General features: G+C 34.6%; 3 protein-coding genes across 3 annotated transcripts; all 3 read left to right on the forward strand.

The window, feature by feature from the left end:
- The first annotated feature begins 28,960 nt into the window (after positions 1–28,960).
- LOC127810585 (transcription factor MYB1-like) lies at positions 28,961–30,380 on the forward strand. The gene is made up of 3 exons (XM_052350130.1): positions 28,961–29,091; positions 29,885–30,013; positions 30,192–30,380. The coding sequence occupies exons 1-3, from the start codon at positions 28,961–28,963 to the stop codon at positions 30,331–30,333; spliced, it is 402 nt and encodes a 133-aa protein (XP_052206090.1). The 3' UTR covers positions 30,334–30,380.
- Positions 30,381–34,186: 3,806 nt separating this feature from the next.
- On the forward strand, positions 34,187–35,352 carry LOC127810582 (transcription factor MYB1-like). Its single transcript, XM_052350127.1, has 3 exons — positions 34,187–34,382; positions 34,473–34,602; positions 34,763–35,352. The coding sequence occupies exons 1-3, from the start codon at positions 34,259–34,261 to the stop codon at positions 35,277–35,279; spliced, it is 771 nt and encodes a 256-aa protein (XP_052206087.1). The 5' UTR covers positions 34,187–34,258; the 3' UTR covers positions 35,280–35,352.
- An 11,719-nt stretch (positions 35,353–47,071) lies between these two features.
- LOC127810584 (transcription factor MYB114-like) lies at positions 47,072–57,617 on the forward strand. Its single transcript, XM_052350129.1, has 3 exons — positions 47,072–47,201; positions 56,879–57,008; positions 57,170–57,617. Exons 1-3 carry the CDS (start codon positions 47,072–47,074, stop codon positions 57,540–57,542), a joined length of 633 nt encoding a protein of 210 aa, XP_052206089.1. The 3' UTR covers positions 57,543–57,617.
- Positions 57,618–72,089: the final 14,472 nt, after the last annotated feature.

Raw genomic sequence — 72,089 nt, forward strand, 5'->3', positions numbered from 1 at the left:
AATCATTTGACCTAACATTTGTATTTTTACTTCTTAATTATACTTGTGCTTCATTTTTCTCTCAAAATGCTTTGATTATCATTTGTATCATTTGTTCAAGCCTTTGTATTTATATTTGAGAGATTATTGTAACTGAGTGCGTCTACTATCAGATATTCTCTTGTACATCATTCTTGTATTTCTTAACTTGTGAACTAAAGGGTTTATTGGGTGTTGGTATAAGGCTATAATTCCTAGTAGTTTATACTAGAGGGCCTACTTGTGAAGTAGAAGATTTTAGTGGATTATTTAAAATCCTTAATGGGAAGTTAAGGTGGATTAGGTTGGGTTTAGTCGAACTACTCTAAAATCCTTATGTGTTTAGCATTCATAGTTTGATTGTGTTTTTGTTTAGAATTCACTATTTTGTTATTTATCTTTCAAAACCTCCTAAAAAGTTTTAAATTCTATAACACCCAATTCACCCCCTCTCTTGGGTGTGTGGTGCCATTTATTGTGCCAAACCCAACAATTGGTATCAAAGCTTGGTCTCCCTTGTCTTTGTTTTTTAGGTTTAACCACCTAATTAAAAAGGATCCAAGAGATGGCACAAATCATTGGAGGACAAAGCACCGTAAGGCCACCTTACTTTGATGGGTCAAATTACCCTTATTGGAAAAAGATGATCACTTACTATGTGACTCAAGACCTCAACGTTTATGAGACCATCATAAAGGGAGTCATTCTACTCCAAATGGAGAAAATAAATGAATGGACAAGAGAAGAAATAAAGATTGTGGATATAAATGCCAAAGCCATAAACATTCTCTTTTATGCTCTTGGACTAGAGGAGTTTAATAGCGTATCCACATGCATAATGGCCAAGGAGATTTAGAACAAAGGTCACTTATGAAGGTAAGAGTCAAGTAAAAGAAACAAAGGTAAATTTACTAATTCGTGGATATGAACTTTTCTCTATGAAATCTTGGGAGCCCATTAAGGACATGTTTTCTAGGTTTAATGATATTGTCACATGTTTAGAGATTCTAGGAAAAACTTTTCAAATGGGGAGAAAGTTGAAAAAATTCTTAAGAGTCTACCCAAGGAATGAGATTCAAAAGTGACAGTCATTCAAGAGGCTAAAGATTTAAATTAGCTTATCTTTTGATGATTTGATTGAATCTCTCATGACTTAATTATGAGATCATGATGAAGAGAGATGATAATGAGGAGAAATGGGATAAGTCTCTTCTTTTCAAAGTTTCACATTTTTCTAGTTATGAAGAAGAAGAAGAAGAAGAAGAAAATGATAATGATGATGATGATGATGATGATCTAGTAATACTTACTAGAAAGTTCAAAGATTAGAGGTAGAAAGTTAAAGAAATAGGTAGAAGAAAGAAGAAGCCTAAGGAAGAAGAATAATAAATTTGAGAGGGAGAAATATAGAAGAGAATCAAAATGCTTTGGGTGCCAAAAGTTTGGACATATCAAATCCGAATGTCCATTATTTAAGAATAGTGAGAAGAAATTCAAGAAGAAGGCCCTTATAACTTGGAGTGATGATGATCAACCCACATCAAGCAATAAATCAAATGATGGCAACCTATGCTTGATAGAACAAAATGAAGACCATGGGGGTATCATCTCAATCTTCTACTAGTTTAAATGATAATTCTTCTATTGAAGAATTACAAAATGCTTTTGAAGAATTAGCACAAGATTTTAAGAAATTGAGTTTAAAAAATAATTTGGTAAAAAAAGAAAATTTTATCTTTAGAAAATGAAGTAAATTCTTTGAAAAATGAGAAGAATTTTTTGAAAGCTCAAAATGATGAATTTTAAGAGAAAAAATCAATGTTTAAAACTCTCTCTTGAAAAATCCAAAAAAAAAAAAAAAGAATTGAAAATGTCCTTGAAATTCAAATAAAAGATTTTCATAAAAGAAGAAAAGAGCAAAATAGCTTTGCAAGAAGAAAACAATTTTTGCCTCACATTCTAAAATCATTTGTCATTATTCTAGACAATGTGGGCATTCCATTAACAAATGTTTTTAAGAAACCATCCCACAAGATATAAATAAATTTGGGTTCCAAAGGGAACTTTCAATGCTAACTATGGTGACTCCAAAGAGATTTGGGCACCAAAATCTTGTAAATGAATTATTTTTGCAGGTTTGCTCGACATTCAAATGAAACTCAAAGTCAAATCATTTATAGATAAATCAAGCATGAAGGGAAGGAGGGTAAAGATAAAAATTAACCCCAAATGAAGTATTTTGCTTGCCAACCAAGAGTAAGAGATTTTTGTCAATTCAACCTTGGAAGGTATATCTCTATCCCTCAACTCTCCATATTTACGATAATCTTTTGATGATTTTGAATCATGAGTTTACCCTTATGTTTTTGCTTGAAAATTTTCTTCTAAAGGTTTCAATCATATATTGATTTGTCAAATTAAAGGGAAGTTATAGTGTCAAAATGATTTTCAAATTTGTTATGTATGTATTGATTAAGGGAGAGAATAAAATTTTTGATACATGTTATTAAGGGGGAGTATTAATATTTTATCTTACCCCAAAATACTCTTGAATTGTTGTTTTACCCAATTTTCACCTTGTCTAGAGATAAAATCTTTCCAAATTTATGCAATTACATCTTTTTTTGGATTATGATGACAAAAAAAGAGAGAATTTTGGATATTTCATAATAGTTTTGTCGTCATCAAAATGGGGAAAATTGTTGTTTTGTTTTTGATGTTTTGATTTTGATGATGAAAAATAATATTATTCTTATGTTAAAAATTTTTGTTCTTGGTGCACCTAAATTAATTTATAAGTTTTATATGCACCATCATGAAAATCAATTTCAACCAATGCCAAAAATTTCAATCTCAAATCTCTTGATGGCATTTAATTTGGAAAAACAAGCTTTTATTGTCAAAAGAATCTTTTATATATCAAAATTGGCCATATTGCATTTGAATCTCAAATCTATATTTTAATTTTAAAGGTCAGTATGTCAAATGTTTTTGAAAAATGGTGGACTGTTTTCTCCTAAAGTGTTGGTCATTTTTATACAAGCTCTCGGGTAAATGTTGTCGACAGCTACTGTATCATTTCTAATCGATCGTTTTCTATCATGTCGATTGTTTTTGCTTCTCTTGTTGACTATTTCTTTTGATTTTACTTTAACCAGTTGACCAATCCATTGTTCCAATCAACCGTTTTTGTTGCAGATCACTTTAACGACTAATTTTGCAGGCTCCAATGACTAGTTCCTTCAAACTTTTAAGAAATCTATAAATACAACCCAATGAAGCTCTGGAGAAGACTAATGAGCTAGAATAATATCATTTGAGCTAACATTTGTATTTTTACTTCTCAATTATACTTGTGTTTTCATTTTTCTCTCAAAAGACTTTGATTACCATTTGTTCAAGCCTTTGTTTTTATATTTGAAAGATTATTGTAACTTAGATTATTGTAACATAAAAACTTATGCCCCTTTGTTTTTTTGTTGTTCAAGCCTTGCGGTAGTGTGCCTTAAGACGAATCATCTCGACACCAATAGGACTTGTGGCAGTGTGCCTAAAGACAAATCATCACGATAGTGTGCTCCTACGTGATAAGGCTAGACTCACGATAAGGCGGATGCTCACGATAAGGCGAGAGCTTGTGACAAGGTAGAAGCTTGCAACAAGATCGGGCTTACGACAATGCTGAGGCTCGCAGTAATGCGAAAGCTAGCTCGCAGCAAGACCGAGGCTCCCGACAAAGCGGATGCTCGCCAAAAGACCGGGGCTCCTGGCAAGGTGGAGGCTCAAGGCAAGGCTGAGCCTCGGAACAAGGCCTCTTTCTTGTCGATGGATGACTGACACATGTTGACACTTGATCCCCTCGTGAACCACGCCCTATAAATAGCCAGTTATAGGACATTGAAAGGGACCTTCGAATTCGATAAAATTTTGACACATTGACTACGTTTTTACTATTTTCGTGAATAATTATCTTTATCCAATACTGACTTAGGCATCAGAGGGTCATCGCAGGCAAAGATTCCAAAAAGCCTTCTAACCCATTTTCGAGTCTCAATAGGGCAACATCCTTCAGGAGAGATCCTTTCAGCGAGGTCATTAAAGCGAGTATCCTTGCAATAGAGATCCATGTGGCCAGATCCTTGCAGCAAACATCCTTAAGGAAAATATCCTTGAGGCAAACATCCTTACGACGAGATCCTTGAGGCGAACACCCTTAAAGAGAAATCCTTGAAGCAAGATCCTTAAGGCTAATATCCTTAAGCGGAACCCTTGCGACGAGATCCTTGAGGCGAACTTCCTTGCGGAAACTTTTCTTACGAAAACCTTATTTCACAAGACACCAAGCTCAAGTGACTATAACAGTAGGTCACACATCATAAAATTTAATTGTTATATTTTTTGCAACAACAATTTTTGCGATGTCTATGGAAAAAATAACAAAAAGCCAAATTGTGAATTGTTACTATTGGCAAACACAAGAAGTAATCGTCGGCTCACTCTCAAGGTGGGGAGTCTCACCTACCCTTGTGAGATAGCTAGTGTCCAACAGGAGCACGTTTGCCTCCATAAGGCTCTCATCAACAAGGGAGTATGTAGCCAGCTCCTGGATCCTCAACAACATATGGAGGACTAACTATCGCCCCTAGGCTTCCATCATCCATTTGAAATTAATCAGCACAAGCATCCCGAACAACCAAACACTTCACAACATGCTCATCCCATAGTTCCTTGAGAAGCTTATGAAGCTCTACGACAACAACATACGAAGGAAATGCAGGCATTATGAGACATCGTGGGGATTCTCCAAAGTATGAATCCCTGTATAAGGTTACCTACAACACTGGTAAGATTTGTGCCAAAAATTGCTCCATCAAGGACGACCTAGCCAAGAAGTGACAAACTTAGTTCCTATAGAGAAGCTATACCCGACACTCAGTCTCGATCCTTTCCACACCAAGGAAATCAATCAAACCTTCTGCCACCAAGACGAGCATTAGAATAAAGTTATCTAAGAGTCAAGCAAAATCCCACTAGGGGTTCAACCCTAAGGAATACAGAAGCTGACAATCACACCACAGCAAATATATGAGACACTATGAAAATGGTGGTAGAAGAAATGCTAGAGCATAAAAAAGTTAGTCCCAGTTGCAAAGAAGCAATCAAGAAGGAAGTCCCTCTTTACCGAAAATATATTGGAAAAATCACTACCGGGGAAATTTAAAATTCCCCAGGTTCCCCTCTACGATGGCAAGGATGATCCTAATGATCACATCCAAAACTACGAATCTCTAATGATGCCCCATGGGGGAGATAACGAGATTATGTGTCAGTCATTTTCATTGACCTTGTCAAGACACGCCCAGACTTGGTTCAACAGTCAATTAGAAGTATCCATCTCCTCATTTGAGCAGTTGCGAACATAATTCATCAAAACCTTCATAATTAAAATAGAAAAGGCCAGAATGCAACGCATCTTCTCAGTATTCGATAGGGGGCAAAGAGACATTCGCCAATTTGTGGACAGATTCCGTAACGCCATACTGAAAATTCGTGACTTGCTAGTGGAAATGGCGATATCAGCAATGTTACAAGGAACACATCTAACTTCCCTGCAGGAGTCACTATCTCTAGACCCGCCAAACTCCTTGGCAAATCTGTTCATCAAGGTAAATAAATATATACTCCATGCGGAGGTCATGCAAACTGTGAGGATAGATGAGGATAGAGAGCGAAAGAAAAAAGAGCAAGACATTGAAGAGGACCGTAAACAACGGTAAGAGAATGTCAGAAGGCCAAATGTAGTTGCGCCCCAATTCAATCATTACGCCCGACTCCTCCAGCCAAGATCATCCAGTTGATCAGCCAATGGGAAGAAACCAAAATGAATACTGTCAATATCATCGAGCTCACGACCATGCCATCAATCTATACCACAAGTTAAAAGATAAAATTGATATGCTCATTCAAGAAGGACACTTGTAGAGGTATGTGCGAGAAGATAAGAAAAATGATAGGGAACCCAAAGAAAGGGAGAGAGGCTCGAAGGATAAGAAAGATGCAACCATGGGCAGCAAGAGAGAATGAGAGACCATGTGCATAATCCCTTGGATAATGAACTACTAACACAACAGGCCATATACATCATCTTAGGTGGTGAAACTTTAGCTGGAGACAACCCTTCTTCTTAGAAGGCCTATGCCCGCCTAGCCTACTAAGTCAACTATGAGGGGGAGATTAAGGAAAATAAAGACCCCATTACCATCACACCTGATGACCAGGGGGATGTAATTCTCCCACAAGATTATCCAATGGCAATTTTAGTTGCCATCGCCAAGTATCCCATCAGGAAAGTCCTAGTAGACAGTGGCAGTTTGGTCAGTCCAATCTATTGGAATTGCTTCGAGCATATGAGTACTGCCCATAACCAACTCAAACGAGTTTCCTCACCCTTATACAGTTTCACTAAAAAGACAGTCCCAGTGGTGAGATCGATTTTACTACCAATCACAATGGGCTCTAGACCTCAAAACATAACGTGGCAAGCCAACTTCATGGTAGTTAAGACCACCTCGTCTGCATACAATGCGATCCTAGGTCACCCCCTGCTCAATGACATTAGGGTCATAGCCTCCTCCTATGAAGCATGGAAACGGCTCAGAGATGTCGTTTCGGTGTTTCTGAATCGTTTCTTGTTTCAGAAACGACGAAGACGTCCCAGAACCGTCTTTGGGCCGTTTTTGTAAATTACGAAACGTTTCTGGGCCATTTCTCAATTTACATAAAATTATGGGAAACGTGTTTCCTGCTGGAAATGCGTTTCCGTTGACTTCGATGAAGCAATCGCCTGCAATGAGGAAGATGAGGGTCGTCACTCACCAGATCTGCAACTCATCACTTGATGCTAGGTGGCGGCGAGAGAGATGAGGTGGAGGTCGACAGCAAGAGATGAGACGTGAAGGACGAGGGCGAGAGGCTAGACAGGTCAGAGGTCGACAGTGATAAGCGAGACAGTCGGTGAAACAGGAAGATGTGATGAAGCAATCGATGTGTCAACGTTAGGCGGTTGGCGAAGAGCGGCGAGATGGGTCGGTGGTTGGCAGCGAGGTGGTGAAATGGGTCGGCGACGAGGCAGGCCGACGACGAGAGCAGCGTACTCGGGTCGGCAGCGGCGACAGCTGCTCCAAACCTTCAGCTTCAACAAATGGTTGCAACTTGCAAAATTGATTAGGGTTTGTAAATTGTAACTTATAATAATATTTATATTATATAAATTATAAACTATTTTCACATACACCCTTATTTATTTTATTCTAACACTTATATTTTTAATTATTTTTCACATATACCCCTATATTTTTTAAATTTACAATTTACCCCGCGTTTTCGTTTCCTACTTTTTTGAAGAAATATCGTTTTCCCGTTTCTGTTTCCTATCAGAAATGCTTCCCATTTCCGTTTCCATGCAACCTAGGCCTCCTCCTGCTATCTACTAATGAAGTTTCCTACTCCTTTTGGTATAGGCCAACTTTGAGGAGACCAGTGACAGGCATGCACTTGTCACATGTCATCCACAAAGGGAAAGAAGAATGAAAAGACTCCCACCATTGCCAAGCCAACCGCACAAGATTGATCGACAGACTTTAAAAATTGTAATGTTTCTTTCATTTTGAGTAACATGCTTTAAATTTACATAGCAAGGCAATCACTACAAAAAAATTCATGATTTAGTGATTGAAGTTTTCCGTCACTAATTAGAGACGGTTTAGTGACAAAATTTCCATCACTAAACTTTAGCGACGGATTTGCAACGGGAAATCCGCCGCCAAACTTTTTTATTTTTTTTTAAATTTAGTGACGAAATTAGCAACAGAAACTTCTGTCACTAAATATTTTTAATATTTTTTTAATTAATATATTCAATTTAGTGACGGAATACCAGTCGCTAAATAATTAATAAAAATGAAAATAAAATGAATTTTCTTTAGCGACGAAAATTTTTGTCACTAAATTATTAGTAAAAATAAAAACAAAATGACTTTTATTTAGCGATGGAACGGGCCGTCGCTAAATTATTAAAAAATAAAATTATAATTAAATTTATTTAGCGACAGGATACCCGTAGTTAAATATTTAAAAAAATAAAAATAAAACGAAATTAATTTTAACAAGAATTTAAAAAAATAAAAATAAAATGAAATTCATTTAGAGACGGACACTCGTCACTAAAGTAATAAAAAAAATTGAAATTAAATTTATTTAGCGTCGAGAATATCCGTCGCTAAATAATTTAAAATGAAATTAATTTAACGAAGAATTTGAAAAAATAAAAAAAATGAAATTAATTTAGCGACGGATTTTCCGACACTAAATTAAATAAAAAAAATTGAAATTAAATTTATTTAGCGACGGGAATCCAGTCGCTAAATAAATTTAAAAAATAAATTTAAAATAAAATTAATTTAGCAAAGAATTTAAAAAAATAAAAATAAAATGAAATTAGTTTAGTGACGGACTCCCCGTCGCAAAATTATTAAAACAAATAAAATTGAAATTAAATAATTTAGTGACGGCAATTTTCATTGCTAAATTATTAAAAAATTAAAATTAAAATTAAATTAATTTAGCCAAGAATTTCAAAATATAAAAATAAAATGAAATTAAATTAGAGACAAAAACTCGTCTCTAAATTAATTAAAAAAATTGAAATTAAATTTATTTAGCGACGGAGTATCTCGTCGCTAAATATTTTAAAAAATAAAAATTAAAAAAAAATTAATTTTAAAAAAAATTAAAAAAACTAAAAATAAAATGAAATTCATTTAGCAATGGACCGCTTGTCGCTAAAGAAATAAAAAAATTTTGAAATTAAATTTAGTGGTTCGGCTTAACCCAAGCCTAATCCACTATCTTAGCTCCTCACTAAGGATTTTTCAAACTATCCACTAAAACCCCCTACTTAAACCAAGTAAATCCTCTAGTCCAAGACTTGAAAAATACAAAACCTCCCACTCAAATGGGCCATCTACCTACACAAGCTAGGAAGAATAAGAAATATAGAATATGAGAGAATCTAAGAGATGAATCTCTTAGTTACAATGTCTCTCAAGATTAAACAAGGCTTAAATGAATGTATCAATAATAATATAACAAAGCCTTGGAAAGAAAAGCATAACAATGAAAGCACAAAACACTGTAAGCTCGACTAAAATGATTTGTAATTTCTAGATCAACTCATTTTCATCCATTAGTCTTCTCTTGATCATCCTTGAGTTGTATTTATAGGCTTCCCAAAAGATTGAAGAGAAATGTAGCCGTTTTGTGACCGTTAGAAATTGAAAAACTAGCCGTTAAAAGCTTTCTGCAAAAGATATAGTCGACAGAGAAAATAGGTTAGTCAACTATTTCATCAAATAAAGTTGAGCATAGTCAACAGACAGAAAATGATAGTCGACTATTGCTAACACAAAAATCTCATAGTCGATAGATACATATGCATAGTCGACAGATGTAAAAATATGAAGAGGATTTTAAATTTTAAGAACAAAAATAGTCGACGGATGAAAAGCCATAGTCGACTATCCTTACATGATCGTCGACAGAAGCCTTAAATAGTCGACAGATCAAATCAGCATAGTCGACTATTTACAGACATAGTTGACAGCACTAAACCACATAGTCGACTATCCACAGACATAGTCAACAGAACATAAACACATAGTCGACTATTCTTTTTATAAAAACTGAAACGATAAAAGATAACATGAAAAAGAATATTTTGAATCATAAAATTCTTTAACATTGAAATCTCATAACTTTATTTCATCATCAAAATATAATTGTTTTTCATCATCAAAATTATATCAAATGCAAAACATCAATCTCCCCCTTTTTGATGATGACAAAACATTTTATGAAATACCCAAAAGTCTCCCCTTTTTTGTCATAAATCAAAAAGGATATATTTGAAAGAAATTTAACACAAGATTAGGAGGGGATTGGGCAAAACATCAATGGGGTAAGAGTACATTTGAGAAAAGATAAATTTTTACAAACTCCCCCTTAATAACACATATCAAAAAGATTTATTCACCTCTTTAATCAAAGCATAAAATTTGAGAATCATTTTAACACTATAATTCCCCCCTTAATTTTAGAAACCAATATGATTGAAATTTTGGATACAATTTCTTAAGTAAAATCATAAAGGCAATACATGATTCAAAATCATCATAAACATCATAATCATGGAGAGTTTAGGGATAGAAAATATACCACCAAGATTGAGTTTAACAATCTCTCTTACTCTTGGTTGGCAAAAAATAAGCATCTCTTAGGGTTGAATCTCTTCTTCATCCCCTTTCCTTTCTTGCTTGACTCATCCATAAAGATTTCTCCTTGAATTTCAATTGAATGACAAGCAACCAGCAAAAATAAATCATCCACAAGCTTTTGGTGCCCAAACCACTTTGGGATCACCATTGTTAGCATAGAGCTCCTCCTTAGGAACCCAAATTTGTTTAAACCTATGTGGATTATTTCTTTCAAAGCCTTTGTTTCTAAAATGATACCAATAGCTATGATGTGAAGCAAAATATTTTTGTTTCCTTTTTATGACGATTGTTTGCTTCTTATCCTTATGCATATTCCTCTTAAAATGAGAGTTTTTAGGTATCAAAACATGGTTGGATTCTTTAGGATTTGCATGAGAAACATTTGAAGGCTTAGTTTCCTTAGGAATCCATTTCATTTTAGGTCCACTAGTTGATTTCCTTTTAAAAGGACAACAAAATGCAATGTGGCCTAATTTACAACAGTAAAAACATTTAACATTATGAGAGGTGTGTGAAGATGAGCTTTTGACATTAGCTCTTTGACTATTAAAATTTTGAACACTTAGTTCATGATCACATGAATTTGTAATATCCTATTTGAAAATGGATTTCTCATTTAATGCACTGTTTGAGGATTTCATTTCAAATTCTTCCAAAACTTTTTCTTTTAAAAATTCTTTATTGGAAGCAATCAAATATTCATCTTTTGATCTTAAAACTTCCAATTCATTCGATAATAAGTCTAATTGCTTTTGAAGAGTTTTATTTTTCAAACATAACTTTTCAAAATTTACATATAAATCATTAAAAGCATTCAATAACTCTTCCTTTGAAACAATATCATGATTATCATTTTTAGAATTCAAAGAACTAGACTCATGGACATTTTCAATATCAACACTGTCATCAAAATCATAAGTAGAAGTAGAGGTTACCTCCTCTTCTTCTTGAGCTATGAAGCATGAGATGGGATTTGAGCTTTCCTCTTCCTCTCTTTGTTGATGTTCAAGTGATTTTCATTTTGTAAATTTTCATCAACATGCTCACAAGATTTGTCAGAGAGATACAATGAATCAAGAGTACTTAATATCTCTTTAGCACTAGAGCACTTAGAAATTTTAACATAAATATCATCACTTAGGGCATGCTGTAAAATATGCATACCTCTAATATTTAAAGAAAAATTCATTTTATCACGATCATCCCATTCCATCTTTGGTTTTAAAACAAAACCATTTTCCACAATATACCACAAATAACAATCAATGGATGTCATGAATACACAAATTCTTTTTCTCCAAAAATCATAGAATGAGCCATCAAAATACGGTGCCACATTTATAGGATAACCTCTTTAAGAGCCATAGATCTCTCCTCAGATTGTTAGACCTTGAAATAAGGAGTTAGGCTCTAATACCAATTGTTAGACCGGGAAGGTGCTATGGCACACACCAAGAGGGGGGTGAATTGGTTATTTTAAAAACTTGATTTAAAACTTTGAAATCCTTTTGATTGAAAATAAAAACTCAATGCAAGTGAGGATAATGAAATGCTAGCAGTGATAAACAAATCAAAAAACATAAGCAAGAGAGAATACAAAGATATATAGTGGTTTGGCTTAACCCAAGCCTAATCCACTACCTTAGCTCCTCACTAAGGATTTTTCAAACCATTCACTAAAACCCCATACTTAAACCAAGTAGGTCCTCTAGTCCAAGACTAAGAAAATACAAAACCTCCCACTCAAATAGGCCCTCTAGCTACACAAACTAGGAAGAATAAGAAATATAGAATATGAGAGAATCTAAGAGATGAATCTCTTAGTTACAATGTCTCTCAAGATTAAACAAGGTTTAAATGAATGTATCAACAATAATAGAACAAAGCTTTGGAAAGAAAAGTATAACAATGAAAGTACAGAACACTGTAAGCTCGACTAAAATGATTTTTAATTTCTAGATCAACTCATTTCCATCCATTAGTCTTCTCTTGATCATCATTGAGTTGTATTTATAGGCTTCCCAAAAGATTGAAGAGAAATGTAGCCGTTTTGTGACCGTTAGAAATTGAAAAACTAGCCGTTAAAAGTTTTTTGCAAAAGATATAGTCGACAGAGAAAATAGGTTAGTCGACTATTTCATCAAATAAAGTTGAGCATGGTCGACAGACAGAAAATAATAGTCGACTATTGCTAACACAAAAATCCCATAGTCGACAGATACATATGCATAGTCGACAGATGTAAAAATATGAAGAGGATTTTAAATTTTAAAAACAAAAATAGTTGACAGATGAAAAGCCATAGTCGACTATCCTTACATGATAGTCGACAGAAGCCTTAAATAGTCGACAGATCAAATCAGCATAGTCGACTATTTCCAGACATAGTTGACAGCACTAAACCACATAGTCGACTATCCACAGACATAGTCAACAGAACATAAACACATAGTCGACTATTCTTTTTATAAAAACTGAAACGATAAAAGATAACATGAAAAAGAATATTTTGAATCATAAAATTCTTTAACATTGAAATCTCATAACTTTATTTCATCATCAAAATATAATTGTTTTTCATCATCAAAATTATATCAAATGCAAAACATCAATCTCCCCCTTTTTGATGATGACAAAACATTTTATGAAATACCCAAAAGTCTCTCCCTTTTTGCCATAAATCAAAAAGGATATATTTGAAAGAAATTTAACACAAGATTAGGAGGGGATTGGGAAAAACATCAATGGGGTAAGAGTAAATTTGAGAAAACATAAATTTTTCAAACTCCCCCTTAATAACACATATCATAAAGCGTAGGAAAGTTTTCTGAATGCATTACATTGTCATGGTGATCTTCTGAAAATTCTGGCACCGCAGAGTGCACCTAATCGCCTCTTGTGTCTTTTGTCTTAGTATGAACGCTCCTTCGGGTGGAGTTATGCGTGTTCGTCGAAGTAGTTGATCTGGTTCCATTCGGCATTTTGCGTTAAGATTGGCTTTTTGTTGCATTTCCCATAGACGACGCCAAATTGTTGTTGTCAAAATATAACAATTAGAATTTTTAGGAGTGGGGTGCTCGTGAATGCCGTCAGCCTCAAGACTCGATCGAAGATTTGGATGCAAAACTAAAGAGAGGCTTCCGAATGGTCAATGTGGGCTTCCGAAGGTCGCTTCCGAAGGGTTTAGGTGGGCTTCCGAAGGTGTTCCCATTAGCTTCCGAAGGTCTTCTCCAGCCCCGTCCGAAGGTCTTCCATGCGGCTTCCGAAGGTCTTCCCTACGGCTTCCAAATGGTTTTTGTCCTTCCAAAGGGTATTTGGTCACGTTGCAAAACCAATGTGGACTTCGGAACAATGCTTCAGAAACGGGCTTTCGAAGAGTGGCTGCCGAATTGAGCTTAGGACGAGATCATGGAGCTTCCGAAGGAAAATAGGGCTTCCGAAGCCTGCTGCCGAGTTGCGCTTTCGAAGTAATGATAAGGCTTCCAAAGCACTAGGGGGTTTCCGAAGAGTGAGGCTTTCGAAGGAACATCTTGCTTCCGAAGGTCTGTACAGCACAAACAACGGTTAGAAGGCTCGCGGGATTTTCCTCCCGCAAAGGCCCTCCGATGCTCAAGTCAGTAACAGAAGGAAAATAGTCGCAAGGAATGGAAAAGAAGAAGACTAAATTTTGGAAGGAAAGTGGGAGAGAAATACCGATGTCCGGATCCCGTTTTTGAGGGTTGAACTTGGCCTTTTATAGAGATCAAGAAAGGAGCACACGTGGCCCTTTCGAAGGATTCCTTCCGAAGGGCTCCTTCCGAAAGAACCTTTCCCAGCCGCTTCCTAATGGGGCTTCCGAAGCTCTTTCACCAGCAGCTTCCGAAGCTCTCCTCAGCAGCTTCCAAAGTTGGCTTTCCCGCCATGCTTAGACTTTTTTCGTTTTTGATTTTTTGGGGCACCACAATTATAAAATAAGAAATAATTTGTTAATTCGATGAGTTATATGATTCAAAATCTTATCTACTGTAAATAAAACAAGTGTAGAAGGAGATATAGGCAACTCGCAACGTGAAAAAACTTTTCACTATATTATTTATGTGGGCTGGACTCGCCATCTAATCAAAATATTATTACGTAATAAAAAGATTATATATATATAATTGAATATAAGTTTTCATATAACAATTTTTTATTAAATGATTTTATGGTACAAATGAAACCATGCATCTTATAGAAAATTTTCACTCATCTGTTGATGTATCATTAATTTTTTCGATAATAAATTAATATTTGATAAAATCAATTTTCTCACTCATCTAGTGATTAATAGTATATAACACTTTTTTAATTTTATATGAGCATGTATGCTACACACTATTTATCTTATGTAAGTTCTTCTTCTTATTGATTTTATTGTCATATTTTTTGTTAGTTCAGGTAAATTCAATCATAGATCCAATAAGCACTACAAGTAAACATTTTTTTTTAAATAAGAATAAATTCTCTTTCACTTAAACAACAAACGTTACAATAATTTTATAGATAGAGATTTAATACAAAAAATTTATCATAAAACATTTGGATCATATCATTATTTGAAAATAATTTTTTTATTATTTTGAAATTTAAATGAGATTGGAGAGATTAGTGGGATCATTCACGAAGAAAAAATATATACACAAACATGACAAAATATTAAATTAATATATTGATCAATGATCATATACGGACAAATGCATCCAAAATGACATAATATTACCTAAATAATTTTGATATATGCTCTATAAAAATCAAGAAGCACTTCTCAAAAAATATATATAAATTCTTAGAATAAATTTATTTTATCATTGGAATTGATGTACCTATTTTTTGAGTAATATCTATATTAAGATTATTTTTATTTGTAATATTCTATAATTCTATATGTATGAATTAATCAATCAAGATTTGTGAAAAACCCTAATATCAGGACAACTAGAGATTGTACATTTGATAATACTTGACATGTTGTACCAAGTAAAAATGAAATTAAAAATCTAGCAATTAATATTAAATGCATTCAACATTTATAGTACAAATTCAAAAACATAAATAAATGAGCATAAATAAATGGGCACTATATATCTTGATCAATGAGAAGTATAATTTTTAATTCTTTATTTGATTTATTTGTGTATTTATATTTTATTATTTTTTAAAATTAATTTATATTTTATGATTTTTATATTTATATTTTATAAATAAAATATTTATTTTTATTAGTGTTTATTTATTTATATTGTTTTATGTTTGAATTTTTAAAAATAAAATAGTATATTTTAATCTTTTAAAATTAAATATTAAAATAAATAATATTTATTATTTATTATTTGATTTTATTAGATAATATTTTATATTATTATTTATATTTTTTAATTTATTTTAATTCCCCATACATCCCCCGTACCCCCACCTCTCTCTGCCACGCCCCAGCCCCCTCTCCCCTTTCCCTGCAACTTGTCCCTCTCCCCCTCACTGCCTCGCCCCCATCCCCCACCTCCCTCGCCAAGTGTTCCCCCCTTCCCCATGTGTCCCCCCTCCCTGGCCCACCCCCACCCGCCCACGTGTCCCCCCCTCGTCCTGCCTCTCCTGGGCACATCCTTCTCACGTGTCCCCCCTCCTCTCCCCCTTGCACCCACCCCATCTCCCTTTTCCCTGCCACGCCACGCGTCCCCCCTCCACCCCTTTTAAATCCCCACCTCCCTTTTCCCTCCCCCTCCTTTGCATTTTTTCTACATCTCTCTCCCTCCCTCCTTTACTCTCACAGTAAACTTATATTTTGCAGTATAGTTGAGCTCTGCTTTTTTTTTTTTGCAGTAAGGTATTTTTCTTTTCTTTTATCTTTATATTTTATTTATATCATTTTAATTGTTAGATATACTTTAAATGTTTCTAGGATAAAAAATATTTACGTTAGTTATAGATTATTTCCTTTTAACTAATATGTCAATTTCATTATCTCAGTTATTGATTGTTTTCTTAACTGATATGTCAATTTCATTTTAATATCTTTATTATTTATATTTATTGTATGTATGTTATTGTTTATTTTATGTTTATATAATTATATATTTTGTATATATTATTGTGTATTGTGTATATATTATTGATAATTTATATAAAAAAATATTAAAAAACGTGTAAAAAAATTATTATGTCAATCAACATTTGTAAATGAAATATTAAGTAATTATAAAAAAATAAAATGAATATACAATTTTTTTAAAATAGTGTTGTACGTAGTTATTTATTAAATGTATTATAATAATTTTAAATAAAAAGATTAATATTTATATTTTAACTAGTTTTTATTTATATTTTAAAATTAAAAATACAAATTTGATGTTATAAATATTGTTACTTAGTTAGGTATTTATTAAACACAAACTTTAAAATTGGAAATAAAAATATAATGTTATAAAATTTAATAAAAAATTAAAATAATATTTTTTTGTCAAATAAATGTTAATTATATATAAAAATTTTAATAAATATATAATTTTTTTTGTAAAAACAGTGTTTTACGTAGTTATTTATTGAATATATAATTATAATGATTTAAATAAAAACCTTAATATTTGTATTTTAATTAGTTCTTATTTGTATTTTAAAATTAAAGATACAAATATAATGTTATAAATATTGTTGGTTAGTTAGGTATTTATTAAATATAAATTTGAAATTTGAAAATACAAATATAATGTTATAAAATTTAATAAAAATTTAAAATATATATTTAAAAAAATTATTAATTATATATAAAAAATTTAATAAATATACAATTTATTTGTAAAAACAGTGTTTTAAATAGTTATTTATTAATATATTATAATAATTTTAAAGAAAAAGTTAAATTTTTTAATTGAAATTTAGTTCTTATTTGTATTTTAAATTTAAAAATACGAACATAATGTTATAAATATCATTGGTTAGTTAGGTATTTATTAAATTCAAGTTTTAAAATTAGAAATCTAAATATAATGTTATAAAATTTAATAAAAAATTTAAAATATACATTTTTTAAAAGAAATATTAATTATATATATAAAATTTAATAAATATACAATTTTTTTTGGTAAAAGCAGTGTTTTATTTAGTAGTTATTTATTAAATATATTATAATAATTTTAAATAAAAAGCTTAACATTGGTATTTTAATTAGTTCTTATTTGTATTTTAAAATTAAATTTACAAAATAATGTTATAAATATTGTTGGTTAGTTAGGTATTTATTAAATACAAGCTTTAAAATTAGAAATACAAATATAATGTTATAAAATATAATAAAAAATTTAAAATTACTTTGTAAATGAAATATGAAATATAAAATATTGATTATATAAAAAAAATTAATAGATATACGAATTTAAAAATGCTAAAATAATAATTAAATTAATGTTATTAAAATAATCATATTTAATGTTATAAAAATGTAATGTTTTAGAAATATTTAGATTTAATGTAATAAAAATCAAAATTTATTAAAATATTGCTATAACATTAAATAGAATTGAAGTTATAAAAACATTTAGATTTAATGTTATAATTAAGAACATTAATTTTTTTTTAAAGTAATGTTACAATAATTACATTTAATGTTATGAAAATAATTAGATTGATCTAATATTGTTAAAAAATTTATATTAATGTTATAAAAATTACATTTAATGTTTTAATTATTTAGTGTTATAGATTTAATATTAGTGGCTAATGATCTAGATAGTAAAGATGTAATTAATGATTATGGTCTACAATACTCAAAAGATCCACACCCTTTAACGATCAAATATTATTGAATTTGTAGGTTTTGAGCATACGTTTTATATTGGTCATATTATTATTAAATTTAAAATGAAAATTTCACCACATCGTAAGTGGATTGATAATAGATGTAATCCAAGAAGAGGTGGGATTACTCGAGAATTTTATAATGGATTAATAGATGAATATGTAAAAGAATTTTATAATGGATTACTCAAGAGTTATTATCTAATGACATAGATAGTGATAATGAATTAATAGATGAATATGTAGAAGAAGATGATCGATTTATTTTTTCATATGTGAATTGACATAAGAATTTTATGATATAATATTTGTTATATTTTTCAAAGTATGTGATATTGTACTTTTATCATTTTTTATTTTCAATATAATTCTTGAAATAGATGTCAAGACATTCACCTCCCAAAACAAACAGAGGTAGGGGGGGTAGTAAGGGTAGGGGTAGCCGTCGATGCTATAGGGATACACCTTCTCCAGATCCTTCTACTGCTGCCTCGCACTCTTCTCCTTTTATTTCAACACATGTTGTCTCTTCTACTCCCTTCTTTCCCCAATCAACGCACCCACAAACTTTTATTCGCATGACTCAATTTTCAAAGTCTTTTGGTGGGATATCATATCCAGTGGGATATACTCCTATTATACCCACAACCCATCCACTTGAGTCTACACCATAATTTACGCCCTATCCGTACACATTTATGCCGACATCACATCCACACTCTTCGTCCTCTCCTGTACCTCAAAATGTTAGCCCAACTCAACCTGAACCAACAGATGCAGGCCAAGCTGATGGTCAAACAGAATTATCTTGTAATCAGAACTGTAATAAGTGAGTATATTAATATAATGTCTAAATTCATTGATCTATTTTGTTAAACACATAAATTCATGTTTTGACTAATTTCATATCGATTTTATAGTTTTATCCTTGAAGTTGGCCCACCAGCTATTCTCTCAAAAATTTGGAAGAGACGCTATAATGAACCTTGGCTTCAGTGGAATGAAATTCCAGAAATAACACGACGAATGTGGCTCGAAGAGTTTAGCGTTAGTGTAATTTTAATTTTTAATTATCAATTTAACATTTTATATATATTTATTCTTTTTTATTTAACTTGTTGTAGAAAATGTTCAAATAGCAAGCTGAAGAAAGTAATCGTATATGGATTACTTGGAATAAGTCAGGTTGACGAAGTTTTAGGAGTAATTTGAATAAAGTTAAAAGTAGTGCTGATAAGGGTGATTGGATGGATCCGTCCGTGCGAAGATCATTACAAGCAAAGTGGAATGAGGATGAGTACAAGAAAAAATTTGAACAAAATAAAAAGAATCGCACATCTGAGATCAGCTGGTCAGTGCACACAAGCAGATCCATTCCTTTCACCGAGACTCGAAAAAGGCTGGTAATTACTTTTTCTATATCAATGTTTTAGAATTTTAATAACTTATATAGTGATTTGTATTTTATCTTATTTACTTCATATATATTTGTCATATAGGCAAAGGAATTAAATCGCAAGCCTAACGAATTTGAAATTTTCAAGAAAACCCACATTCAAAAAAATGATTAAGGACAGGAAGTATGGATGGATCATAGATCACAAACCGTCGCGGTAATTATATTTACCTACATGTACCTTATTTGATGAATTTAATTTTAATTTAATTATACACGCCAATATTAATTTTAATTTATATAAGAGGCGTTCGAGAGACTAAACGCTGAGGCATCTTCACAATCAGTTGAAAGTGATTGACCTCTTCACCTGCAATTAATGAGCACCATATCTTTTATCAAGCTGTCTTTGGTAGAAATAGGAAGGGTCGTATCTACGGTCTCGGCTCTCAAGGGAATCAGTCTTATCCATCTCCATCCGGTAGCACCTCCAATAGTTCATGTGGATCCATGACACAAGATTTTGAACAAATGAAACTATAATTCACCCAGATAAACGAGGAGAATATTAGCAACTGAGGGATACGATGTCCCAAATGAATACTGAGAATGAACAACAGATGCAGGATATGCTAACATGGAGGGATCAGATGAATCAAATAATGTCCAGAGTATTCAGTAACTCAACACCTCCTAGACCATCGAGAAACTCACCAGGTGGAAATCCGTATTGTAATGATAAGGGTAATGAGGGTGAAGATGAAGAAAATGAGAATGATGAAAATGATGATGATGATTGTTAATTCTATTGAGGACTATTTATGATTGTAGTAATGGAATTTATGGATTTGAATTTTGTGTCCATATTTGTTATCTCACAATTTTTTTCTATTCAATTAAATAATTAAATTTTTAATTAATAAATTTTGTATAAAAATTAAAATTTGTATTTGTATTTTTAATTAAAAGATTTCTTAATATAATTATATAAATTAAAAAATTTAATTGTGAACATTCGTAAATAGTAATATTTATGAAAATATTTATTTTTATATAAAAATTAATTTATATAATTTTATTTATATTTCAGTTGTATTTAATTTAATTAATTTAATTAAGCAAATTATTTTTTTAAATTTTAAATTCTTAAATGATTTAAAATAATTTAATTTTATTTAAATTTAATATATATTTTTATTTATTTAATTTAAAAAATAATTTAGTGACGGGAACCATGTCTCGCTCGTCACATATATTGGAAAAAATAATTTAATTTTAATTTAATTTTTTTCAAATTTTAATATATATTTTTATTTTTTAAAAAATAATTTAGTGATGGCATTACCCGTCGCTAATCAGCAACGGGAATTCTCGTCACAAATTTTTGAAACATAATTTAATTTTTATTTAAATTTTAATATATATTATTTTTTTAATTTAAATATTAATTTAGTGACGGGCATTACCCATCGCTAATTAGTGATGAGTAATGCCCGTCACAAATTTTTGAAAATTAATTTAATTTTTATTTTTTTAACTTAAATATTAATTTAGTGACGGGAGTACCCGTCGCTGATCAGCGATGGAACTGCCCATCGCAAATTTTGAAAAACTAATTTAATTTTAATTTTTTTATTAAAATTTTAATATATATTTTTTATTTTTTTATTCTAAAAAATAATTTAGCAACGGGAAGTCCCGTCGCTGACTTGTGACGGGTATTCCGTCATTGATCTATGACGGGAATGCCCATCACAGATTAGCGACAAATAGCCTGTCACAGATCAGCGACGGGGCGTTCCGTCACTAAATCTTCCGTCCCTAAATTCCATGACTAAATTTCAGCAACGCCAGTTTTAGTGATGGATTTTTTCCGTCACTAAACAATTTAGTGACTGATTTTTTAGTGACTAAATTTGATTTTTCTTGTAGTGAAGCCCCCGCTGGGATTATGGACCTAGGCATGTGTAACCGGGTCATGTCACTAACCAAGGATGGTAATACAAAAGTGATATTGACACACACTTTATGATAATCTGATGATCTAATTTCATGTGACCTATGCACCTATTTATAGACCTAAAATAATCTGTGGATGAATACAGAAAATCATATCCTGATTAAAATATGATGCATGAGGATATTCTTCCATATAAGATAAATTTCAGATAAAATCGAATTTGACAACATAATAATTACAGTCAAATTCGAAGTCATGGTCTCAGTCAAATTAGAAAACTCAATCACAAATAAATAAGGATTTTGAGTCATAATTATCACAAATCTCTACCTTGACTCTAAATCAGCAAACAAAATTATCCAGAATTTTTTCTTCCAACAAAATTATGGACAATCAATCTCCCTGACAAATACCAACCAAATCCATGCAATGCTCGAACTTTGAAATAGGCAGGCACTTGGTCAACATATCTGCAAGATTATCACGAATGCTGATTTTTCTTACAGTAACTTTACCATGAGCAATAATATCCCAAATAAAATGATATCGCATATCAATGTACTTCATTCTCTAGTGAAACATCTGATCTTTTTAGTGAGGAAAATATCACTTTGACTGTCACAATAAACTGTATCGTCATGAAGATCTTCACTAATTTCACTTATCAACCCTTTTAGCCAAATAGCTTCTTTAATTGCTTTAGTAATTGTCATGTATTCTGCTTCTGTAGTAGACAGGGCAACGATGGACTGTAAGGTAGCCTTCCAGCTAATAGCACAACCACTAATGGTGAATACATATCCAGTAAGCGATATTCTCTTGTTAGGATCACCTGCAAAATTAGAATCAACAAAACCAATAACTCTATCTCTAGTATTTTTGAATTGTAAACAGGCATCAGCGGTACCACAGAAATATCAGAGAATCCATTGGACTGCCTTCCAATGTTCTTTATTAGGGTTAGTCATGCATCTACTAACCACGCTCACTGCATGAGCCAAATCAAGGCGTGTACAAACCATAGCATATATAAGACAACCCATTGCACTAGAGTATGGAATTTATGATATCTTGTCAATTTCATCATCTGACTGAGGAGATAAGCTAGATGAAAGCTTAAAATGTGTAGCCAACGGAGTACTCACAAGTTTAGCCTTCTGCATATTGAATTTAGTCAAGACTTTCTCAACTTATTCCTTTTGACTTAGATAAAATTTACTTGCTTTTCTGTCTCTTGAAATTTGCATTCCCAGTATTTTCTTCACTGCGCCCAAATCTTTCATCTCAAATTCTTTGTTGAGCTAAGCTTTTAATCTCCTTATCTCGTCTTTATCTTTCGATGCTACTAGCATATCATCAACATATAAAAGCAAATACATAAAGGACCCATTCTTGTTCCTTTTAAAATAGATACAACTATCATAATTGCATCTATTAAAATTGTGCTTGATCATAAAGGAATCAAACCTTTTATACCACTGTCGAGGAAACTATTTCAGGCCATATAGAGATTTCTTCAATAAGCACACATAGTCTTCATTGCTTGAAACTTCAAAACTTTCTGCTTGTTGCATATAGATATCCTCATCAAGTTCCCCATGTAAGAACATTGTCTTAACATCCAATTGTTCCAATTCAAGATCTTGAATAGCCACAATACCAAGTAGTGCCCGAATGGAACTGTGCTTCACAACTATGGAAAATACGTCTGTTAAGTCCGCACCTGGAACCTGATTGTATCCCTTTGCTACGAGTCTAGCTATGTATCTTGTTTTTTTCAACTCCCGATGTACCTTATTTCCTCTTGAATATCCATTTGCACTTAACTGTTTTCTTATTCTCGAGTAGTTTCATTAACTTTCAAGTACCGTTTTTATGTAAGGATTCCATCTCTCCATGCATTGCGGTAATCCATCTCCCAGATTCAAGACAACTAACTGTTTTAAAATAAGTGGAAGGCTCCTCACTATAGTTAATATCTTCAACCACATTCAAAGCATATGCAACGAGATCAACTTCAACATATCTTTGAGAAGGTTTGATAATTATTCTGGGTCTATCCTTAGTAATACAATAATTTGATGGACCAGCACTTACTTCTGGACTTGACTTGGGGCTTGATGACTTAATCTGAGATGATGACGACGACTTAAATGTCTAACTCTTATCGATTTCAAGCTCCACCTAAATATCAGAACTCTGGTGACCTGTAGGATTAGTTTCTTTAGTAGATATATGAACCATGAAGCATAACAATTTCATCAAAAATAACATCTCTGCTAATCATAACTTTAGACGCTTCTGGATCCCATAAGTTATAACCCTTAACACCAGGCTTATAACCAAGGAAGAGACACCGTTTAAACCTTAGTTATAATTTTTCATTATCAACATGAACAAATGCAGGGCATCCAAAAATTTTCAAATCAGAATAATTTGCAGGAGTACCTGACCATAATTTTTCAAGAGTTTTCTTATCAATAACAAATGACGAAGACCGATTAACCAGAAAATATGCCAAATAAGCAGTCTCATCCTAAAAAGACTTTGATAAATCATAATTATACAGTATACACCGTACCTTTTCCATCAAGGTTCTGTTCATCCACTAGGCTACACTATTTTGTTGTGGCGTGCCCGGAATAGCTAAATGCCTTAGAATTCCTTTTTTTTTTCTTATAGAAATCATTAAATTCACCTGAACAAAATTCTAAACCATTATCTGTGTGGAGATGTTTGATTTGTCTGTCAGTTTGTTTCACAATCATAGTCTTTCATTGCTTGAAACTAGCAAAAACTTCAGTCTTCTGCTTCAAGAAGAATACCCAGACTTTTCAAGAAAAATCATCGATAAAAGTCAACATATATCTGGCACCACCTGTAAAGGGTACTCTGGCCAAACCCCAGCGATCAGAATGAACATAATCCAATATATCTTTCGTATTGTGAATGCCTTTAGTGAATTTGACTTGTTTTTACTTACTAAAGATGCAATGCTCACAAAACTCCAATTTTTCAATACTTTACCCTTCAAGAAGTCCTTTTTTGCTCAATTCAGCCATACCTATTTCACTCATATGCCCAAGACGCATATGCCATAACTAAGTCAGATCAATATCAGATAAAGAAGAAGTAGAAACAGACGCATCACCTGTAATAGTAGAACCCTGTAGAACATATAATCGACCGTACTGTTTCGTGCATTTCATCACAACAAAAGCACCTCTACTAATCCTGATAACTCCTTATTCACCAATGAATTTGTACCCATTCAAACCAAGAGTACTTAATGAAATCAGATTTCTCTTAAGATCGGAAACATGTCTGATATCAGTTAAAGTTCGAACAATGCCATCGAGCATCTTAATTTTAACAGATCCAATGCCAACAATGTTACAAGAAGAATTATTGCCCATCAACACATCACCAGAATTTAGAGTTTTATATTTCGAAAACCAATCCCTATTAGGAGACATATGAAACGTGCATGATGTGTCGAGAATTCAATCTTCAATAGGTTTAGTAACCTCATTAGTAACTACCATAAGTTCCCCATCAGTACTGTTATTTTCAACAACGTTGGTTTCACCTGAAGTTTCTGGTTATTTTTCTTTTTGGTCATCTTCTTTTTTCTTAAGTTTGTTCTATAACTTGTACCACTCCTTCTTTATGTGTCTTTTTTCTTACAATAATTACAAGATTTTTCTTTATTTTTGGACTTGGATCTACTTTTCCCTCTACCACTAGAATTTCTATCATGTGTTATGCCTCTAATCATCAGACCCTTCCCCTGAGGTCTTCCCCTGATTCTCAAAAGTCCCCAATAACTACTTATCAATTTTTTCTTTTGAGAATAAATCATCATAAACTTCATCTAGGGTGAGAGTATTCTGACTATAGAGTATGGTATCTCTAAAGTTGAATAAGAGGTCGGTAGAGAACATAACAAAATTAAAGCCAAATCCTCATCATTATACTTAACCTCCATGGCATCCAAATCAGAAATAATTTCTTTAAAAACTATTAAATAACTCTCAATAGACGTACCTTCAGTCATTCAATGAAAATACAATATTTGCTTCAGATGCAACCTACTGATTAAGCTTTTCGTTATACACAGTTGTTCTAATTTCAACCATAGAGAGCGCAACAATGGTTTTTTCTTTCAAAACATCCAACTAAATTTGATTCGATAAATGCAAATGTATTTGAGATAAGACCTTATGATCCTTACGTTATTTTTTTTCAGTGTTCTATGATTGTGGCATTTTTTTGAAACCCAAGAGCGCATCGTCTAAATCCATCTGTGCCAAAATTGCATGCATCTTAATCTGCCATAGTGAAAATCTGATATTCCAATAAAAGAATATCGTACTTCAACGAAATCATTAAATATTCTCAAATAATATCAGATAATTAATAATAAGAAATCCAACTAAAAACGGATCAAGAATACCAGAATTTGGGAAAAATCTGATCTGAAATAGGCTTGACAAATCTAACAGATTTGAACTAGATTTGGCCAAATGGGTTGTGGGTAGGTGGGTCAAATCTAACCCAAATAGAGATCTGGGTCTTACTAAAAGCTTTTTTAATGGCAGCAGCAAAACTTGCAGGCAACGATAACAAAAGTGTTGTCAGTAAAGGCAAGGCTTGAGGAGGTGATGGTCGTTGATCAACGGCCAAAGGCAAAGGAGGTCAGCGACGGTTGAAGGCCGAGCAAGAAACAAAAATGGCCTGTGACGTAAGAAAGAGATGGCCAACGAGATCAGCCAACAATGGCAGTGCAAAAGCGATCGACGATGGCAAGGTAAAGTGGTAGAAGTAGGGGAAGAACGGCGACGGGAGCGACGGTCACTGGATCCGTCGGTCAATCGGTGGGGATGATGTCAAACAGAGTAGAGGCTGTCGACGACGAGAAGGAAAACGGTTGGATGATGTTGATAAACGACTACAAGATCGAAGAAGAAGACCAGCATTGATGCCGGCAATCGCGGAGGTTGATGGCGACGGCACGCGCGGTGGATGATGGTGGCAACTAACATGGTGGACGACCGTTGCGACTGGCGCAGTGGACGACTGCGCCGGTGGCTGCTAGTGCTAGTGGAGACGGCAACGAAAGCTGTTGTTGGGTAACAAGAAACCCATTTTGATTCAACGGTCAACGGCTGAGATTCAATGGCCAATGGTGATGGTTTGATCCTTGTTTGTTATGAAATAGGATCAAATACAAATCAATAATCAAACTAATCAACCACACACACGAATATAGAATTTAACATGGAAAACTTAAATCGAAAAAAATCATGGACAGAAATAATAAAATATTACTAACCAAGGATGGTAATACAAAAGTGACACTGACACACATTCTGTGATAATTTGATGATCTAATTTCATGTGACCAGAGTATCTATTTATAGATCTAAAATTATCTATGGATGAATACAGAAAATCATATCCTAATTAGAATATGACGCATGAGAATTTTCCTCCATATGAGATAAATTTTAAATAAAATTAAATTTGATAATATTATAATCACAATCAAATTTGAAGTCATAGTTTTAGTTAAATTAGGAAACTCAATCACAGATAAATAAGGATTTTGAGTGAGAATTATCATACAAGGCCATGGCAAAGAAGTAGAGGGCAGCAGGGTGAGGAGGGACTACTTGTTCCAATAGGCGCTGGCAAAGCCGACCAAGACACCAGGAGGATGGTGAGGCCAATGAAGACGACGGGCCACCAAAGCCAGTGGAGACACTTGTCATTTGACTTGGTGGCTAGCCAAATCCCAGAGGCAATGATGCGAATGAAGCATAAGAAGGCTATGAAATTCAGCATCAATCGGTGGCGACGTGAGAGAGAGAGAGAGGGGGGGAGAGGTGGATGAGATGGTGACGATGACAGTGACGGTGACGGAGATGGTAACAGTGTGGGTGAGGCAAGGCCTATGTCTTGGGCCCGTCGTTATAGTAACCAAAGTTTTAGTCTTTCTTCACGCTATCTGGGTTAATTTCCAAAGAGATAATAGAAAAATTATGAGAAGCGAGACTCTGTGGAGTGCCGTTTCAAGTATATCACGCAGAAAATACGTTCCGACGGAAGCCAAGCGGCATGAAGTCACGTCATCATCGGGTCTGAATTAAAGCAGCGGGACCATTGGTTGAGATGGAGATAACGCGTGTTTGTTTCTGTGCTCTGTGTTTGGCCCACAGGAATTCTTTTGGTTGTGAAAGATGCACGTCGCAGAAATAAATCCGTGCAGTGCAACGCTGAAGTGGAAGAAAGACATTTAATTAATTACGTAAGAGTAAGGGGATTGATTCAGCAGCATCCATCTCTATTATAATTCAACATTACTTGATGCCCCTTACTGGAGTCGGGCGGAGACACCTGAGGCCCAGTGGGGGGCAATTATGGGGCAGTTGCCCTCGCTGGGCCAGATTATTTTTTTTTTAATTTTATTTTTTATAATAATTTATTATTAAAAATAAAAAAATTATATTATATTTTACTATTAAAAATAAAAAATAATAAGTATTAAAGAAAGTGCGTATATAATGATCCAGTAGAGACCATCACATCATTTTTTATAATTTGTTCATAATTTTATTTTTTTTATAATGATGTTGCAAATAAAACTAAGTATTAAAGAAAATTATGAAGCAAAGAAAACAAATATAAAGAAAATTTATATTAAAGAAAATGAGCAAATTAACAAAGCAAATATTGAGTAAATTGACGTTACACAACTTCCTACGGATCCCGACTAAGAATAACAATAATAGATTACAACATTAATTTTTAAGATCAAATTAGAAGAGTTTATTTGCAAAGAAATCTGTCTCAATCTCGAAATCAAGACGATTCATTTTAATTTGATTTAATGAATTTGGTAATTAGTTAGAATATAATATAAGCAAAAATGTCACATTTTCCTAATAGTGTTATCTTTTTAAAACAAATAATGAGGAACAAGGAAATGTGATTCTTTTATGAAGTAAGAGTTCAATAATTTTTTAACAAAAAATAGACTTTAAGTTTATGTTAGAAATACTAATAGTGTACACAATTAAGCTTGAAACAACTGTAAAACTTTAATAAATCAAAAGCAAAATATTAAGATAGCTTTCTTTAGATAGTTAAAACTAACAGGGTGTGATTATTAAATTCATCAAAATACATTAATTGATTGTGTTCGACTTTTTCTATGACAAAATCTAGTCTTTCGTGGTCATGACGAGTCTAAAGATTCAAATAATTAATGTAACTTTCTTAAACAATTATAATTTTTAGTATGAAAAGTTATAAAAAGATAATTATAAAAAAATATTTTAATATTATCATTATTATTTTATTTTTAAAATTATATTTTTTATATTTAAACTCGCCCCACTAAACAAAAATTCTAGATCTGCTATGACTGGAGTAGCTACCCAGGCCATGGAAGGATCACTAGTTCCTAATTTGGGGGTGAGAAAAGGTTCTTGGACTCGGGAAGAAGACAACCTCCTCAAGCAGTGCATTCAAGAGCTTGGAGAAGGAAAATGGCATCAAGTCCCTCCCAAAGCAGGTAACCCATCTATCTATCTGTCTATCTATCTATTAGAGCTGGCCATCAGAGTTGGGGGCTTAGGTAAAAAGATTTGTCGAGATCTTTCAGTATTAATTTATTTTATAAAAAAATAAATAATATATATTTTTACATAAATATTTCATCATTTTATTAAATAAAAAAATAAAATTCAATCAACTACAAAATATAATAATTTCTTAACAATAATAAATTTTCAACTAAAATATAATATCTCAAAAAAAAAAGCCAAACAACTTACAATAATAAACAAAAAAAAAACAAAATTAATTTTTTTTGAAAGTCTACGAAGATTAGTGCGAGTAAAAAATTATATATTCATGATTTTCTTATAGAGAGAAACAAAACATAACATTAAACTGATAGTATTAAAGAATAAAATTCACCAACAATAACTTTTTATTTTACAAATATGTGTTGGACTGTGTTCATCTTTATATAAAATCAATTTTTCTTGTCTTTTGAAATGTAAAATTGTTGATTAAATCTCCATAATCAAGTTTATTTAATAAATCATGAGTTTTATGGAAACACCACAATAACAGTTAAAAAATAAAAAATGGTAAAAGAAGTTAAAAAAATTAAAATATTTTATATTTAATTTTTAATAAAATATTAATTATTAAAAAATAAATATATATATAAAATATATTAAAAAAATTTAAAATATGGGACCTTCTAATTTGGGTGCCTAATGCCATGGCATAAATGGCTTCAAATAGGGCCGGCCTTGCCATCTGTGTGTGTGTGGGGGGGGGGGGGGGGGGGGGGGTGTTGAACAGATGCAGGAAAAGCTGCAGACTGAGATGGGTCAATTACTTGAGGCCGAATATAAGGAGAGGGAGCTTTACAGAGGATGAAGTCGATCTCATTCTCAGGCTTCACAAGCTGCTAGGCAACAGGCATGCTGCAAACTATATATATTTATATATATGATACGAGGCATAATATATACCTGTCTGAATTACCCTTTTCCCATAATATATATATATATATTATTGTATAATTAAGATGATTCCACTGCTTAATGCATAATTATAAGTTTATAACCATTTTTTGGCTGTCTATCTCTTGAAACAGATGGTCACTAATTGCGGGTAGGAGACCATCAAATGACGTGAAGAACTACTGGAACACCCACTTGCAGCAGAAGAACAAATTAAGCCGAAGCCAAACGGATGAGAGAGACGGCCAAAACCATAATAAAGCCTCGACCTCGTAGGTTTTCGAAATGTCTCCACCAGACAAGAGAATCTAAGCAATCGGACGCAGGAGGAACCAGTTACTAGCGCGCTTGTCGACTCACCCAAAACATCTAAGGATGATGTTGGGTTCATGTTCGCTGAAACATTAATGAGCCCCGATTTACAGCAGGCCGCTGAAAGCTCCGCTCTGGGACTGGAAGAACTAACCGATTGGAGCCACTTCACTGACGCCCAGTTCCACCTTTGGGATCTTTGGGATGTCGAGCAACCAGTTACCACCTAATGTTACGTTAATTGAACAGTACCTTAGTAATTTCTTGGTGTCGATATTTAATGGAGTAAGTTGGTGTAATAATAACAGCTGCACTATTTTTACTTTGTCGTGGTGTGGCGAGCATGTGGACACGTTTAATGATCTTGTTTTGTCTTTAAGTTCTCCATCCCCAGCTGGAGGTGGGCACGTCCAAGATTACGGGAAGAGGGAGAGGACTGAATTGAATGAAATCATATGAAAACTGAAACGACAGCCGCAGCTTTTATATTTGAAGTGACATACGAAAATACCAAAAAAGATTAAAAAGGTCAAAAATAATTTTCGGGAATTAAAAATAAAACTAAGATCATCGGATTCTAGAAAAATACGGTCTCTCGGAGACCGTCCCAGAAAGCGATGGCTGAAAGCTGGATGTACCAGGGAACTGTAAGCTACTGTGTGAATTTTCTCTTGATCGAGAAGGTTATAATAATTTTGATATCTAAATTTTTTTAAAAAAAATTATGAAAAAATAAATATTATTTATAAAAATTATAATTTTAATAAATTTTAAAATATTATAATAGATATTATTTAGAATAACCTTAATTCTAATAAATTTAAAATACCATCATCAAATAGATATCTATATCTATTTGATGATGGTATTTTTAATTAATAAATTTAGTATTATATTTAAGTGACAACCTTATGTTCTTTATAAAAAAAAAATCAAATTTTTGAAAATGAAAGCAGTAATCCAATTTAATTCTGGTTTAAAAAAATTTAAAAATTAAACTATCAAACAGACGCTTAAAGCGCCCGTGAATCAACGTTGAAAGGGATGGCCTTCAAAAAAAGGAATCAAGGAATGGGATCACAATACTTTCTAAAAGAAGACAAATGGTGGGACCCATGACTGTCATTTGTCAGACCTTGATTGTCGAAAAACACTGCTATTTTTCTTTTCGATACAAACAATCACGTCTCACTTTACACGTCACTTAACTGAAGCGACGCGCGTACAAACGTAACGGCACAAATTTGGAAGAGGATCGCTGGTAAAAAGAAAGACAGACAAAAAAAAGTTGCCCGAATGGTAAAAAAATCAAAATACCTTCGTTCACATTATAAATTTATAAGTTGGATCAATGTCATACTCTTTCCTCTCCCTTTTTCATAGTCACTGATGCAATTGCTGCCTCACCGCTACCTCCACCACATCAATTCGCAGTCGTCACCTCGCTACCTTTACCTCATCATCTCAACATCTTGCCTTGTCAATCATCGTTGCATTCTCAGTAGAGGAAAAATACAGCGACGATCAGTAAGGTTGGGTGGCAAGGTGATGATAACGAGGTGACGGTTGTGAGGCAACAAGGCGAAGGCAATGACGAGACGACAATTGCATCGGCGACCATGGAAAAGGAGAAGAGAGAGCAGGTAATGGCCTACTTTGCAAATTTGCAAAGTGGGCGAGGGTATTTTGATCTTTTTTCCCTCATTCAGTAATCCTCTTTGTCAATCTCTAGGGCAAAGTAAATTAACTCCCTTAATTATTCTCCATTATTATTTTTTATGTTTTTTTTTGTAATTAAAAATATATAAAAAAAAAACTAAATTGTACATAGATAAGGTTAGAAGATGCCACTTGCTCAACATAAGCAATCGAAAAAAGCTAACACACATTATGCTTAAATGCTAGGACTCCACATCCTAGAGACAAAGGTCGAATGTGAACCAAAGTCAACCACTGTAAACGATTAAGTGAAGACGGTTCCTACCAACCCCATTTTCTAGCGACGTCGAGAGCCCAAGTCAAGAAGAATTGTAAACGATGCAATCCACGGGGTGGTCGGAGCTCCAGCAGCTCTCCACGAGCCCCGCCAATGTCTCCAACTTGGCCTACCAAAAATGTTGCAAGTATTTGCCAAAAACCCCTCGATAATGTGAATTTTCAATGGACAATGGAATTTTTTATCTCTACACTCATTGAAGTCATCAGAGATGATGGCGATGGAGATAGAACAAAAGAGTTTTTGCATGGGTGGGTGGGTGGGTGTATATACGAGGGCGAAGCTAGGAAATTTAAATAGAGGGCAAACAACAATGACAAAAAATATAAAATATAAAATTATACAATAATTATCTACATTAATAAAAAAAGTATTATAATATAATGTCAAAAATACCATATCAAATATCATTATTGTATTTTTACATAAACTTCAATACATGTTTTCTAAAAAATTCTTTAGTTTCAAAAGCAAAAATATTGTACTTATATTTAGGTCTTCACAAAATCATAGATGCCCTTGCTAAATCTTTATATTCTAAAATTGTCGCATAATTTTTTCATTATCAATTATATCAAATGTTTCATTCTCAATATAAGTAACCAAACAATCATTCATCTATTGATCACTAAATTGACTGCATAAACGATTCTCAACGAGATTCACGATTGGAAAAACTCTTTCAACGGTTGCAGTAGCAACAAGAATAATTAAAGCTAACTTCACAAGCTATACCAATAGGAAGAATGTGTTGAAGAAGAATCTAAGCGCAGGAAGTAAAGTTATCAGAGTTTGGAATTAAGTAGTTGGACCGCTGAGTGATTAGTATATAATCCAAAGCTAATTGCAACTAAGGTCTATTTGATTGGCTTTTCTTTTTCATGAAAAATGATCATTTTTCACTCAAATTTTAGTTTTTGAGATGTTTGATTGGCCAAATTTTTCATTAAAAATTTTCTTCAAGTTGTGGTGATGTGATGTTTATTTCCCATTTTTACTGGAATTGGTTTTCTCATGAGAGGGGGGTTAGAATCAATTTTCCATGGAAATGGAAAACCCACGCTAGCCTTCCCCTTCCACCAGTACCCATCAATGGAGAAGAATGATCGGAGATTGGAGAATGCGAAGGCGACAGCCATGGCAGTAGCAGTGGTGATAGGAGAAAACGTAGGTGATGGCCATGGCAATGGCGGATCGTCTTCACCGCCACGACGCCAGTTCCCGAGATGCTAGCAACAACTTGGGTTTCATCTCTGTTAAAGAGGGCAAGTGATCAAGAGTGACGATAAGCGATCGAGGGGTAAACAGCGATAGTGGCAGTGACGGTTGTGGTTGCAACTGCGGCGGCCAATGACAGTAGCTCATTCATCCTTCAAGTGTATGTTTATTTAATTTATTTTTTGAATATTTTGTATATGTATATTTGATTTATTTTTTGAATATACATATGTTTAATTATTTTATATAATTAATTATTAATTTATGTATTTAGTTATTGATTATTTACATGTGTGTATATGATTATTTTCATAAAAAATAATAGCAATCAAATACTAAAAGTTAAAAAAATATAATAATTTTTAGATAAAAAATTAAGTCACTTTCAATTAACATTTTTCTTATAATTTAATTTTAAATAATTTAATTATTTTAAAAAAATTCACAAATTTCATGCTTGTAATGAAAACCACCCTTAATTTTTTGTGGCTGTCAAACGTGCACCGGTGCACTTATCCGCGCAGCCCCACTGAAATATATGCGCGCGCGCGCGTGTGTGTGTGTGTGTGGGGGGGGGGGGGGGGGGGGGGGGGGTGTATTTTTAGTAACAAAATTGAGCAAGCGAGCAACTCTACTTCAACACTCGAAGTGTTACAGGCTTACGGCAGGCTATCTATGGAGGAAATAGTTCCCCTCGGAGTGAGGAAAGGTGCATGGACTGAGGAAGAAGACAAACTTCTCAAGCAGTTCATTGAAAAGCATGGAGAAGGAAAATGGCACCAAGTCCCTCAAAAAGCTGGTAAATATTATATATATATATATATATAGAGAGAGAGAGAGAGAGAGAGAGAGAGAGAGAGGAATTGATGGTTCTTGAATGAATTTGCAGGATTAAACAGATGCAGGAAAAGTTGCAGACTGAGATGGCTCAACTATCTGAGGCCAAACATAAAGAGAGGGAGCTTTACTGAAGATGAAGTTGATCTTTTTGTCAGGCTTCACAAGCTGCTAGGCAACAGGCATGCTGCAAACTATAATATATATATATATGATACTTGCATATACCTGTCTGAATCACCCTTTTCCCATAATAAATATATATATACTATATAGTTAAAATGATTCCACTGCTTCATGCATAATTATAACTATTTTTTGGCCGTCTCTCTCTTGAAACAGATGGTCACTAATTGCGGGTAGGTTTCCTGGGAGAACATCAAATGATGTGAAGAACTACTGGAACACCCACCTGCGGAAGAACAAGGACAAAGTACTGAAACCTCAAAGCGCCGCCATGGAGACGACCAAAACCAAAACCATAAGACCACAGTCTCGGACCTTCCCGAAAAATATCCCGTGGCTGAGGAGCAAAACCCCCGTTATTATGGAAGATATCCGAACAAGAGAAGACGATCCCCTCACCGCCGGGCCATCTCCAACGCCGGAAATTAACAGTAGTCCTGTTGAATCCCAAGCTAAAGATGATGATAATATCACATTCTCGGAAGATATTGGGCCATTTGAAGAGGCTTTTATGGGGCAGTGGAGTGATGGTCTGTGTCTGACACCTGGTTTACAGCAGGCCGCTGAAAGCTCTGCTCTGGGACTGGAAGAACTAACCGATTTGAGCCACTTCACTGACTCCCAGTTCCACCTTTGGAATCTTTGGGATGTCGAGCAACCAGCAACTACCTAATCTTTCCTTAATTAAACACCTCAGTAATTTCTAAGTATCAATATTTAATGGAGTAAGTTGATGTAATAACAACAGATGCAATATATTTTTTTTTTTTTGATTCACGCATCATCACAAATGTCTCCCCTATTCGATCCCACGGTATCAGTAAGAGATGTAAATCAGATAATTCAGCGGTCAGTTCGATCTCTAATCCCACCACAAACTTGAGGACAGTAATCGATTTTCAACTTTCAAAAAAAATAAACCCGAATATACATCATAACCTTGGGCCTCTTTGGGAAACAAAAAAAATAACAAATCTCCACCTGATTCCCAAAGAGGCCAGCAAACACAAACAGAAAAACATGTGCAGCAGGATGCAACAGAATGCAGATGATGCATAAGCAACTATCAAGTAAGCTTACCAATGTTAAGTAAATCTAGGTAACTTTTAAATTTAGCCATAGGCAAAATTTTAGTTCCCATATCAGCAGGATTATATTCAGAAAGCACTTTTTCCAATCCAATAATGTTTTGAGATACAATATCACGAATAAAATGCAATCTCACATCTATATGTTTGGTGCGTTCATGAAAAACAGGATTTTTACATAAGTGAATTGCAGATTGACTATAAGAGAAAACAGTCACATTTTTATTAAGAACACATAGTTCATTTAGCAATCACTTAAACCACATGGCTTCCTTAATAGCCTCTGTAGCAGCAATGTATTCAGACTCAGTGGTAGAGAGGGCAACAATATGTTGAAGTATTGAGACTTCCAACTAATGCATGATTCACACAAAGTAAATACATAGGATGATGTGGACTTCCTATTATCTCTATCACCAACATAGTCTGAATCAATAAACCCTTTTAATCTCACATTATTGGACTTATGCTTATATATTAATCCTACATTATAGGTGCCTCTTAAATACTTCAATAACCATTTCACTGCTTCCCAATGATAGGGACCTGGGTTTGTCATAAATCTACTGAGAGTACTAACAGCATAGGCTAGGTCTGGCCTAGTGCATACCATAAGGTACATGACAGAACCTATAACATTTGAGTAAGGAATTATGTTCATATATTCCTTTTCTTCCTCATTATCAGGAGATTTATCTTTAGATAATATGAAATGGTTTCCTAAAGGTAAAGATACTGAGTTACTATCATGCATACTAAATCTTTTTAGAATTTTTAACATATATGTTATTTGATGCAAAAATAACATAGAATTTGACCTATCCCTTTCAATTTCCATACCTAGGATTCTCTTGGCCATTCCTAGGTCTTTCATGTCAAATTCTCCACCTAATGCAGATTTTATGCTATTTATCTTTTTGACATCAAGACCAATAAGAAGCATATCATTAACATAAAGTAAAAGAAACACAGTCAATTTTATTTTTATGCTGAAAATACAAGCAATGATCAAACTCACTTCTTTTAAAACCAATTGATTTAACAAATGAGTCAAAACGTTTATACCACTATCTTGGGGACTGTTTTAAACCATATAAATATTTTTTTAAGAAACACACAAAATCTGGTTTTCTTTTATCTTCAAAACCTTTGGGTTGATACATAAAGATTTTTTCTTCTAAATCACCATATAAGAAAGCTATTTTTACATCTAGTTGTTCAAGTTCCCAGTCAAAATATGCAACTAATGCAAGCATGACATGAATGGTAGTGTACTTAACAACCGGTGAGAAAATCTCATTATAATCTACCCCTTCCTTTTGTGTGAATCCCTTGGCTACTAACCTAGTCTTAAATCTTATTGGTTCTCTATCAGTTGTACCCTCTTTAACCCTATAAATCCACTTGCAACCTACTATGGACTTATCCTTAGGTCTAGGGACTAATTCCCAAATTTGGTTCTTATTGAGGGAACTCATCTCCACTTTCATTGCTTCTATCCATTCTTTTGAATATTTACTTCTTATGGCTTCCTCATATGTGTTAGGCTCATTTTTAACTAGCTCTTGATAGCTAGCATAGGCTAATTCGAAATCTGATGCTAACCTTTGAGGCAATCTATGAGACCTTCTTTCCCTATCCCTAGCTAGCTGATAATCAGGAACTGATGGCTGGTCATTAGAGAATTCTTCTACCGTTTCTCTCTCCTCATCTATTTCAGGCTGATTTTGACTTTCCATTTCACTAGAGGTTGAAGAAGAGTTCTCCACCTCATCTGAGTTTATAGGAGCTTGGGTACTTGAGTTTTTCAACTCTTCTTGGGGACTCTTGTCCTCACTAGTTTTGTCACCACTAAGCTTTGTACAAGGCATTTCTGATTCATTAAATGTGACATCTTTACTAACAATAATTCTTATTCCCTTTTGGTTTCTATCCCATAGCCTATACCCTTTGACTCCCTCAGGATATCCTAAGAAAATACATTTTCTGGCTCTAGGCTCTAATTTTCCCTTATTTTGATGAGTGAAGGCAGCACAACCAAAGGTTCTAAGAATTGAATAATTGGCACATTTTCCATGCCATTTTTCATAAGGAGTATCACCATTTAAAGCAGTTGAAGGAGTTAGATTAACTAGGTAACATGTAGTCATAACTGCTTCTTCCCATAAAGACTTAGGTATATTTGAACTAATCATCATATATACACCTAAGCTTGTCTAAAAGAGTCCTATTCATCTTCTCAGCTACTCCATTCTATGGAGGAGTATAGGGAACTGTTTTATGCCTAGTCACTCCATATTCCTTGCACAAATTATCAAAATCAGAATTGCAGAATTCTAAACCATTATCAGTCCTAAGGTATTTTATCTTTTTGTCAGTTTGATTCTCTATTTGAGTTTTCCAGTTTCTAAAACTTTTAAAAGTTTCAGACTTATCTTTTAAGAGAATAACCCAAACTCTCCTAGAGTAATCATCAATTATAGACAGAAAATACCTATTACCACCTGATGTGGGATTAGAAGCTAGCCCCCAAAGATCTGAGTGAATGTATTCTAAAACTCTAGAGGCTCGATGAACATTGGAGGAGAAAGACAACCTATGATGTTTTCCAAGGACACAATGATCACAGAAAGGGATATCAGACACAAAGTCTTTACCAAAAGCACCTTTATCACTTAGCAACTTAAGTCCTTTGACACTCACATGTGCTAACCTATTATGCCACTTGATAGTGGCATCAGGATTGACAGATGCAATATGGGATCCTAGATTATTAATTACCTTAGCATTTAATACATAAATCTCATTTCTCCTTACCCCTTTACAGACTACCATTGATCCTTTAAACATTTTTAACACTCCATTTTCAATTTTTCCAATAAGACCATTATTTTCTAATTCTCCCACTGAAATTAAATTCCTAGCCATTTCGGGTATATACCTAACATATTTTAATTTTAGGACATAACCATTGTCTAACTTAATAGAGATGTTTCCTACCCCAATGATTTTATATGCTAGGTTACTGCATACTATGGCATGCCCACCTTCAGATTCATGCAGATTTTCAAACTAATGTTTTTGTGATGTAACATGAAAAGATGCACCTGAATCTAAGATCCATTCATGCATGTTTGATTTTGCAGCAACATTTATTTCAGTGAAATTAGAATCTAAGAGCATGTATACTTCACTAGGATCATATGAGGTTACTACATTAGCTTCTTCTTGATCCTTACCCTTTTCTTTAATTTATTTTTCTCTGCATAGCAATCTTTAATAAAATGCCCAGTTTTACCACACCCATAGCACTTTTTACCCTTCCCTCGGTTTTTGGATTTGGACCTACTTCTACCTTTTTTCTTACCACCTCCATCTTGATTTTTAGATTGAGACCTACCTCTCATCATATGGACCTCACCATGCATTTTCTCATGTTTTAGTTCCATTTCTTTACTTCTTAAGGAATCTATAACAATTTCAGGTGTTAAGGTATCCCTGCCATACTTAATGGCATTTTTAACCTCTTTATAGATATCTGGAATAGCATTTAATAAAATCACAACCTTATATTCTTCAGAAACTGTTTCACCACAATTAGTGATATCTTGAACTAATTTGTTGAAGACAACTAAATTGTCATCTAAATCCTTAGAGGGGTCAATCATAAAACTGAAAAAATTCTCTAACAAATAGAGTTTATTTGGTGTGGACTTCTTCACATATAATTTTTCCAATTTTTCCCATAGCTCTTTAGTTGTGTCAAGTTTTCCTACATTTCTTAACATTGAATCAGAGAGATGTAGGATTATTGAAGTATATGCCAATTCATCAGTTTCTAGTTTTTGTTCTTCTTTAGTACCTTCAGGGTATTTACCATCTATGGCCTTAGATACTTTCTGTTGTACTAAAATTCCCTTCATTTTTTGTTGCCAAATAGAAAAGTCCCCCTTCCCATTGAAAATCCACAATTCAAAATGTGTAGTCATATTCACTAAGTATATGAATTTCACATAGAATATGTAGCCTATTAAAATAAATGCAAACACACAGTTTTAAAGATTTAATTCAGGCAGCAGATTCACAAAAAAAATTAGGATAACAAACAGAATCGGAACAGGACTAACCAGGGTAGAGAAAACCGATTTACAAAGTAAACAGTATTCTAGACCCATTTTGCACACAGTCAAGAAACTGATATCACACACAGCAGATTATCAGGATTTACTTCAACAAAGTATATATCGGCAAACAAAAAAAAAATTTAGAGAACAGAAACTACAGAACAAACAACTCAAACAAGCTAATACAAAATTTACCAAGCTAGATCTCAAGAATGAGATCTAGAATGAAAACGGGTTGGATCTTGCGGACCTGCCGACCTCCACGGGCCAAAGTCTACCACTACACGCGCCGTCACCGGCCGGAGAGTAGATTGGCACGCGCCAGTCAGGACGAAGCTACTCGGACAGACGATCACGGATCTGGGGTTGGTTTACCCCGAATCACTCACTGCACAAAGCAATAGGAGTTAACCGATTCAGGTTTCAAGTAAACCTTAGAACCACTTACCATGAAAAAAAAAACGATCGAGGAAACCAGAGGGTTTTTCAATTAGGGTTTGATTTTGCACAACCCAGGAGCCACACGAGGCTCTGATACCATTTGTTGCGGAAGATCAATTACCAAAGCAAAGGGTTAGAACAAATATAAGCAAAACCAAAGAGATATCGAAAACAAGTCAAGAACACAAAAGAGTAATAGTAAACAGATACTCCCTGTAAAATAACTCGTCAAGGCTCAAATCTGGGTCTGTCCAAGTATGTACCACCCAGGTAACTCCAGAAAATAGGGACACCAAGTCTCACGAAAGCACACAAGGAACAAGCCACGAAAACCCCCAAATAGGAGCCCAAAACCCTCTCGGCCAGAACACCAAAACTTCTCCCCAAAACCACACAGGTTACGTTCACCGCCAGATCCACAAAGGAGCAAGAATGATCACTCAGATATAGGGCGAAGAACAGTCCAGAAAGGCTTACCTCAAAAGGATCTGCTAAACCAAATAAATACCAGCTACTCACCGATCGACTAGGGGCTTCCAAAGGAAAGGAAGACCCAGTGCCATAAGAAGTAGATCTGGCAGAAAATGGAAGAACCAGCACACGAAGATCGGCCATCAAAGGAAGGTATCGGGAGAGCAAAGAGAGAAAGAGAGAGAGAGAGAGTTCGGCCGTCAAAATGAGGGTAAAGAAGGCAAGAAAGAAGCCTTAAATATGACAGAGCTAGGGCACGGTTAATGGGCCATTTGGCTTGGGTTTGGGCTTGGGCTTGGGCTTCCTTAAGCCTTGAGCAAATGGGCTCAGCCTATTTCTCCTCCAAAGGCTTAATTAAGGGCTTATGGCCCGACTTTTTAATGGGCTGCCAATGGGTGGTATATTGGACGGTACTTCAATCCCAGGCCGAAGCCTATGAAGATAAACCCGAATATACATCATAGCCTTGGGCCTTTTTGGGAAACAAAAAAAATAACAATAGGCTCTATAGCCTTGGCGCAATAAGGTCCCTTGGTTTTGTCTTATTTGGCATAGATCGGGTGTTCCCTCCTATGCTTTTATTCCTTGGCTTGCTATTAGGAAGTGCCTATCCACTCTGGACCGTCTCAATCTTTATTTGCCTATCCCCAACTAGTGTTATCTTTTCCAAACTGCTCTAGAGTGCCACAACTATTTGTTCTTTGCTTGTTCTTTCTTTTAGTAGGTCGTTTGTCATCTTAAACATCAAGTGAAGTTTGCTTGGTTTTGGTTTAGGCTGCTCATAGATGGCATAGCAAGTTGCCTTGGACAAAGGCAACTTGGCTTATTCTTCAAGATGCTATTTATTTCATCTGGCATGAGCATAATAATGGTTGCTTTAGGGATAGCATATGCTCCCCCTCTCAACTTGCCTATCAGATCCAAACCTCATTTTGGACTCATTTGACTTCAATGCATTTCCCTTGCTCATTACAAGGTAGGGCCTTTGCCCATTTCTGGTGTTTACCACCTTTTTGTTTGTGCTAGTCCTTTTGTCATTTTGTTTTGTTTATTTTTTCAAATACTTCTGATTTTATTGGTTGTGAGATTAGTGTGTTTGCAAGTCTGGCTGAGTTCTCCCTTTGTTTTTTTTCCACCTTCTCAAGATCGCCTCAAGTTGTTGCTTGTTTATATTTCAGTCTCTTTCTTTTGTTCTCTTTTTCACAGTTGGCGAGAGCTTTCCATGAGGGTAGTTTATGGCTCTGTTTCTCTCTCTAGCGTTTCTCTAATGCTCTCAAGCACCATTGTACCTTGGGCTAATTGTTGTTGTTCTCCCACATTTTTTGGTCTTGTGGGTTTCCTTTCGCTTAGCCTTGGATTTTTCAAGATTGTTTTTTTTTGTTGTTGTTTTTGCTTTTTCATTATATTTTCTTGTGAGTGTTGCCTTGTTTCTTTTTCTTAGCGTGGTATGCCTCGATTTGCTCTAGTCAACGTTGTGTGCTTTTTCTTGTTAATAAATTTTATTTACACAAAAAAAAAGATAAATAATAAAAAGAAATGTTTGACAATATATACTTAGCGAATATTCTAATCGAATGTTATTGGTGCGTTAGTTGTACTTTCCACATGAATCTTCGAACGAGTGGGCCTGAAATGAAGCCCATATATTGACACCTTCAAGGGCCCAGAAGCATTGGGCTTGGTGTGAACCCCATCTTGCAGGGCGTGCTTTTCGTATAGGAAAAAAAAAATTGTTGCACTCTTGAGCAAAGGTGTTCAAATTTCGGTCTAAGACTGATCGGAATTCAATCTACTCCTCAATCCACATTTTACCTCAATTAGTTGTTGGTTTGGTCTAATCTGGATACGATTCAAAATAAAAAATCGGTTAATAATAAACACTAATATATAATATACAATATAATATATTATTAAAGTGTAAATTAGTTGACGTTTATTTAAATTTTTTATGAAAAATTTTATATTGAAAAACAAAAAAAAAAAAATTCAAGATCAATTAAGATTGAACTGGACAAAGCTAGTTTGATTTTAACCCTCACTAATTCGAATCAAATAAATACCTTAATTTTGAAAAGTTATTTCAGATTGGCCCGTTGTCCCGCCTAACAGCTGGCAACGCAATTCGCACAATCTCTTTGTCAATACGAATGGCTAGTTATCCCGCCTAACAACCTGTTAACGCGGTTCGCACAATCGCTTCGTCACACAATCCCTTTGTCAATATGATTGACCCGTTATCCTTCCTATTGGACCGGCAACAAGATTGGCACAATCGCTCCCTCAAAAATGATTAGCCCTTTATTCCACCTAATAACCCAACAAAGTGACAAAGACCTTCCCATCTTAAGTGATTGGTAATGGTTTAGGAAATTTTTCTACTTTTCATTTCACCTTAAGGAAAAAAAGAAGAGTAGGGGGTAATTGTTGTACCACCTACGAAAAAATGCGATTTTTTTAAGACAAATAATCCCTAAACAGGATCTTGCAGCAATGTGCCTTAAAATGAATCATCACGACAGTGTGCTTCAACGTGGCAAGGCCAGACTCGCGGCAAGGTGGATGCTTGTGGTAAGGCTGAGGCTTGCGGCAAGTTCGAGGCTCATAACAAAGTTGGAGCTCGCGGCAAGGTAAAAGCTTGTGGCAAGCCTCGCGACAAGGTAGAGGCTCGGGAAGGCGGAAGCTCAAGGTAAGACCGGGGCTCCCAACAAGGCGTAAGCCTTGCGGTAAAGCAGAGGCTCGTGACAAGAACGGGGCTCTCGGTAAAGTAGAGGCTTGCAGTAAGATGGATGCTCGCAGCAAGGCCTCCTTTTCACCATTGGATGACTGACACGTGTCGACACTTGATCCCTTCATGAATCACGCCCTATAAATACCTAGTTACAGGACATTGAAAGGGACTTCCGAATTTGATAAAATGTTAACACATTGACTATGTTTTTACTGTTTTTTTGAATAATTATCTTCATTCGGTACTGACTTAGGCATCGGAGGATCATTGTGGGCGAGGATTCCTGCAAGCCTTCTAACCCATTTTCAAGTCTTAACAGGGCAACATCCTTGAGGAGAGATCCATGCGGCGAGTATCCTTGCGACGGAGATCCTTGTGGCGAGATCCTAGAGGCAAACATCCTTCAACCGAGATCCTTGTGGCGAGATCCTTAAGGCGAATATCCTCAAGATAAGACCCTTGAGGCAAACATCCTTATGGCGAGATCCTTGAGGCAAACACTCTTGAGGCGAGATCCTTAAGGCAAATATCCTTGAGGTAACATCCTTGAGGTGAAAGCCTTGCGGCAAGATCCTTAAGGCAAACATCCTTGTGGTAAAAATCCTTGATGCGAGCATCCTTGCAGTGAAAATCCTTGAGGCGAACATCCTTGTAACAAAATCCTTAAGGCGAACTTCCTTGCGGAAACTTTTCTTAGGACAACCTTATTTCACTAAACACCAAGCTCAAGTGCCTACAATAATAGGTCCCACATCATAAAATTTAATTGTTGTATTTTTTGAAACATCACTACTCTCAAATCTTCTCTTGTATATCATTCTTGTATTTCCTAGGTTGTAAGCTAGAGGGTCTACCGAGTATTGGTAAGAAATTGTAATTCCTAGCGGTTTATGTTAAAGGGCCTACTTGTGAAGTAGGATATTTTAGTGGATTGTTTAAAATCTTTAGTGGAAAGCTAAGGTCATGGATTAGATTGGATTTAGCTTACCCACTCTAAAGTCCTTGTGTCTCTAGCATTCATTTTTATTGTGTTTTTGTTTACAATTCACTATTTTGTTATTTATCTTTCAAAATCTCCTAAAAAGTTTTAAATTCTATAACACTCAATTCATTCCCCCTCTTTAGTGTGTAGTGACATCCATTGTGCCAAACACAAGAATTTTTTTGTATTTTAATGCAAAGTTCAGTGACCATTTATGCTATTTAGCCAGAAGAAACACAAACCAAGGAAGAAACAAACAAGAACTAAGCAAGGTTTCATGTTTCTCCATGATGACCAGGGTGAAAGGAATTCTCTTCTTAGGTTGATCTTCTGACGCAGGCAACAACTTTTTTTTCTCCAAGACTTCTTCATTCATTCTTTACATATCCACCATTTCACGAACACTGAATACTAACAGGTCCTCAATTTTGTTGATATTTTTTCACAAAACCCCTTGGTAGAGCTTGTTTTTCGTCTGTAGACGTGCTTTCAACAGTCTCAATATACTTTCCTTTTTGTGGATCCTTTTGGGTTCCCTTGTGCCTTTTTAATGTTCCCTAATTTTTCTTATCCCAAATTCGAGGAGAATTAATGTCTCGGTTACAAGTTCTTCAAGAAAATTGGGTTGTGACTGAGTTCTTTATGGTTTTGGGGTAATCTCAAAACTTTCCTCTTGTGCCCCTTGAGGAGGGATCGCGTTGGACACAAACTTGCTCAGGGCTAGGCAATGCCACTCACGAGGTAATATTTTGTAATAACCCAGTAACTTCTTATATTGTCTGTTTTCCTTCTTCACATTGGTTTTGCAAGGATTCATACTTTGCCTATGGCACCATAGAAAGAGTTTGTCCAATTGGGTCCCATGGGACGAGTTTCCCACCATTGGAGTAAGTCTCCAATTGATCCTGAGAGTGATTCCCCAGCTGGCCCAAGGGATGGATCTTCAGTTAGTCTCTAATGAACTCATAGTTGGCCCTGAAAGTAAGCCTTCAAATGGCCCTAAGAGGAGATTCCCAACTATTTTTTAGAACAGGTCCTCAACTGGCCTCGGGAAGGGATTCCTAAGTGGTCTTGAAAGTAAGTCCCAAGCTAGCCGTAGGAAGGGATTCCTAGTTGGTCTTGAGAGTGAGTCCCCATTTGACCCCAAGAAGGGATTCCCAGCTAGTTTTGAGAGTGAGTCCCCAACTGGCCCTAGGAAAGGATTCTCAACTAGTCTTGAGAGTGAGTCTTCAACTAGCCCTGGGAAAAGATTCCAAGCTAGTCTTGAGAGTGAGTCCACAGTTAGCCCCCCCAAAAAAAATTTCCAATTGGTTTTGAGAGTGAGTCCCTAGCTGGCCCCGAAAAAGGATTCCTACCTAGTCTTGAAAGTGAGTCCCCAACAAGCCCTAAGAGGGAATTCCCAACTAGCCCTAGGAATAGATTCCTAGCTGGCCTTGGGAGGGAGCCCTCGAAGGGCCTTGGGGCTAAGAATCTCGATAGACTATCCTTTAGCAATCTTGTGAGGTGTGAAGAACCGTCTCGTGCTCCAAGTGAATGCCCCGAGGATTGAGCATCAACTCCTTCTTTCTCTATTGATTGGTGGTGCTTCTCATTCGGGCCATTATAGACGAATTCGTTGTTTTTTCATCATTTTCCCACATATGGTTTCAATTATTTTTGTCAAGATATAATAATAAATTTTTTGATTAGAAACGTTGTTGTCTGGTCACCTGAGTTTGTAAGGGAAAAAAAGTCATAAGGCGCGGGGAGATTCCCAAGAAACACTTCGATAATTAAGTCAAATACTAAAAATACTGAAAATTGTAGAGCAAAATTTCTTTCAATATCCGAGATATACCTTTTCTAAAATAAATGTCTACTTATTTATAGAAGAGAATGGGGCAAACATAAATTTCCTTGGTTTAGAATTTTTTATAAACGATATTTATTCTAATATTCTAATATCTTATCATAATTAAAATTTTTAATAGATAATATTTATCCCTTTTATATCAAGATTTTATTAAGATTAGTATAGAAGGATGTTTATCCTTTTCATGGAACGGACGTGATGTTGTGATGTTGCTCACTCCTATGGCGGTGGCGAGAAAGAGACTGGGGGAGAGGTGGATGAGACGGTGATGGTTGTGGGTGAGGGAAGACTTTGGCCAAGCAATTTTTTGGGCCTCTCTTTTTGGGGGCCCTAAGGTCTATGCCTTGGGCCACTCCTGATAGTAACCAAAGTTTTAGTCTTTCTTCACGGTATCTGGGTTAATTTCCAAAGAGATAATAGAAAAATTACGAGAAGTGAGACTCTGTTGAGTGCCGTTTCAAGTATATCACGCAGAAAATAGGTTCCGACAGAAGCCAAGTGCATGAAGTCAAGTCATCATCGGGTCTGAATTAAAGCAGCGGGACCGTTGGTTGAGATGGAAGATGTACGTTTGTTTCTGTGCTCTGTGTTTGGCCCACAGGAATTCTTTTGGTTGTGAAAGATGCACGTCGCAGAAATAAATCCGTGCAGTGCAACGCTGAAGTGGAAGAAAGACATTTAATTAATTACGTAAGAGTAAGGGGATTGATTCAGCAGCATCCATCTCTATTATAATTCAACATTACTTGATGCCCCTTACTGGAGTAGCTAGCCAGGCCATGGAAGGATCACTAGTTCCTAATTTGGGGGTGAGAAAAGGTTCTTGGACTCGGGAAGAAGACAACCTCCTCAAGCAGTGCATTCAAGAGCTTGGAGAAGGAAAATGGCACCAAGTCCCTCCCAAAGCAGGTAACCCATCTATCTAATCTGTCTACCCATCTATATATCGAGGCGGCGGGGATCAGACCTATAGACAAATTAAAGAGCCCATTATCTCAGGCCCATAACTATGCTAATTTAGGAATTCATAAATTTGAAAATAAATTTATTATTTTGTCCTTGTGTCATTTGTGAATTTACTATTATGCCAATTTAGAGGGGCTCACTTGTCTCTTTGTTTCATTTGTGAATTTTTATTGATTTGTTGGATTATAATTTAAAAATTACGTTTAATGTTATTATTACTTAAGATTAAAAATTAAATTTAATTAATATTTTTGCTTTCAAAACTAGAAGGAAAGTAGTTTTTAATTGATCAGTTAAAAAAATTTTGATTTTATTCTAATATGATATGAATATTTTTTTTATATTTTATTATAAAAAATAAAATTTAAATGTAAACTATGATTGGGGAGCCCATTTTTTACATTTGGACTTAGACCCCAAAATCTCAGTTACCGCACTGAGGGGGTGGAATGCTTTATATAATTTGGTGTGTTTGAATGAATTTGCAGGGTTGAACAGATGCAGGAGAAGCTGCAGACTGAGATGGCTCAATTACTTGAGGCCAAATACAAGGAGGGAGCTTTACAGAGGATGAAGTCGCTCTCAGTCTCAGGCTTCACAAGCTGCTAGGCAACAGGCATGCTGCAAACTATATATATTTATATATATGATACGAGGCATAATATATACCTGTCTGAATTACCCTTTTCCCATAATATATAATATACATATTATTATTATATAATTAAGATGATTCCACTGCTTAATGCATAATTATAAGTTTACAACCATTTTTTGGCTGTCTCTCTCATGAAACAAAACAGATGGTCACCAATTGCGGGTAGGCTTCCGGGGAAAACATCAAATGACGTGAAGAACGAGTGGAACACCCACTTGCAGAAGAACTAACCGATTTGAGCAGTGGAGTGATGGTCTGTGTCTGACACCTGGTTTACAGCAGGCCGCTGAAAGCTCTGCTCTGGGACTGGAAGAACTAACCGATTTGAGCCACTTCACTGACGCCCAGTTCCACCATTGGAATCTTTGGGATGTCGAGCAACCAGCAACAACCTAATGTTTCCTTAATTAAACACCTCAGTAATTTCTTAGTATCGATATTTAATGGAGTAAGTTGGTGTAATGATAACAGATGCAATATTTTTACTTTACTTTGTCGTACGTGCATGGTGTGGTGGGCATGTGGACACGTTTAATAATCTTGTTTTGTTTTTAAGTTCTCAATCACCGGCTGGCGGTGGACACGTCCAAGATCAAGAGGGGGAGGAGAGGACTGAATGAAATGAAATGATATGAAAACAAAAACGACAACAAGCAGATTTGTATTTGAAGTGACATACGAATAGACCAAAAAAATTAAAAAGATCAAAAAATAATTTTGGGGAATTAAAAACAAAACTAAGATCATCGGATTCTAGAAAAATACGGTCTCCCGGAGACCGTCCCAGAAATCGATGGCTGAAGGCTGCATGTATCAGGAACGGTAAGGATGTGTTTGATTGTATGTGTAAAATTTATATAAAAAAAATAATAATTTTTAATTAATTTAATTATTTAAAAATTATTTACATAAAAATTATTAATCAAATGTATTTGATTGATTTAATAAATTTTTTATATTTGATTATAATTTTATTTTTTATAAAATTATCTCCCCAAATTCACCCATCTCCTCCTTTCCCCCTCCTCCTCTCTCTCTCAAACCCACCTCTCCTCTTGTCTTCCCCCATTGTCGCCACTTCCATCTTTGCTACCCATTGCTGCTGCCATCGCCAATTGCAACGACCATCACTACCATTGCCCATCTCTTTCTCTCTCCCAAATCTATTTTTTCTACTTGCCTCCCCTATCACCAATTGTAGCAACCATTGCCACCGCTACTATCTTCGTTATCCATTTATCTCTCTCTCTCCCTTCCCTTCCAAACCCACTTCTCCTCTCTCTCTCCCCCCATTGTTGGTTGCAGTAGCCATCTCCATCGTCGTCATTATTGATGGTCGATCTTCACCACTCTATCTGTTGATAGGTAGTGGTAAAAAAAAGAGCAACTGTGTGGTAGGTGAATTTTTCATTTTCATGAAAAATAAAATCCAACCTCCATGGAAAAATCAATTCTAGCAAAAGTGGGAATTGAGAGTCACGGGATTACAACATGAAAAATATTTTTTATGAAAAATTTGGCCAATCAAATACTTTAAAAGTTAGAATTTAAGTAGAAAATGACAATTTTTCATGGAAAAAATGACTAATCAAAGAGACCCTAAGTGAATTTTCTCTTGATCGAGAAGCTTTTAATAATTTTGACATCTAGATATTGTTTTAAAAATTTTATAAAAAAAATAAATATTATTTATAGAAATTATAATCTTAATGGATCTTAAAATATTATAATAGATATTATTTAGAATAATCTTAATTCTAAAAGATTTGAAAAAATTTCATGTTTCTATTAAAATAAATAAGCCTCAATTTAAAAAACATACGTATTTAGTATTGATTTTAATATATTATTTAAATTTTTAATATTTAATTTAATTATTAAAATATTTACACGGAGATTATCTACATCTCTGATTATGTTTTTTTATTTGATGATAATATTTTTAATTAATAAATTTATTATTATATTTAAACGACAAGCCCTATCTGTTGGTTCTTTATAAAAAAAAAATCAATTTTTGAAAATGAAAGCAGTAATCCAATTTAATTCTGGTTTCAAAAATTTTAAAAATTAAACTATCAAACAGACGCTTAAAGCGACCGTGAATCAACGTCGAAAGGGATGGCCTTCACAAAAAAAGAAATGAAGGAATGGGATCACAATACTTCCTAAAAGAAGACAAATGGTGGGACCCATGACTGTCATTTGTCAGACTTGATGGTCGAAAAACACCGATGTTTTTCTTCTCGATACAAACAATCACGTCTCACTTTACACGTCACTTAACTGAAGCGACGCGCGTACAGACGTAACAGCACAAATTTGGAAGAGGATTGCTGGTAAAAAGAAAAACCGACAAAAAAAAAAAAACACTTATTATCACACTCATATCATAAGAAATAAACCAAATTTTAAAGCACCAAGCGAAGAGCGAACTACTATGAACCATTGCCTTCACATTTTCTAGAAGCCCACAAAATTTCTTGACTCAATTAGCACCATGGCCAACCAGATTTGGCCCCCCGCCAAAAGAAAGTTGGGATTTTTCTGGTGTCCGAACATTCAAAAAAAAAAAGTAATTGTGTCATTCCATGACAATTTTTTATGTCGGCATCTCACTATTTTTGGTTTTTAAAAGTTTTATAATTTGAGTTTTTATTAAAAAAAAAAAACCTAATAATACTTAAATGATAACGTAAACAAAAAATAAAAAGAAATGTTTGACAATATATGATTAGCAAATATTCTAATCGAATATTATTAGGAGAGGAATTCATAATTAACTCAAAATAAATGTACAAAATTATTTTTATTTCCTTCACAGAAAAAAATATATATTTTTGTCTAAATTAAATTAATTAATTATACTCTATAGCTACTTTTATGTAAAATACCTTTAATGAGTTTTTAAATGAAAAGTCTATATTGTTTTTAATTTCATTTATCAAAATACCCTTGTCTCTTTCACATTACATTTTTTCCAACATTCACGCTCCGACTTTCTTTATTGTCGAAACCACCCAAACTCAATCATTTTTCTTACAATTAAAATTTTGCTTGTTAGGTCATTCAACTTTCTTCATCAATCACAACTAGGACATCATTAAAGCTGCATTCATCAAGTTTCTTTCCTGCCAACAAGCATTCTCAATCAATCTGAAGGTATCGATAATGATTTCTACTTGTTTTGTTTTTCAATTATTTTTATGTTCACATTACTTATTCAACTGTATAGAATGATTGTGGTTGTGAGTAGATCACATATTTTGATTAGATATCATTTTAGATATAACTGATTTGCTTGAAAAAAAAAATTAAAATTGCACATCGTAATCGATTTTAGTAGGGCACTAAACCCGATCGGGTTTTGGATTAGGTATAATTTTTTTTTATTACGCAAATCTAAATTTATATATCCTTATATGTTTGATTTTTATTTAATAATACTTGTCTAAATAATTTGATGTATTATTCAATATATGATTGTTAGTAAAATAATTTAAAATAATTTCATGTTATCATATTACTTAATAAAAATAATTTTAACTTTTTAAATAATTAAATTAAAAAATGAACACTTAAAAGCTAACATTTGTGTCTAAATGTGTTATGCTAAAATCCTCCAAAATTTTTCATAAATTTTTGAGTGTGATTTTTAAATTTTTGTTCATAAACTACATATTTAGTTAAAATTAAAAGATGATATTAATAATAAGATCGTTGTTTTATAAGTCAAAAATCATGAATTTAAATTGTATAACTTGTCTCTTGAGAAAAAGAAAAGAAAATATAAATCTCTAAAGGCAAATAAGCCTTTTATACTTACTAATAGTTATGATCAGGTTTAATTGAGGAATTTAAGCTTTTGTATGGGTTATCAGCTTGTGTGTGTGTGTGTGTCCCGTTGCATTCATGGTGATGGTAAGACTAATTTCTTCCTTTAAATCTTGCAATAATGAATGTAGCATCATTGGTCATCGTGTGAAATAGGGAATAGAATAATAATAAATACGTAGAGGGCAATAAGATGTGTGTAGAGGTCTACAAGAATATGACTTTTATTGAATTGGTTGAGACTGTTTATACAGTAACAGGAATTGATAAAATAAGGTACAATATCAACATTCATTTTGTATTTTGTAACGGAACCCTTAAGCAATCTTCTAGTTAATAAGTTCCCTATCAAGGACGACCATGGTGTCAGGTTTATTATATTCAATCAAAACAGATAGAAAGTGATGTATCTTAATACGATTTGCAAAGATGCTAGAGTTTCTAACTCACATAGTCAGTCATGAAACCAATTGCCTTCATATAATGATGGTAATCAGGATTCAGGTGTTGTTATTCCACTTACATCTGCAAGTAGTCTACTATGGAACGATGATTTTGGTATATATGATATGGCTAGTTTGTCAAATGACACTCCACACACAAATGATAGTGATAATGAAATAGATGATAATGGTGATGATAGTGGTGATGGTGATAAAGGTAGAGCTAATCTGGAGTACTTGGAAGTAAGATTTTCAGGTTCACAATTTGAAAACAACCCTTTATAAGGGAATTGGATAGTTCATAGTGTAGAAAATTATGCAATTGAGGTAACGCGACCCAAAGTGCCGACTCCTTACTATGGTGATATTTGTTGTTAAGGCGCACTCTTTAAAAGTAAATATGAACTTATTTTGGCCTTTAAACACTATTGTGTTAATGTGAATTATATGGATTATCAAATCAGATATTCATGTACGGTTCAATTTGAAGCCAATTGCAAGGATGTGAACTGTAAATTTCTGCTTCTTGTAAGATGCAGACCCCGTTATTCATTTTGGCATGTGATGAAGTTTATGTCGGGTTACACATATATTTCGGACGTCTGCGATTCATCTTTTTTAAGTGTGAATGTTATTATCATCGAAAGTTTATTCTCAAAAAAAGTGGCGAGTAGTAAATATATACCTAGAATCCTAATGGAGAAGTTGATGGAGCAATATGGTGCAGATTATGTACTCTAAATCTTGTAGATCTTTACAATATACAAGTTGACTCATTTATAGCAATGTGGATGATCATTTCAATATATAGCTACCCTATAACATCCCGTTTTTCGAGCGCGTTAAAACTCAAGGCAATTTTGAGATAATAATTTTTTTATTTTATTTAAAACTACGACTAAACCATATTATTGCTCTTAACCATCCCAAAATTTTCATACATTTATCTCGAAGAGAATCAACATAAACATCAAATGCGGAAACTAAAATCGAACCTAACATCTTAACGTTAATCACAAATCAGTTCTTACATTAAGGAGACATAAATTTCCCAACATAACTTAATACATAACATAAGTTCTCAACTAACAATAACCCTAAATAGGGTTCTACATCATCATTCCTTAAAACGTTTAGAATTCGAAATAGCAGAACTTAAATACATGAGCTACATAACATACATTCAACTCATCATGCACATTGCTAAGTGCCATTTCATGCCTCATTCATCCTCGTTTCTACTACAATCTCTATCTGGAACGTTTGAATATTTCAAGGGCAAACCCCAAATTAGATGATTAATCATCTAAGTAAGATAACAAAATATTTAATGCTCATGTATGCATGCAATGCACATAACATCATAACTCTCATGTTTGGGTCGACTGCACCTTAAAATTACCTGTCATTTTTCCAATCTCCCTGCCAGACCGGGGTGTATGGGTGCACCCTTGGCAAAGCAACGAAGCCAGTGCCTAATCCCAAACCCATGCAATGTATGACCGTGAATCTCATCATACTCATATGCATATTTCATAAATCAAAACATGTAAGTGAAATCTAAATGACATACTCACATCAAGGTATGACAATATGATAAAATCATTTTACATAAAATCAGATTTTGGAGTCAAACAACTTACAAACCAAGCATTTTCATAAAATTAAATCCAGTTGGGAAGTACCACTTATCTTGCAAAAAGATAATTTTGCTCCTAAAATAATTTTACCTCAAAATTTGCGTTGGACTTCCAATCATACTCAATTATGAACCTTAACGTATCCTGGACATCATAATTACTTAAGAAAATCATATTTCTATTTTTTCTAATTTTTCTAATTTCTCCCATTTCCTCCAGATTATGAAATAAATATTTTCTCATAAAATTTTCTCACTTTCTCTTCACAATAATTCCTAAAACAATATTCCTAACCCCCATAAATTTTCTCATAATTTTTAGAATCCATATTCTATTTATTTCTTATTTTCTCTTTGATTTTCAAGCATTTATTGCCTCAAAAAAATCATAATAAATACCAATCAAGCATTTATCTTCCACTTTTATCATAAAAAATTCTAAAATATCATTATCATATTTTTGAAATTTTTCAAAAAAAATTTGAAGATAACTCACCTTTCCACGAAGCGATTCGATATTCTTTTATATTGCGACGAAATCTCGATTTGGGCATCCAACAACGCCTTCTGTCATAAATTTTCACACAAACTACTAAATCCAACCTATAGGATTTTTCTAGAAATTTTTTTGGTATCTCTCTCTCTCTCTCTCTCTCTTTCAAATCTTTCTCTCACTCTCAAATCTTTCTCCTTCTAATTTAAGTTCTCAAACATTTCAAGTTTTCTCTATTTATATGAGGTTGAATTAAGCTTAACATAATTGTAGTGACCCATTATCTTTAATTATTTTGTTACATTTCTTAATTATTTCTCACTAAATCTCACTCATAATCTTTAATTATTTGTCCACACCTTATTTTGTCTCTCACATTTCTTAATTATTTCACCCATTATCTTTGATTATTTGTTCACACCCTATTTTTTCTCCCACATTTCTCAATTATTTTACCTATTATCTTTAATTATTTTATCACATTTTCTAATTATTTTCCACTAAATCTCACACATAATCTTTAATTATTTGTCCACACCCTATTTTGTCTCCCATATTTTTTAATTATTTCACTCATTATCTTTGATTATTTGTCCACACCCTACTTTGTCTCCCACATTTCTCAATTATTTCAACCATTATCTTTAACTACTTTGTCACATTTCCTAATTATTTTCTACTAAATCTCACACATAATCTTTAATTATTTGTTCACACACTACTTTGTCTCCCACATTTCTTAATTATTTGATCCATTATCTTTAATTATTTTGTCACCTTAATTATTTTTCACTAAATCTTCTTTTAAATAAATTACTATTTAGTTCATTAATTTTAAGACCACTTTCTTAATCTACTAACTCTAAACCCATTTACTTATCCTTTCCTCTTTCAACTTAGCCCACTAACTCTAAACTCATTAGTTTTTTTCAATTATAATCTCTTATTGATGTCAAAAATAACACAAAAAATTAATTATTATTATTCTCAAAATACTAAGATATTACATACCCTCATATTTTCATATGTTAAAATAAACGAATTCTGACAATATCACAGCAATAGAGATAGATGAAAACAACTAGCTCTTATTTTTTATTTTATTTTTTTTATTTTTTTTTACGCTCGGAGCTTCCCTTTAGGGTTTTCAGACTTACATAAGACTGATTGTTGTCGTTAATGCCACTCATTTTAAAAGTGAATATAAATGGGTGATTTTTGTTGTCACTTGTAAAGATAGGGAGTAGATGATTTATCCCATCGTTTTTGAATTCGAAGATGGTGAGTTTAACAGATCATAGATTTGATTTTTGACGAAATTGAGAGCCTATCGAAATACAAGATGATTTGGTCATCATATTTGATCATCGTCAAAGTATTGCGAACGCAATGAGCCATTTTTCACTCAAATTACAGCTTTTGAGGTGTTTAATTAGTTAAATTTTTCATAAAAAATATTTTTCAACATATGGTCACGTGATGCTTATTTATTACTTTTGCTGAAATTCGTTTTCTCATTTTGGGGGGAGGGGGGTTAGAATCATTTTTTCATGAAAATGGATAACCCACGCTAGCCTTCTTCTTCCACCATTGCCCATCAATGAAGAAGAAGGATCGGTGATTGGAGAAGACATAGGCGACAACCATGGTGGCGACGGCAGAGGCGGAGGCAATGGCAATGAGCGATGACTGGAGAAGATGTAGGTGATGACCATGGCAACAACAGATCGTCCCTTCGCTGCCATGCCATCAGTTCTCGAGGTGCCAAAAACAGTTCGAGTTTCATCTCCGTGAAAGAAGGCAAGCGAGAGCGACAGTGAGCGACTGAGGGGTGAACGACAATGGTAGCAGCGGCGGCCAGTGACGGCGGCTCCGTCATCCTTTGGGTGTATGTACATTTAATTTATTTTTTTGAATATTTTGTGTATATATATTTGATTTATTTTTTGAATATGCGTATATTTAATTATTTTATGTAATTGATTATTGATTTGTGTATTTTGTTATTAATTATTTGCATGTGTGTATATGATTATTTCATAGAAAATAATGACAATCAAACAATAAAAGTTAAAAAAATATAATAAGTTTTAGACAAAAAATTAAGTGAATGAAATATGTTCAATTGACATTTTTGATAAAATTTAATTTTAACTAATTCATTTACTTAAAAAATATTTTATTTTTATATAAATTTCATACTAACAATCGAACGTCCCATTCTTGTGGCTGTCAAACGTCCCCAATCTGGAAGAACCACTGAAATATATGCGTGCGTCGCCGGGGGGGGGGGGTATTTAAGTAAGATAATTCAGCGACTCTACTTCAACACTCGAAGCAGGCTTACAGCAGGCTATCTATGGAGGAAATAGTTCCCCTCGGAGTGAGGAAAGGTGCATGGACTGAGGAAGAAGACAAACTTCTCAAGCAGTTCATTGAAAAGCATGGAGAAGGAAGATGGCACGAAATCCCTCAAAAAGCTGGTAAATATTATATATATATATAGAGAGAGAGAGAGAGAGAGGAATTGATGGTTCTTGAATGAATTTGCAGGATTAAACAGATGCAGGAAAAGTTGCAGACTGAGATGGCTCAATTATCTGAGGCCAAACATAAAGAGAGGGAGCTTTACTGAAGATGAAGTTGATCTTTTTGTCAGGCTTCACAAGCTGCTAGGCAACAGGCATGCTGCAAACTATAATATATATATATATATATGATACTTGCATATACCTGTCTGAATCACCCTTTTCCCATAATAAATATATATACTATATAGTTAAAATGATTCCACTGCTTCATGCATAATTATAACCATTTTTTGCTGTCTCTCCCTTGAAACAGATGGTCACTAATTGCGGGTAGGTTTACAGGGAGAACATCAAATGATGTGAAGAACTACTGGAACACCCACCTGCGGAAGAACAAAGACAAAGTACTGAAAGCTCAAAGCGCCGCCATGGAGACGACCAAAACCAAAACCATAAGACCAGAGCCTCGGACCTTCCCGAAAAATATCCCGTGGATGAGGAGCAAAACCCCCGTTATTATGGAAGATATCCGAACAAGAGAAGACGATCCCCTCACCGCTGGGCCCTCTCCAACGCCGGAAATTAACAGTAGTCCTGTTGAATCCCAAGCTAAAGATGATGAAAATATCACATCCTTGGAAGATATTGGGCCATTTCAAGAGGCTTTTATGGGGGCAGTGGAGTGATGGTCTGTGTCTGACACCTGGTTTACAGCAGCTGGCCGCTGAAAGCTCTGCTATGGGACTGGAAGAACTAACCGATCTGAGCCACTTCACTGACGCCCAGTTCCACCTTTGGAATCTCTGGGATGTCGAGCAACCAGCAACTACCTAATGTTTCCTTAACTAAACACCTCAGTCATTTCTTAGCATCTGTTAAATAAGAAAAGTAAGAGGATATTAGTGTATTTATCTTTAAGTAAATATATATATATATGTTTATGTTGTTCTCATGAGGCAAATACAAATAGTTTCTTTGTATTTATCTAACATGGTATCAGAGCCCAAACCCTAACCTAACCCTAGCTGCCGCCGCCATCACCGTCGGTCGCTTTACCCTGCCGTCGTCATCACCGTGGGTCTCTTCGTCGGTCGCTGTTCCTTCATTGTCGCGGCTCTTCTTCTCCAGATCGCGGCTCCTCTTCTCCAGATCCGATCCGGCCGCACCCAGATCTCGCCTTTTCCGTCGCCGGGCCTGCGCCCTCGCCCTCGCCGTCGCTGCGCCTGCGCCCCCGCCATCTCCACGCCCGCGCCCGAGCTTGCCCTCCAGATCCGGCCGTGCCCAAGCTCGCCCTCACTGTCGCCACCTCTGTCCCGGTCATCTCTCTGTCGCCTTCGTCGCGCCTATCCGGATCCGGCCATCCTCAGGCGAACTCCAATGACAGCTTCAACTTTTGTGCTCCAGATCTGTTCTTTCTTCTCCTTGGTCGTGTAACCCAATTTGCTCCAGATCTTCCATTACTCCAAATCTGTCTTCTCTCTCTTTGGTTGTGTAATCAAATCTACACCAGATCTGCTGTTCTTTCTGCATCATGGATTCATCTCCAACTCACTCTTCATCCACAAGCCGCTCCACCATGTCCACACCGGTGACCATTCCCCATTTTTCGGGCACACCGGTTATTACAACGGAGAAATTGAGCGGACATAATTATCCCGCTTGGTCATGTGTAGTTGAAATTTGGTTTCTTGGTCATGGCCTTGAGGATCATTTATCAAAGACTATTTCAACTGTTTCTGAGGGGGATCAACCTCTTTGGCGGAGAGTGGATGCCCAGTTATTGAGTTTATTGTGGCAGACCATTGAGCCAACCTTAATGCCGATATTTCGACCTCTTCAGGAGTGTAGTGCCCTATGGACTCGGGCTCGTGAGCTGTATACTAGTGACATCACTCGTATTTATGATATGATTGGTGCTTTGTTCAATTTACAACAGAATGATTTGGATATGACCACATATTTGGGTAAGCTTCAAGCTTCTATTACTGACTTTAACGAATTGATGCCCTTTGATACCGATATCAAGAAACAACAGCACCAACGCAATCAAATGTTTATTATCCTCTGTCTTCATGGAGTTCGACCAGAGCTTGACTCAGTTAAGACACAGATTCTCAGCAGTGCCTCTCTTCCTCCTCTGACAGAAGTATTTGCCAGACTACTTAGAGCCTCCTCTATTACTGTTGATCGTGGCATGTCCGTTGCTGGAGATCACTCCGCCCTAGTTACGACCCCAACTGGTCGTGGTGGTCGTCGGGGTGGTGGTCGTCCACGACCCCAGTACTCCTATTGTAATCGCCTTGGTCACACTAGAGAGACTTGTTATTGCCTACATGAACGTCCACCTCATGCAGCTAGTACTGCTAACATAGTTGTGGGCGTTTCAGAGGGTCAGGCATCTATCACACCCAGTGATTCCTCACTAGTGACTATCTCCGGGGGGGGGGAGTGATTAGTGGTTAATTTTATAAAAATTTTGTTATAATTATACCCTTCTTTTGATCTTAAAAATAGTTTAAATTAGATATTAATATATATTTTATGGTTATATGCAAGTTTAAATTGAAAAATGAATGAAATGAAATTTTAAAGTAAAATTTAATAATAATAATAATAATATATAAAATTATATATAATACATATACATCATTATATGCATTCATGTAATATATATATAATATAATATAATATATATATATATGTGCCATGTGTAATACATATATATAATATATAATTTATTAATAACATTAAATTATTTTTATTTTTATTTTTTTATTTTTTTTTAGGCATGAAGAATTAAAGTCCATGAAGACTTAAAGTCCATGAAGAATTCAAGTCCATGAAGAAATCAAGCACATGAAAAATTAAAGTCCATGAAGAATTCAAGCCCATGAAGAATTAAGGCCCAATTTGAGCAACCCATGGAAGATATTATTTGGAGAAGGCCCAAGGATTATTTTTAATCCTAATGAAGATTAAAAACCAATTTATAGAAATCTATTTTTATTTTTTATGTGAGAGCTTTATTAGGTGTGTTTTTTAGCTAAAATCCATTTAACTATTAGGTGGATATTATAGCTAAAATCCATTTAACTTTATGAATGCTTTATTAGGTATGTATTTTAGCTAAAATCCATTTAATATTAGGTGTGCATTATAGCTAAAATCTATTTAACTTTAAGTGTGTGAGTGCCCATTAGATATAATTATGTCTAGTTGAATAATTGAAATTGTGTAGTTTGTATTGCATCTTGTGGCCTATAAATAGATCACTTGATTGCATTTGTAAGTGTGATTATTATTCTTGAATTAAAGTTTAGTTGTTTCCTTATAATTCTCTCTTTGAGAATTGTTCTTGTTCTTTCCCCTTTTCTTTAGTATTCTCTCTTGTGATCTTACTTCCTTCCTTTCTTCTTTTAAATTCTTATGTCATTTATTATTACTTTATTATTCACCGCCTGAATGGCCGGTTAATTTGTGCCTTTAAATTTCTGCAATTTTAATTCTTGTTATTTAATTATCTACCGCCTAAATGGCCGGTTAGTTTATGCCTTTAAAATTTCTTGTCATTTAAATTTTGTTATTTAAATTACGTCGTTTAAATTCATGTCAATTAACTTTTAAATGGAAATGAGTAGCTAAATCTAATCTTGGGTTAAGGCAAGGACAGTGTCCAACGCCAATGATTCCCAAAGAAAGCTGCGCTTTAAATAAGTAACATTAATTTAAATTTCAGTATGAGTGTATCTTAATTATTGAGAAATCACTAGGTTTGGATTGGAGCGTAAGCCTAACTTAGAGCTTTCATGCCATGTATGAGAGTTACTAGAACTGGAAACGCTATCATACCCAAACCCGGATGATTAATTTAGTTGTTTTGTGTATTAATTGCAATTGAATTTATGGTGGTTGCTTAAATTAGAATTCCGCATATCATGTATAGGGATTGCTTAACCTAGAACTATCATCATCTCTAATTGCATTTAATAACAAACCCTCATATCTGAAATTAAATTAATGTTGCTAATCTTTTATGCTAAAATTTGGGAATCAACGGGTTGGCACTGAAATTGTCTTAACTCAAGTACTATCCAATTTTATATTCTCACTTAAAGTATTTATTTCAATTACTGCCTTAATTTATTTCCTAGAATCTGTTGTTTAAAAAATCATAAAAAAACCTTGTTGCCAATTTATCCAAATGCGTGTGTGCTTGTGTGACATTCTTTTTATTTTGCCATAAATAAATCTCTCAGTGGACGACGTGGACTCATTCAGAAAATATAAATTTAAATTTGGACTACAACTGCACTCGTACACTGACGAGTATAAACCTCTCACCTAAACAAAGAAAAAAAAATATAAAATTTTTATTGTGTTTTGTTTTGTGTTTTAATTGCAGGGTGGGAGTGCAGCCAAATTTTGGCGCCGTTGCCGGGGAGATTGAGGCAAAAACAAAAAGAAAAAATATATATATATAAGAAGAAGCATCTCCTGATAAATTCGGTAACTCTGTTTCTTTTTACTTTATTTTTATTTGTGCATAGTGTATGATACTTAGGTCAGGTAAAACTGTAGAAAATCAGTCACTCATGTCTCAACACAATGAGAACATGCCACTTCCACAGAACATGTCTGCACGTGGTAGTGACCACGGTGACCCTGATCCCATTGATCAGGAGATGATCAGACCCCTTAGGGAGTATCTTCATCCTCCTAGGCAGACAACCCCCTCATGCATTATTCTTCCCATCAATCATCATAGGTTTAACTTCAAACCTGGCACAATCCAATTGTTGCCAACTTTTCATGGCATGGATTCTGAAAATCCATATACTCATATGAAAGAATTTGAGGAAGTATGTAGCACTTGCATGGACCATACAGCAAATGAGGATGTCATAAGATTAAAACTCTTTCCATTCTCACTGAAAGATAAGGCAAAAATATGGTTAAGCACTCTTCCACCTAGATCTATAGGAACTTGGAGAGAAATGCAAACAACTTTCTTAAAAAAATACTTCCCTGCCAACAGAACTGCTACTCTTCAAAGACAAATCATGAACTTTGCCTGTAAACTAAATGAGAATTTTGCGCAAGCGTGGGAAAGGTTTAAAGACCTTCTTCACACTTGTCCGCACCATGCTTTTGAGCAATGGAGAGTAGTCAGTTTCTTTCATGATTCACTCACTCCCCAATTGAAAATGCTAGTTTCTACAATGTGCAATGGAGAATTCTATGAAAAGACTCCAGAAGAAGCTTTCCACTTCTTTGACACATTGGCTGAGAATACAAGGAACTGGGAAGTTGGTCCAACATCTGCTCTTGATTCAAGAGAAAATCCACAACCTAGAAGGAGATACCAACTAAGTGAGAGTGACGATTTAAATGCAAGACTAACTGCTTTAACAAAGAAAGTTGAAAACATGCAACCCAAAAAGGTGCAATCTGTTAATCAAGTGGAAGTAAAGTGTACTGTGTGTGATGCAACAGATCATTCAACTGAAGAATGTCCTACCCTACCTGCTTTCAAGGAGGTATTGTATAGGCAGACTAATAACAATCATTCACACAACTTTGAGGGGAGACAAAATCAAAATCAGAGTGGAGCCTATTATGGGAATAATCAGAACTACAATTCATACCATCCCAATAATAGAAATCACCCCAATTTTTCTTGGAGAAATGATTCTGGAAATCATTCTCAACCTCCCTTCCCTACACAACAACATACCTTCCAACAAAATCAAGGTTCTTCATCCAATACTTACCAACCTCCTCATAGGAGATCTTTGGAAGATACCTTGCACCAGTTCATCCAAAGTCAAACAGGTATCAATAATCAGGTTGCTCAGCTTGTCAAAAATCAAGACCAAATAAACAGAGCCATAGAAGACATTAGGAGCCAGTTGACCAAGATAACACAAACATTGAGTGTGAGAGAACCCGGGAGGTTTCCATCCCAAACTAATCCTAACCCAATTAGGCAAACCAACCAGGTAGAAGCTTCAAACAGTGAAACCAACACTCATGAACAAGTGCAAGCAGTGACTGCCCTAAGAAGTGGAAGAATAATTGAGAAACCAACTGATCCTATGATAAACCAACATGTTGATGAAGAAAAAGAACCAAAAGATCATGAATCCACCGTGGAAAAAAATGAAAAAAATGAGAAAAATGAGAAACAAAAAGAAAAAAATGAAAAAAATGAAAAACAAAAAGAAGATGAGAAAGAAATTCAATACAGGCCCAAACCACCTTTTCCACAAAGGTTGAATCATTTGAAAAAAGAGCAACAAAATGCAGATATATATGAAGTGTTTAAGCAAGTGAGAATCAACATCCCGCTGTTGGATGCAATCAAACAAACACCTTCATATGCAAAGTTTTTGAAAGATCTGTGCACTGTCAAAAGGAAAACAAATGTGCATGAAAAGGCATTCTTGACTGAACAAGTCAGCGCCATTCTTCAATTGAAAACTCCTCCCAAATACAAAGATCCAGGCTGTCTAACCATTACATGCATCATAGGAAGTCAAAAGGTTGATCGGGCACTCTTGGATTTAGGAGCTAGTGTCAATTTGTTGCCATACAGTGTGTATCAACAGTTGGGATTAGGTGAGCTTAAACCCACTAGAGTGACCCTTCAGCTGGCTGATCGATCAGTCAAAGTTCCACGAGGAATTGTGGAGGATGTTCTGGTACAAATCGATAAGTTCTACTTTCCAGTGGACTTCATCGTTTTGGACACCCAGCCGCATCAGGGGCCTCAACCTCCTGTGCCAGTCATCTTAGGTCGACCATTCCTTGCCACATCAAATGCCATCATCAACTGTAGGAATGGTGTGTTAAAGCTATCTTTTGGGAACATGACTGTAGAAATGAATATCTTCAGGGTAGCCAAACATCAGGACACTGAGAGTGAAGTGGAGGAGGTAGACTTGATCCAAACACTGACCAATGACTGTTTTGAAGAGTTCATGAGAAGACCCAAAGAAGGAAATCAAGATCTCGAAGAAATAAAAGAAGTGGAAGTCATAAGCAAAGAAAGTGAGAAGCCTACATGGATGCCTGGTTTAGAGCCATTAAGGAACTTGGACAATAAGCTCATGGCTCCTGATAGCCATCAGTCCACGCCTGAGAGAAAGCCATTGCCCAGTGATTTGAAGTATGTCTTTCTAGGAGAAGGGGAAGCATTCCCAGTGGTGATCTCTTCAAGTTTGACACCTCAGCAAGAGCAACAACTGATAGAAGTTCTAAAAGCACTCAGGAAGTCATTAGGATGGACCATTTCAGATTTGCAAGGTATTAGCCGTTTGATCTGTACTCATAAGATATTCTTGGAAGAAGGAGCAAAACCAGTTAGGCAAATGCAAAGGAGATTAAATCCCAACATGAAAGAAGTTGTCAGAAAAGAAGTGCTTAAGCTATTGGATGCTGAAATAATTTACCCAATCTCTGATTCTAAGTGGGTAAGTCCAACACAGGTAGTACCCAAAAAGTCTGGAGTCACTGTTGTAAAAAATGAGAACAATGAACTGATTCCCACGCGCATCCAGACAGGATGGCGTATGTGCATTGATTATAGAAAGCTCAATTCTGTGACAAGGAAAGATCATTTTCCTTTGCCTTTCTTGGATCAAGTTCTGGAGAGAATAGCAGGCCAAGCCTACTATTGTTTCTTAGATGGCTACTCAGGGTACAATCAGATAGAAATTGCACTAGAAGATCAAGAGAAGACAACTTTCACATGTCCATTTGGGACATTTGCATACAGGCGCATGCCATTTGGGTTATGCAATGCTCCAGCCACCTTTCAAAGGTGTATGATGAGCATTTTCAGTGAAATGGTTGAGCAGATTGTTGAAGTATTTATGGATGACTTTTCTGTTTATGGAAGTAACTTTGAGGCCTGTTTGGAGAATCTGAAAAAGGTTTTAGCAAGATGTGAGGAAACAAATCTGATACTCAATTGGGAAAAATGTCACTTCATGGTGAAACAGGGCATAGTCTTGGGGCACATCGTTTCATCTAGGGGGATGGAGGTAGACAGGTCAAAAATTGAAACAATTCAAAAACTCCCCATCCCTAGGAATGTGAAAGACATCAGAAGTTTTTTGGGACATGCAGGGTTTTATAGGAGATTCATTGCTTCCTTTAGCACCATAACAAGACCCTTGTGCCATTTGTTATCTCAAGATGTTCCGTTTGAATGGAGTCCTGCCTGTCAAAATGCTTTTGATAAATTGAAAGATGCACTCATTTCAGCACCTATCATTCAGTCCCCTGATTGGTCCCTCCCGTTTGAACTTATGTGCGATGCTAGTGATTACGCGGTAGGAGCTATGTTAGGGCAGAGGAAGGATAAGAAACCTCATGTGATATATTATGCTAGCAAAACTTTTAATGAGGCACAAAAGAATTACACCACTACAGAGAAAGAGTTACTAGCAGTTGTCTTTGCCCTGGACAAGTTTCGATCTTACCTCGTAGGGTCACTAGTGATCATTTTTACTAATCACGCTGCTCTGAAGTATTTGTTCACAAAGCAAGATGCAAAACCCCGTCTGCTCCGATGGATCTTACTCCTGCAAGAGTTCAACATTGAAATCAGAGACAAGAAGGGAGTAGAAAATGTGGTGGCTGACCATTTGTCAAGGATTCCAAGTCAAGATCTCACACAATTTGATGAACCAATTCATGACAATTTCCCTGATGAGCAACTGTTTAAAGTGAATGTTATTCGTGCATCATCTGTTGTCCCTTGGTATGCCGACATTGCGAACTACCTGGCAACTGGTCTGATCCCAGACCATTGGAGTAAGCAAGATAGGCATAAATTCTTCAGAAAAGTCAGAACCTTCTTTTGGGATGAGCCCTACCTCTTCAAGTATTGTCCTGACCAAATCATCCGTAGATGCATACCCGATCATGAGCAACAAAGTGTCATCAATTTCAGTCATACTCTTGCATGTGGAGGCCATTTTTCTGTCAAGAAAACAGTTGCAAAAATTTTTCAGAGTGGATTTTATTGGCCGACACTGTTCAAGAATGTGTACAAGTTCTGTTCAAATTGCGATCGATGTCAAAGGTTAGGAAGTCTGTCAAGGAGAAACATGATGCCATTACATCCGATCCAAGTGTTAGAAGTTTTTGACTGTTGGGGTATGGATTTTATGGGCCCATTTGTCAATTCATTTGGTCATGAATATATCTTACTTGCTGTTGACTATGTGTCCAAATGGGTAGAAGCAATCTCGGCCAGAACAAATGACCATAGGACTGTCGTGAAATTTTTGAAAGAAAACATATTCAGTCGATTTGGGATGCCACGAGCAATCATCAGTGATGGGGGTTCCCATTTTTGTAATAAAGTTGTGGCAGGATTAATGAAGAAATATGGTGTACTGCATAAGGTTGCAACACCATACCATCCCCAAACCAATGGTCAAGCCGAGCTAGCCAATAGGGAGATTAAGCGCATATTGGAAAAGATTGTTGCTGCTAATCGTAAGGATTGGTCCTTAAGACTAGTAGACGCTCTTTGGGCGTACAGGACAGCTTACAAAACAATTTTGGGAATGTCTCCCTATAGGCTAGTATACGGTAAATCTTGTCATCTGCCGGTGGAAATTGAGCATAAAGCATATTGGGCAATTCATAAGATCAACAAGAGTCTAACTGAAGCAGGCTTATCCAGGAAGCTCCAATTGAATGAACTTGAGGAAATTCGGAATGAAGCATTTGAAAATGCACGATTGGCCAAGGTTCGCATGAAAGAGTTACATGATCGGCACATCATTCGAAAAAGCTTTCAGGTAGGGCAACGGGTACTCTTGTATAATTCTCGATTGCATCTATTCTCAGGAAAATTGAAGTCTCGATGGGTCGGCCCCTTTGTAATCAAGTCCATCTCAGGATATGGGGCATTTGAGATAGAAAATCCGGAGTCAGGACAGCTTCTAACAGTCAATGGTCATAGGTTGAAACTATACCAGGGTAGTGTTGAGGAGAATGAAGGAGTTGTGGATTTAGATGATCCATCATCATCTGATGAGTAGGGAAAGTTTCCTATCGTCTGGGAATCTGACGTTAAAAGACCACCTTTCCATTTAGGTTAAATGGATGTTTATAGATCTGAAAAAAAAAATAAAAAAAAATTAAATAAAAAAAAGAAAAAAATAAAATAAAATAAAAATAAAATAAAATAATAAAGAATTATATATATAAGTTGTTCATTTTCTGCATTACTTAATTAACTTTGATTCAAATAGTGTTTCTCTGTGTGCAGTCTAAATAAAACTTTTTTGCATACGAGTTCATGCATTGAAGACCACCAGGTATGCCTATCTTCTATCCTTTTATTGTCGATTGAGGACAATGCGCAATTTAAGTTGGGGGTAAGGTGTACTTGATTTTATTGGTGTTTGAAACTGATCTATTGTGCAAATAATTTTGTTAGACTCGATAATATTGTCTTGTGTGGTATGTATGATTTTATTGGGCCCCTAAAACAAAACATTTATTAAAAAAAAAATCAAAAAAATAATAATAATAATAAGAATAAGAATAAAAAATTAAAAAAAATAATAAAATAATAATAATAAAAAAAAAAATTTGAATTGAGAGAGACAGAATTGACGCTGGTGGTAGCTATCTTTTCTTGGGCAGTGCAATCACACTGCCCTATAAAGGATAAGGCATACTGCCAAATGTTGAAAAATGAGGCACCAAGCGTTGAAAAAGAGACGCCAAGCATAACCCTGTAATTATGGCATGCCTCGAGCCGAGTGTAAAATAGTGATAGTCATTGCTCTATAAGAGACTTCATATCTGTATAAGGCAAGCCACCCTTCTTGAGCTCAGTCTTCTCTCCTTTGTGTTATTCTCCGATCAGGTACTCTCATCCCTTTTGTAAAGTTTATAGTTCTTTACTTTCTTCTTAGTATAGTTAAAAAAAAAAAATGGATCTTTATCTCTCAAAAATTCACAAGTACTATCCATCTCTCCCACAGAATGATTTGAAAAAAAATTATGTTGCTAGGTGTGAAAGACTTAGGTTGTTGATGCTTAATAACATCCCTGAAGATATTCGTTGGCTGATCGAAGCAAAAGTTCGATTAGCTGGTGAAACTTCACCTAGTTTTAAGCATTTTCCAAGCTTAGGGAAGAGTAGTTTTGCGAAGAAAAGAAGAGCGAAAAGAGTGAATGGTTATTACAAATGTGCTCGATGGACCTGTAACACACGATGCAAATCTGTGGGGTTTACGTCCATAAATCGAGAAGATAAAATTAGTTTCATAAAGGATGGACTGAGTAAGGAGTCTCTGGATGATATCCGGTTGACTCTTGAGACGCATCCATGTGGAATAGTGCAAAGAGAACTTCTTGCTTTATGGACCCAGTTCAGAAGTGACCACCAACGCTATAGTCTTGGGAATCTGACTAAAAACGACCCTGTTTGCCAATCTATAAGAAAATTGGATGGGAAGCTTATCCCCGCTTCATAGAAAGTGTTTAAGCCGTTTCTGAACGTAAAACCAGAGGAAAATGTGAGCCACAATCACAACTACTTATACATACGCATGATTTTTGTTTGTATTTATTTCTTGTTGAATTGTTGTATAGCTACTTTTGATCGCCAAACTTCTTTTCAGGACATACAAAAGGAACAAACATGGAAGGCCAGTTAGTTCGTCGAATCAATACCATATGTGTACTTTGTGGCTCTCAACTTGGGAGCGATATTTGTTACGCACTTGCAGCGAGCGAACTTGGTAAAAAATCAGGAGAGAAAAAAATTAATTTGGTATATGGAGGGGGAAGTCGTGGATTGAATGGTTATGTTTCACAAGCTGTACATCTTGGAAATTCATCTGTGGTAGGTATAATGCCAATCCCTTTAGCTGAACCACATATTTTCGGGATTACACGCGGTTAACTTATAGAAACGACTTCTATGTCTGAGCGCATGGCTTGTAAGATTTATCAGTCAGATGCCTTCATTGCTTTACCAGGAGGTTTTGGAACACTTGAAGAAATCTTTTGTATAATCTCCTGGGCCAAGAGTAATCTCCATACCAAACCTATTGGACTTTTAAATGTTAACCATTTTTTCGATGGGTTACTCTCTTTTCTTGATCAGACTGTGGACCAACAGTTCATTTCTCGTTCAACAAGAAAGATTCTCATTTCTGCATCCACCATTGATAAGCTGCTAGAGAAATTACATGCTTATGTTCCACAGTACGATCCTCATGAGCCTCGGATAGACTGGTCTAAGGCAATTAGTAACAAGCGCCAAAGGGGTCCGATTAATTTAGATTTATCACTGTGAGAAATGCTCTTTATTAAGATGGCTGAGTAAGGAGTACTTTTTGTACTTTTGAGACGCATCTAGTTATTGTACAACTCGCAGAATTTTTCTTGGTTGTGTTCTTTAAAAAAAAAAAAAAACAAAACAAAACAAAACTGTGGAATATTGTTAGCAAAGTCTTTGATAAGATGGCTGAGTAAGGAGTACTTTTTGTACTCTTGAGACGCATTTTGCTTATCTTATGACTTGCATGAAATTTTTATTTTGGTGTGAAAATATAAATATATATATGGTGTGCTCATTTGTTGTTTAAGTTTTAGCAGTTCACAGCAAATCTATGGACTTGTGAAGTTACAGGTATTCCTAACAACCCTGATTTATTACTGCAATTCAAGTTGGGGGGTGTAAGGTCTAGTCATGAATCATCTGGTTTATATTTAACTGTGAGTTTGTAATTACTAGTTTGTAGTCTTGTGGGAATTAATTGTCTTTATCTGCTCTTATAAAAAAAAAATGATTATGTGTTTTAAATAATGCTATTCCTAAAGCTTTAAAGTTATGCACTGATAGCCGGTTAAGTTTGCAATACGAAACATAAATGCATTGATTTCTCATTTGAAAACGTTTATGCATGAGAATAAGTAATTTACATTCATCAGGGATTCAAAATTTAGAAATTGGTTATCAGTCATAAAGTCAAAGGTAACAGTAATTAGCTGATTAGTACACTGTATGATCCCTCAACAGAAGTAGAGACTATTACCCAAGTGAGTGTTTGAGCCTAATAACCGTTAATTCTGAGTGAAATAACACTTACTCTAAATATGCTCTCTTGTTTATCTTATCTTTTCAATGGTTTCAAAATATCAATTCGCTTTGAATGTCTAGTATGATAGCGGATGAATTTGACTGGTTTCAAACTATGAATTAGATGACTGAGAAGCATGATAGGGGGATCAATTTCTTTCATTTTGAGCCTATTTTTTTTCTTTAAATCAACCTCTTGTTCGCATTATTCCAATCATGAAGCTATGTCAATTTCCTTGTTCTTTCATGAAAATACGTTCCTTGTATTTGGGATGGCACCGAGTTTTGAACTTGTTCTGCATTTACTCTTATAACGGTGCACCCCCTTGTGTGTACACTTGAGGAATCCTTTTTATTAGAGAGAAAATCCATAGTAAGATTTGAAGTCAAAACTTCGAGGGAGTAAGTCTGTGTGTTGGTTATCCTAATTTCCATTCCTGAGATTGTATGACCTTTAACCAAAAATCTGATTTAGAATGCTAAATTATTTATTTAATTTTATGCATTTCGGTTTCGAATTTGAAATTTTTACATTCATACAGTTATTGTGAATAAAGTTTGGCAGGTGTATAATCTGATTGCTAAGGGACTAGCAATGTTTAAGTTGGGGGGTATGATTAGTGGTTAATTTTATAAAAATTTTGTTATAATTATACCCTTCTTTTGATCTTAAAAATAGTTTAAATTAGATATTAATATATATTTTATGGTTATATGCAAGTTTAAATTGAAAAATGAATGAAATGAAATTTTAAAGTAAAATTTAATAATAATAATAATAATATATAAAATTATATATAATACATATACATCATTATATGCATTCATGTAATATATATATAATATAATATAATATATATATATGTGCTATGTGTAATACATATATATAATATATAATTTATTAATAACATTAAATTATTATTTTTTTTTATTTTTTTTTTAGGCATGAAGAATTAAAGCCCATGAAGACTTAAAGTCCATGAAGAATTCAAGTCCATGAAGAAATCAAGCACATGAAAAATTAAAGTCCATGAAGAATTCAAGCCCATGAAGAATTAAGGCCCAATTTGAGCAACCCATGGAAGATATTATTTGGAGAAGGCCCAAGGATTATTTTTAATCCTAATGAAGATTAAAAACCAATTTATAGAAATCTATTTTTATTTTTTATGTGAGAGCTTTATTAGGTGTGTTTTTTAGCTAAAATCCATTTAACTATTAGGTGGATATTATAGCTAAAATCCATTTAACGTTATGAATGCTTTATTAGGTATGTATTTTAGCTAAAATCCATTTAATATTAGGTGTGCATTATAGCTAAAATCTATTTAACTTTAAGTGTGTGAGTGCCCATTAGATATAATTATGTCTAGTTGAATAATTGAAATTGTGTGGTTTGTATTGCATCTTGTGGCCTATAAATAGATCATTTGATTGCATTTGTAAGTGTGATTATTATTCTTGAATTAAAGTTTAGTTGTTTCCTTATAATTCTCTCTTTGAGAATTGTTCTTGTTCTTTCCCCTTTTCTTTAGTATTCTCTCTTATGATCTTACTTCCTTCCTTTCTTCTTTTAAATTCTTATGTCATTTATTATTACTTTATTATTCACCGCCTAAATGGCCGGTTAATTTGTGCCTTTAAATTTTTGCAATTTTAATTCTTGTTATTTAATTATCTACCGCCTAAATGGCCGGTTAGTTTATGCCTTTAAAATTTCTTGTCATTTAAATTCTGTTATTTAAATTACGTCGTTTAAATTCATGTAAATTAACTTTTAAATGGAAATGAGTAGCTAAATCTAATCTTGGGTTAAGGCAAGGACAGTGTCCAACGCCAATGATTCCCAAAGAAAGCTGCGCTTTAAATAAGTAACATTAATTTAAATTTCAGTATGAGTGTATCTTAATTATTGAGAAATCACTAGGTTTGGATTGGAGCGTAAGCCTAACTTAGAGCTTTCATGCCATGTATGAGAGTTACTAGAACTGGAAACGCTATCATACCCAAATCCGGATGATTAATTTAGTTGTTTTGTGTATTAATTGCAATTGAATTATGGTGGTTGCTTAAATTAGAATTCCGCATATCATGTATGGGGATTGCTTAA

The sequence above is a fragment of the Diospyros lotus genome, chromosome 9 (assembly GCF_014633365.1).
Source record: "Diospyros lotus cultivar Yz01 chromosome 9, ASM1463336v1, whole genome shotgun sequence".
NCBI classification, from domain to species: Eukaryota; Viridiplantae; Streptophyta; class Magnoliopsida; order Ericales; family Ebenaceae; genus Diospyros; species Diospyros lotus.

Bases quoted from the DNA above. Each gene is read 5' to 3' on its own strand.
- LOC127810585 (XM_052350130.1), top strand. From the start codon at position 28,961: ATGGAAGGATCACTAGTTCCTAATTTGGGGGTGAGAAAAGGTTCTTGG. The intron at 29,092-29,884 runs TAACCCATCTAT...GGGGGGGGGGGT, and splicing joins CAAGTCCCTCCCAAAGCAGG to GTTGAACAGATGCAGGAAAA. The intron at 30,014-30,191 runs GCATGCTGCAAA...CTCTTGAAACAG, and splicing joins CACAAGCTGCTAGGCAACAG to ATGGTCACTAATTGCGGGTA.
- LOC127810582 (XM_052350127.1), top strand. From the start codon at position 34,259: ATGGAGGAAATAGTTCCCCTCGGAGTGAGGAAAGGTGCATGGACTGAG. The intron at 34,383-34,472 runs GTAAATATTATA...ATGAATTTGCAG, and splicing joins CCAAGTCCCTCAAAAAGCTG to GATTAAACAGATGCAGGAAA. The intron at 34,603-34,762 runs GCATGCTGCAAA...CTCTTGAAACAG, and splicing joins CACAAGCTGCTAGGCAACAG to ATGGTCACTAATTGCGGGTA.
- LOC127810584 (XM_052350129.1), top strand. From the start codon at position 47,072: ATGGAAGGATCACTAGTTCCTAATTTGGGGGTGAGAAAAGGTTCTTGG. The intron at 47,202-56,878 runs GTAACCCATCTA...ATGAATTTGCAG, and splicing joins CCAAGTCCCTCCCAAAGCAG to GATTAAACAGATGCAGGAAA. The intron at 57,009-57,169 runs GCATGCTGCAAA...CCCTTGAAACAG, and splicing joins CACAAGCTGCTAGGCAACAG to ATGGTCACTAATTGCGGGTA.